Genomic DNA, 72,089 nt, shown 5'->3' with positions numbered 1-72,089 from the left:
ATAGATTCTTTGAAATGATCTCCTACATTAGTTATTTGCTATCTAATCATTTGTTTGAAAAAGAATAATTTATGACTACACAAAAGAACTTTGTATGGCAAATAATCACCATTCAAAATCTAAAAAAATGTTTTTGAAAAATAAACCAAGATAATTGACTAAAAGCAGACACTAGGCTATTTAATTTTTTTAAGGTTAGTAATAATAATGAGTGCTTATATAATTCAACTAGAGACTTGGTGCACAAATTCATACACTATTGGGTTCCCTTGGCCTGGCCTGCAGATCGGGCCAAAACCGGCTCTCTGATATCCCCTGAGGGGTCCCAGATTGTGAGAGGGCACAGGCCAGACTGGGAGAACCCACTGGTGCATGGTTAGGGCTGGGGAGGGATGTGGGAGCTTGTCCAGCCTGGGAGGGACTATGGGAGGGCTCCAGGGCATGTGTGGCTCGTCTCACTCAGTAGCAATCGGCCGGACCCCAGCAGCAAGCTAACCTACCAGTCGGAGCATAGGCCCCCTGGTGGTCAGTGCCCGTCATAGTGACTGGTCAACTGGTCAACTGTCTGTCCCCTGGTGGTCAGAGCACATCATAGCAAGCAGTTGTGTGGCCTTAGCATATCATTAGCATATTACATTTTGATTGGTTGAATATATGACCAGACAACTGGACATTTAGCATATTAGGTTTTTATTATATAGGATGCTTATTTTGTGCTGAATATTTTTTAAGTATATGGCATGTAGTCTCATTAAATCCTCCAAACAAATGTCTGATGGAGATCTGTAATTCCATCCGTTGCAGGTGAAATAAGTCTCTGTAGCTCAGTAACTTGATAAATGTCATTCAGCTGATGAACAATAGAGTTGAGATGTCAGCCTACAGTGGTCTAATGGTATGTGCTCAAGAAGAGACCTCTAATATGTTTGTTTGTTTTTAATAAATATATATATTTTTACTAATATTTTACAGAGAGGAAGGGGAGGGATAGAGAGTTAGAAACATCAGTGAGAGAGAAACATCAATCAGCTGCCTTCTGCATGCCCTCTACAAGGTACATGCCCTCAACTGGAATCAAACCCAGGACCTTTCAGTCCATGGCCCGATGCTCTATCCACTGAGACAAACCAGTCAGGGCGACCTCTAATGTATTTTAAAGAAAAACAGACGTGTTACTGGAAAACTCCATTATTGGGTTTACACTAGAGTTGAAATAAATTAATCTGACATTTCTTTATTTTTAACAAATGTTAAGTTTGTTGTACTAATAGTATATTAGAATTATATGATTAAAAATAGCATTATCTATAACACTTGTCTTACTCATCATTAACCTAGGATGATTCTCTTTGTTAAATCAGAGATAGTGGCCCTCTATAGGCCACATTTGCCTCTTGGATTAATTCCATCAACACAGGTACTTCAAGCTTTATGGGAGGATTGTACCTGCCATAGGGATAACTTTCTCAGTGGTAGTTCTCAGTGGCTACCCCCTAAAGATTCAACTAGATAACATTTCATCATTGCAAAGTTATGGACCTTAGTGTGATACCTCCAAATTTCAAAGGACAAGACAAGCACAGGTTTGTGCACTAATCATCTTTATGTGTCTTCCTCTAGCATAAGCATTTTGTATTCTACTAAGTGAGTCTGTTTTCTCTTCCACTCCCCCTGATTACTCTCTTCTTCTTCTTTTTTTTTAATCATCACCCAAGAATGTTTTTATTGATCTTAGAGAGAGGAAGGAAAAGTGATAGAGAGACAGAGAAATATTTATGTGAGAGAAAAGCATCAGTTGTTTACCATACAAGCTCCACCAGGGATTGAACTGCAACCTAGAATTTGCCCTGACCAGGAATTGAACCCATAAACTTTTTGTTGTGTGGGAGGACTCTCCAACCAACTGAGCCACCTGTCCAGGGTCCTTCTTTTTTTAATTTAATTTTTTAGAATTTATTGGGGTGACATTGTTTAATAATATTATATAGGTTTCAATGCATCTTCTGTATATTATATTATGCTCTTTCTGTTTCATTTCTCTTCTCCCTAGCAACAGATACCTTTTTTATTTCTTTTAAAATATTCTTTAGTATAGCTCAGCAGTATTTATTAGTTTAAGAAGCAGAAGAATGTAGCATAGTTTGTTCCATCTCAAGAAAAAGAGTTAAACATACATTTTAATGAACGAATGCATTTCTTCCCCTTGATTGTTAAATTTTCATGACAATTAATATTTGAAGTAGAAAAAAATCTTATGATTGTCCTCTGCAATGTCAAATATTTATATTATTTTCAAAAATATTTGATTTAAAATATTTTATATTTATTTATAGTATATAGTCAAATTTTTTTAAAAAAGTTTTAAAAGAATGCATGCAATAAAAGTTAGTCCAGTATTGTATATATCTATTTCAGTTATCTAAAGCTGTATAACACATAACAATGGATAATAAAAATTAATAAATTGTCACCATTTGTTTTTGTAAGTCAGCAATTCAGGTAGGGTGAGCAGGGACCTCTTATATCTCCTTTGTGATACTTAGTTTGCTGCTGTGAAGTTTGGGGGATGTAATCTGAGGGCTCATTTAGTTACACCTCACACCTGCTGACTTATACTGACTTTAGACCTCAGTTCTCCATGCAGGCCTCTCCACGAGGCTTCTCCCTATGGTCTCTCTGAGCTTCTTCTCCACATGAAGGTGAATACAAGAGAGAACATCCTAAGAAGGAGCCAAGAGGAATCATATCATCATTTATGACCCAGCCTTAGAGGCACATCGCATTCATTCCACTGTTTAAAAAAAATTTTTTTTGGTTAATCCTCACACAAGGGTATTTTTTTCCACTGATTTTTAGAGAGAGTGGAAGGGAGGGAAAGAGGAGGGCAGAGAGAGAGAAACATCAACATGAGAGACACACATCGATTGGTTGCTTCCCAAAAGTGCCCGACTGGGGCCAGCGTTGATCCTGCAACACAGGTACATGCCCTTGACTGGGAATCAGACTCAAGATCTCACCATTCAGCAACACTGGCCAAGGCCATTCCACCATCTTCCATTGATTGAGGCAGTCACAAGTCCAGACAACTTCAAGGAGGGGAGAAATAGATTCCATCCCTTGATGGGAAGTGGCAAGGTCTGAAGGAGCATGTGGGACTGTTCATTTTTGGAAACTACAATCTGTCAGAGGATTGTGTTGTGTCCCCCATTTATGTATGAACTATACACAGCGATATATTAACAGTGGTTGTATGTGGGGTTTTTGCTTGACTTTCCTTTAGTTCGTTTTTTTTTTTTTTTTTTTTTTTTTACTATAGCTTTCAAATATCCATTCCAAGATAATAAACATGCATTACATTTTTAAAAGAAAAAGAGAAAAAAATAACTAGATACTTTCTTGGTTTTTGTTTTTTTTTTAATCTTTAACAGAAAAAGAAAAATCAAGGAAACAAGCTCAGGATCAGCAAAGTCATCCTTGCAACAACTGCATTTCACTCTCTCATTGCTCTCCATCTTCATTTCATCTGGTGCTGCTGCTAGACTCGGCCTCGGTTCCATTGTAACCACTGGCCCAGATGTTTCCAAAGCATCTGTTTCACTCTTACCTACCTCTGCCTCTATCCTCATGGAGGAGAAAGTGATAGGCTCCAGAGTTGACAGTAAGGAATTAAACCCAGAGAACAACCCAGCCTTTAATACCTTCTATCAAGGCATCTCAGAAAAAACAAAATCTACACAGTACTGAGAATAAACATGAGATATGTCTCCTTTCATTCACAGTGCTAAAGAAGGCAGCGCATTGCCATTTCTCATGTTATATGTGTCACCAATATTAAGAGGTCTTACTTTTCCAGCCTTTGTCTTACTGACACATGACTTGGAGTTTTGGACACAGGTAGCTGTTACCTTCTCATACTCTTTCACTTCTGTACAAGGCAGAGCAGATGGGCTCAGGTGATTATTGCTGGTGGAAACTGCAGGGCTGTGCTTCAACTGCTGGCTGAGAGGGCGATGCCCGTGGGTCACTAATTAACCATAATCATTATTAGAATAGCTATTGCTTTAAAGCGACTTCTAAGCTTGGCAGTTATATTCAGGTTGTGTTCCCCTTCCCCTGCCCTCTTGATCGGTTTTAAATTGCGACTGTCGATGGCAGCTTTCTATAGCACTCACTCATGACTGCTCCAGCTTTCAACTTCCTCTTTCCATTCACATAGCTAAATTGGAAGTTTATCGTGCTTGATTTATATTTAGATGTATTTTTAAATGAAGAGTTAAAAGTTAAAAGTGTGCACAGCTGCAGGAAACATTATTGAAAGTCCTTTAAAACCATTATGTTGACTCACTCAAATGGCTGCTACAAATGCACATTATAAAGTCAGCCTTTTAGCTGTTAGTATTTCATCGGAGTTTGTACTATGTTCCTTTGCTATTGGTGTATTTAATGGCTATCATTTAGCATCATAAAGCTAGACATGTTTCTCTACATAAGAAAAATAATGGCATGCACAGAAAAATAAGTGAGCACAGAGGGAAATTATTAAATATGGTGGAGAGTTGAGGTTAAGGTGTGCATCAGAATGAGTTTGAAGCTATATTGGAACACACTGGCTCAAACTATAAGTACATTTATCATTTTAAGAAAGAAAGAAGCACTTGAGGAGTGTGGGATTCAGGGTGAGTCACACCAGTGTCTCTGGGATGACATCGCAGACCCACATTCTGTCTGTCTCTCAACTCTGTCACCTTCAACATCATCCTCAGGCAGGGCTGGCTCTGTCTGTGGGGGTGAAAAGATTTCTGGTACCTGAGAGACTGCTGGGCTGATTGCTTCCTTTTTCATATTCATCAGTAGAGGGGGTCTCATGTGTGGGGCTAGGGGAGAGTGAGAGAGGGAGAAGAAGAGGGTTGGAGAAAGAAAGGAAGGAGAGAGCAGAAGAAGGGAGGCAGGGAGGGAAGAAAAGAAGGAGGAGGTAATGACAAGGTGGGGAGCAAGAGAAAAGAGATTCCCTTAAAAATCTCTCTGATGGACCTCTCATGGAGGGCTCTGGTGATCATGAACTGACCAGCTCAATCAGATAGTCTAACCACGACTTGAACAGAACATCAGATCAGGACCTTTTCCCGGAGATATGCATTGTCAGCCTCTTCTGGGTCTCTTGCGGAGCTCAGGAGCAGGGTACATCTCCGAACAATTTTAAGATTCTTTTAAAAAGAAAGATGAAATAGATATTGCCTAGGTAGTAACCAGTATCTGCTATGTGTAGGCAAGTAATTGTAGTAAAAATCATGTGTAACACTTAGCCACATACTTTCATTGAAATATTCAGTTTATATTTATATATATGAATAGCTCATAGGAAATAATTCAAATACATTATAGAATTATAAAATAAGGTATATTAAAGTGAGCATATGTTAAGCCATTATCACAAACGTTGTTATTTATTCTTTTTTCATTTATTTGAGAATGCTGGAGGTACAATGCACTACTTTTATTTTTTTTAAATATGAAAGCATTTTCTTTTCCTACTTCATAATTATTTCTCTTTCCATTATAAGAAATATCATTTTAATATTGTTAAAATATAAACATTAATTCATTTAACCCATAAATAACTGTAAATACCTACTTTGTTCAGGGTGTAATAGGCTAGGTGCCTTGGAAGCTATAAAAATTGAGGCAGAAAGAGTTTTGGTCCCCTAGCTGTTTATGGTATAATCAAAGAGATAAGACATGTGCATAAAAACCGCCAGTGCAAGATAGAAAATAAGTGCCATTAGAAAATTATAGATAGAGGGGAGTAGTAAATGAGTCTCTTTCCCTATAAGATAATCTATGTGAATTTTCCAAAACAAATCTCTATTTTCAGTTCTCATAGAAATTATTACCAGTGCCTCTTTCTTTATCATTACTTTTGTCATTATCAGCAGCTCTGCTCACTCTTATCAAAGGCTAGTTTTACCTGCTTATGAGTCACAATAGAAGGACTTTTACCACAAAGCATTTAATTACTTCTTTGCCTCTAGGGAAGTCATAAGCTAAGATATTAAGCTAAGATGGTGACTATGTGCTCAGCCTCAAAAGCAGTTCTCAGCCCTGCTTTCCCTGTCATACCTGTGATAAACAGTGCAATCTCTTATGTCGTAATAAATCCCATCACTATTCTAGGTCTCTGCCAATGATGTTTGTTTGTTTTAATCCAGAACTGTCCTAAATACCCCAAAATTTGAAATGAAATTATTCATGAATTATATTACTGTACGCTGATTTAGACAAATGTAAGCAATTACAATGCACACCCACAGAATGAAATTGTCAGAGAGTGTTTAGTGAAGGTAGGCATTCTTTACAGCTACTGCAAATTAAGATCTTCATTTTGAACACTAGTTTGAACATTTTGTTTGAAGCACTGCAAAATTACAGAACAGGAAAAGAGGTGATTTTATCATTAGTCCCAATTCCACCACTGACTAACTGGATTACATTTGTAATTGTATTTGTTATGTCTGAGTGTTTTCATCTGTGAAGAGAGTTAAGTCACTCAATTCCTACTATCTTTCTTTTATGTCTATATTCTATAGTGAAATATCCTATCTAATAAAGAGGAAATATGTTAATTGACCCTCACACCATCACAAAGCTGGCACCAACAGCCAATAAGGAGGGAATATGCTAATTGACTGCCATGTCCTCAAAGATGGTGGTGCCTACAACCACAAGATGGCTGGCAGGGGAGGGCAGTTGTGGACAATCAGGCCAGCAGGGAAGGGCAGTTAGAGGTGACCAGGCCAACAGGGGAGGACAGTTAGGGGTGACCAGGCCTGCAGGGGAGGGCAGTTGGGGGCAACCAGGTGGCAGGGGAAGGCATTTGGGGGTGACTGGGCCAGCAGGGGCGGGCAGTTGGAAGCTACCAGGCCGGCAGGCAGAAGCGGTTAAGGGGCAATCAGGCAGGCAGGAAGGTGAGCAGTTGGGAGCCAGCAGTCCCGGATTGTGGAGAGGGATGTCTGACTCCCAGTTTAGGCAGTCAGACATCCCCTGAGGAGTCCCAGATTGGAGAGGGTGCAGGCTGGGCTGAAGGACACCCCCTGCCCCGGGGCATGAATTTTGTGCACCGGGCCTCTAGATAGAAACATAAAATATCAAAATGGATATTTTTTATTGTTTATTGTTTAAAGTATCACATATGTCTCTGTTTCCCCCATTGACCTCTCCCTGGCTGCCCGCACACCCCAGCACATGCTCTCACTGCCCACCCCCTGCCCCCACTGTCTGTATCCATTTGTTTTGCTCATATGCAGGCATACAAGTCCTTTGGTTTATCTCTTACCCTCTCACCATCCACCTTCCTTCATAGGTTTGACAGTCTGTTCAATGATTCTTTGTCTCTGTATCTGTTTTTGTTCATCAGTTTATGATGTTCTTTATATTCCACAAAGGAATGAGATCATGTGATATTTATCTTTCTCTGACTGGCTTATTTCACTTAGCATAATGCTCTGAAATTCCATCCATGCTGCTGCAAATGATAAGAATTCTTTCTTTTTTTGCAGCAGCATAGTATTACATTGTGTAGATGTACCACTGTTTTCTAATCCACTCATTTGCTGATGGGCACTTAAGCTGTTTACAAATCTTAGCTATTGTAAATTTTGCTGCTTTGAGCATAGTGGTGCTGGTGGGAATGCAGACTGGTGTAGCCACTGTGGGAAACTGTATGGTGTTTCCTCAAAAAAAATCAAAAATGGAACTTCCATTTAACCCAGTAATCCCAGGTTTCAGGTTTGATCCCTGGTCATGGTACTTACAGGAGGCAGCCAATTGATGTTTCTCTCTCTTATTGATGTTTCTTATTTTCTAAAATTAATATATATTAACTTTTTAAAAAGAAACAGGTCCATAGGTGAGGATTAAAAGAAAAAAATGACAGCACAACAATAGCTGTGTAGTGTGAATGCCCTGTCTTGAACCACAAATATATAGATCATATAACAGATTTGCATCTTATTGGTTACATTACATAATAAAGTTCCCTCTGATTGGTTAATTCTCCGTACCAGAAATCCATATTCAAGTAGAGGCACCTGATTTTTAAAAAAACACTTTGGAGTAAAAAGTGTTAGTAATTACTTTTTTGGGGGGAGGGGGGAGTGTAAGTCAATCAAAATTATACCTATTTTTTGTCAGATCCACTAAAATTATGGTTTTTTGGTGTGCTACAGAATTTTAGTAAATAGTTCATGTGTGCCATGGGATGAAAATGGTTGAAAATTGCTGCAATGGAGGATAAAAGTTAAAAAAACAAAACATTTTCTTTTGTTAGAATCATTTATTAATAAACCACAGAAAATAGGCACTCCACTACTGGTTAAGGAAAGGTTGAACAATTTTAAATTACCAATACACTTTCAGGGAGGCAGGTTTGGACAGTGCAGAGCAATCGGTCTTCTCCTTTCTTTGCAGAAGTGATAGAAGGGACTGCTCCTGCCTCTCCCCTGAGAATGCTTTGAAGTGCTCTACAGGGTATGATGTAGGAGAATCTGGCCATAGTTTCCATTTATATTAAGAGAGGTTTTATTTTAAAAGCACTTTCACATGCATTATGTAAATATTCAGTAATGAATACTTAATCCAAAGACATCTGAGTCTCATCTATATTTTTATGGGGTATAATTTAAGCAACTTTTAGTCTCCCAATATCTCTGCCCTCTGAAGAACCCCGCTTATGGCAGCCTATTATAAACAAGATTTAACAAATGTCCAATATCAATTCACCTTACACATAAATAAAACACTTCACTCCAAAATACAACTTGTTACAGATAGTTTTGTTTATATAGAGTCAGTGGGCTGCACTGAATGGAGTACAATGGAAACAATATACTGCAGGACACTTAGAGCAACTTACTCTGCTGAAATTGCTCAAGATTGAAATTAAAACAATAAACTTCAGCCTAGATGTGTCTTCATTACTAAAATAGCACTGGGCCATTTACTTTAACAATGTCAACTCACTTTCACTCTCACATTTTGTTTAATTAGTAAAGGAAGTAATATGCAAGAGCACACCTTGTGGGGTCCTATTACCTTGGAGAAATGTTTTATCTGTTCCTAAAAATAACAAGTACAATTCTTACACCCTCTGTAGAATGAAAAGTTATCTCAGTGGGAAGATGTTGTACAAATGCTAAAATAAAATGGACTCCCAATTTCTAAAGAGAATTGTACTTGAAATCATGATAATTGTGTATATTTTATACCTAGTACTGTATAAAAAACAAAACAAAACAGCATAGTCTCAAAAATTTTTGATGAAAATAATTTTGTCAAGAAATTTGCCCAGATATTGAAAGGAATCTGAAACTAACAGAAACAGTAAATATCTATTCTTATAAAAACCAGTTTAGTTACTACCAGTGTATTTTAACAATTTAGCAAATATTTTATTTCCAAGTATTTTGAAATTGTAGTGGAAAGGAAATGTAGCTGTGTTTCTCCAACTCCTGGCATGACCCTACAGATTAGCAGTCATCAAAACATAATTTAAAAAATAAATAACCCAAAAGGTAGTACATGATTTATTTTGGTTAACACAATAGAGGGTTGAAACTACATTGAATAAGTGAGACTCATTAGGTTTAATCATAAAGCAAGGTTATTTTATCTCCCTTATGTTTATTCAGGAGTGAAGTTTTCCCCCTGTCTCTGGATGATAACAAAGACAGGCTCATAACTTTTCTATTCATACATAGGTAATAAAGAGTTCTATGAGCATATTAAGTCAACAAACAAGCTGTCCTCCATGGAAATCTCACTGTTCTGTCCAATTTGATTTTCCATCTCCCTTGCTAGAGTCTGCTCTATGCAGGAGGTCTGAGGCTAAGGATGGGACTTGGTTGAAGTTTTTCCCCATTGAGTCTCCCTCAGGTTGCTAACCCAGTTTCTTGGTGCCTTTGATTTTGGCATGGACAGCAAACAAGAGAAGTAAACGAAGCAGGAAAGCACTGGACTTCTACTATTAAAAAATCTTTTTACACTCTCTGGGCCTCACAAGTGTTTGGAGTTGACTCTCAGGGAAAAGAGCCCTCCCCATCACTGGTACTGTTTGTTTTCTGTCTCTTGATCCATTTGATACACACTCCTACATCACAACCTACATCCTTACTGCAGCCCCTGGGAAGTCAGAGATTCCTGGAACCCATCTCTGTTGAGTCATAATATAATGAATTTTTGGTGCTTTTAAAAAAATGATTTTAAAATTAAATTTGAGAGAGAGAGGAAAGGAGATGGGTAAAGAGAGAAACCAATGTGAGAAACATGGATAACCTGCTTCCTGCATACCCTCTACCGGAGATTGATCCTGCAACCCAGGCATGTGCCCTGACCAGAATCAAACTGGCAACTTTTGGGTGCAAAAGATGATGCTCAAACAACTGAGCAACAATGGCCAGGGCTCTGGTGCTTTTGACACCAAAATGAAAAGTGGAAACATGCACTCATTCTTTGTAAACTCCTATAGTGCCCGCTGCTTGCAAAGCTGACACCTTTCCACAGCATTCCTCAGCTCTGTCCTTAGCATTTCTCGGGTCTGCTATACTTGATCTCTCAGGTTTTATTTAGACCACTGTCCATTGCATCACTCACTACCCAGCTCAAAATGGGGGCACAGCCCTGACTGGTTTGGCTCAGTGGATAGAGCGTCGGCCTACAGACTGAAGGGTTCTGGGTTCAATTCTGGTCAAGGGCATGTACCTTGGTTGCGGGCACATCCCCAGTAGGAGGTGTGCAGGAGGCAGATGATTGATGTTTCTCTCTCATCGATGTTTCTAACTCTCTATCCCTCTCCATTCTTCTCTGTAAAAAGTCAATAAAATATATTTTAAAAAAATGGGGGCACATACTAAGCTCTCCAAGTATTTCTTTGAAACAGTTATCCTAAAGTATAATGGACAGGGGAGGTAACATTCACTTCTCCCATTTCTGGGGAGGTAGGGGGGGGGGGTAGTTGGGAGACTAAACATTACACTACAGTTTTCTCTAAGGAAATCCCCATCACCAAATATGCTCCATTATCTATGCTTTGGATAATTTTGTATACCTTTAGTTTGAGTGAAAGTTTTGAGTCATCTAATTAGTTTTCAGACTCCTACTTTTAAATTTTTGCAGGACACACTCCTCTGGCATTAACTTCTATTGTGTTCATATCTGAGCCAAGAGTGGGATAGGAAGAGAATCATTATAACACCCCATCCCCAGGCTTCCAGCACTTTTCTCCTTGAAGCTGTCTATACAACACCAACTGCAGGAGTTGCTTGAGAAAATGATGCAAAGGACGCTGGTTTGTCCTTAGAATATTAGGGAGAAGATACTTAGAAATGAATTAGACATTGGTCTTTAAAAATTATTTTAATATTTTGGCTTTGCATAGATGAAACATAAACAATGACAACAAATTCATTCATTGCTTTAACTCTGTATTAATAACACCAAGTTAGATCCTTCCCACTAGCAGTCCAAAGTCCCAACTAAATGCTTTCATTTTAATTTGTGCTAAAATCTGTAAGAAAGGCTTAACTTGTTCCTTCATGCTTTTATTTTTTAAAAATATATCTTATTGATTTTTTACAGAGAGGAAGGGAGAGGGATAGAGAGTTAGAAACATCGATGAGAGAGAAACATTGATCAGCTGCCTCCTGCACACCCCCTATTGGGGACGTGCCTGCAACCAAGGTACATGCCCCTGACTGGAATTGAACCTGGGACCCTTCAGTCCGCAGGCCGACGCTCTGTCCACTGAGCCAAACAGGTTAGGGTGTTCCTTCATGCTTTTAGACTAAATATCAAATTATAAATCAGAAATTAGAAAATTTTTATTGCCAAAAACTCTGTGTTTATAATTAGTTTTAAATTTGTGTTCAGATGTTTGCTATGGAAAGTTTCTTTCCCCATGCCCCCCAAGGCTAGCAACAATTCAAAATGCCAAATTCAAAAATATACTTCAGTATTTATATTATGAGAGAAGAATTATGTGTAAGCATTCCTATATTAGTTCGTAAAACTTTGGTCAATATTTTGTATTGATCATTAACTACCTTTTTGGTTAATATTTTATATTGATCATTAACTACCTTTTTAACAATCTGCTCAGATGTTGGAAAATGTTGTTGAAATGCTATATAGGAAGTTGTATTGCTGAGAAAGTACTTCCCAAAATTGCCAAGGATGCAGTGATGAGGAAGAAGTGAAAGTGAAAAAATGTGATTAGCCTAGTAGAGAGAAGAGTCACTAAAGTATCTGCTTGTTTTAAGCTCAGAACTGAAAGAAATACAAAGAAGAACGATTCTGTAACATATCTGTGTTTGCTTTATAAAAAGAAAAGTAAAATACTATCAATGATCACAGGATTTATAAATGTGGTAAAATTTTTTGTGCTATTATATTCAAGGTATTTGTGGCTTGGAATATTCTAATCAGATCCCAAAATTTCCAGAAAGAGACAAATGATTCAGGGTTCTAAGTCCCAAATTAAGTTACTTTTTTTTTTTTTCAGGCCATGTGTTGTATGGCTCAGTTCCCAAACTTCCACTTCCTGGGAACATCTGTATGACTCTGTTCCTTGGGGAAACTCACAAGCCTGAGGTTATTAACTTGGTCCTGAAAGAATATTGAAGCACTGCCTCATACTACCTTAATCCATAGTAAAATTACTACAGATCTCTCTCATAATTGCAAGGTCAGATGCACATTTCTCACCCCTAAATTGCAGTCTCCACTCAGGTTAGGTTGGCAGTAGCAGATGCTACTAACTGAGTGTTCATTGTACGCTAGGTATTGCAAATATCCATAATGGAGAAACATTGATTGGCTACCTCCTGCACACCCCCTACTAGAGATTAAGCCCATAATTTGGGACTGCACCCTGACCGGGAATCAAATCAGTGACCTCTTGATGCATGGAACGATGCTCAACCAACTGAGCCACACCAGCTGAGCTAGGCTTTATAATTTCACTGATAGGTAGAGAATTCAAAATCAGAGAGGTTAAAGTCTTCCTCAAATTATTCTAGCTCATAAACAAAGGAAGCAAGAGGCACACCAAGGACATATTGACTCAAATGCGCTTATGCAATGTTTGATGTTACCTCCCTGAATGACAGGATGAATGAGCTACATATGGAAGGTGTTAAGCATGGGACCAACCACAGAGCCCCACACCAGAAGCCTTCCTTCTGATTCTTGAATCTATTTCCCTTTGTGTGATAATATCAGGCAGGTGAGAAGCAGCCTCCATGACTTGCTGTGTTATATTTCTAAAATAATTTATGTCTCATTACTCCACATATGTAAATAAATAGATGTACATACACACCTACACACACACACACACACACACACACACACAGGGACACAAATATAACTGACTTTCTACTCTTAACAAGCACTAAAGTAGGCATTGAGAATATAAACATGAATGAGATCGGATCCCTGGATCCCTGTTTCTAAGAACCTTGTAGTCTCACCATAAAGATATGATGATAGATTATAACACAATCAGGTAAGTGCTATAATAGATAAAAATATTTGAGGAGCAGCGGGTCCCGATGATTTCCTCCTGTGTCTGTACACACTGGAGAATGAAGGGGCATTTTTTGCATTGCAGGCCTTTTCTCCATTTTGCAGCTTACATCAAATTCAATCACATCTGTTGCCCCATTTTTATTACTCATCAAAGTAATTAATTTATTGAAACAGCACACTTGCCTTCTTGCATGCATGCAAAAATTATGTCTCAAATGACTAAGCAAATGGGTGGTACTCTGGCCAGGACTTGAGTTCAGGAGGCCTGGAATGACTTGGTTATTAACCTTAAGAAGCTTACCTTTCAATAAGAGTAAACTATAAGTAAACAAAGAAAAACAATGAAATGTAGAAAGTGATAAATGCTCTATCATGATAAGGGACATGGGTGCTTTATTTTAAGTCATAATGGAATTCATTGAATGGGCGTAGCTGTATTAAAATGAGCAGCCCCCTCTTTTTCTGTCTTGATTCTTCTCCACTGCATAATCAATGATATAGCAAGCTGATTGTTATTCTGATAGGTACCAAAAATTAATGTTTGGAATTAGAGTCATTTCTCAAATGAGATCGAAAGAGGTTTGTAACGGCCATTACCTCATCAGCATTTAGCCTCTCTTCTGAAGGACAGGAGAGTATGAAAGAGAGGAATCGGAATTAGGAAGAGTGGAGATCAAAGAAAGGCCAAAGGATAGGAATTTTTTTCATTATACCGTGGACTTTAATGGATCTCTGTTGTCAGTCTAATTTGTAAAGATCAATGGCTTCTGTGAAACTGCAGTCTGGCTTCCCTATCTCCTTTTAATTCATCTACTCAGCACATGCTTCCCTTTTGAAAGATAAGAGCATGAGAGAGTTTTAAGATATTTTTACTAGTTTCTTTTTTTTTCTCTCCTGAGCTATCAAGTAACCTAAAATATATATGGTAATGAAAACTTCTTATCACAGAATAGGATGTGAAAGCCATCAGTTGAAATACTGTCAAAATACAAGCAAACTACAGTTTATCAGAGTACTTTTTAAGTTGTGTTTACAAGTTGCCAAATATGTGAGGGAAAAATGAGAAATGGAATCAAATTTTTAGAAATTTCTTAATGTCTAGCTGAAAAAAAAAAGCAGTATAACTGGCACAGTTTTTGCCATCTCTCCAGATAGTCCTTACATCAAAAACAAATCTTGAAATTATTTGTGCAAGCATATTTTAGATATATCATAGGGTGTATTAGTCATAATACATGTCATAGAAGATATGTCCACTTGTTTTATTTTAGTAGAGCATATCTATTTATCTAATATTTATGAGTTTTGTCTCATACTCAGTGTTAATAGATTCACCTTTTTGTTATTTCAATGCTCTGCTTTGTTACTTTAAAGTACAAGAGGACAAAAATGAAATATGTTACATTAAAATATTGATAAGTAGTAATTTAAATACAACTATAAACATATTACAGTAAATGTATATATAACCTTATAATGTCATATGTAATATTTGTTATTAATATACATTATGTAAATATATTTTATGTATTATATAAATATTTTATAGATTATATAAGTATATGATATGTGCTTTTATTAATAATATATTATATAATAAATATATTTGCCACTATATAAAACTTTATATTTCGTATGGTTCTATGTATACAGCCATGCTGCTCCTCTATTTCCATAGAAAACAGCTCACTGCCAAAAAAGTGTGATATTACAAATTAATGATATTTTATTGAAAATTTTTAAAATATAGAATATGTTCTAATGTCTGGGCATAGTCACCCACATCTACTGTATACAGTGTTGATAGTCCCACCTTACAATAGTAACACTGAGATCCTAAACAACCTTCAGTCATCTGAGGAAGAATCAATTACTTTTTGCATAATGTTCTGTGAAGGCCAAGGGAGTTGACTAATACATTGTAAAAGAGTTTTTAATGGTACATTTTGAAGTCAAAGGGTTTCCTGTTTGTTTCAGCTCCACTGAAATATAATTTACCACAATATCACATTCCCCCAAAATCTTAGTAATTTGAGGTTTGCTATGTAATTTACTTTTAAAGAATCTGGGAGTCTGTGATAAAAAGAAAGTGAAGGAGAATAAAAAGCTTTGTGGCATGAGTCAAAAAAACTTAGCCTTGAATCTCATCTCTGTGACCCAGCAGATTGCCACAGAACAGCAAGAAAATAAATTCTAAAGAAAATATGTGCTCAAAACTTTTTATTTTCCTATATCTTGCCTTTCAGTTAAGAGTCCAACACCTAGGGTTTAGGCTCAAAGAAGTATCACTGGGAGCCATACTAACACCTTCATCACAAACACTAATTGGACCCATGTCCATGGGCAAAGAACAAAGGAAACAGCTTTGGTGAGAAAGTCTCTAAGACAACAAATCAAATCATTGCTACTGTTCCATTCATTCTTTGTGTCACTCCCCACTCTATTCTTCATCAGTTCACTGTCTCATTTTAAAATAAATCATGAAAAAGAGATATGTACTGAAAAATGAGAAAAGGATATTTTTTTGAAATTTACCATCTTTATTTAAAGTATTACATAAGTCTCCTTTTTCCCCCATTGACCATTCCCTGGCTGCCCCCACCCCCCTGCACATGCCCTCAATCCCCCGCCTCCCCGGCTGTCTGTGTCCATTGGTTATGCTAATGTGCATGCATACAAGTCCTTCAGTTGATCTCTTACCCCTCACCCTCCACTTTCCCTCATAGGTTGGACAGTCTGTTTGACGCTTCTGTGACTCTGGCTCTTTTTCTTCATCAGTTTATGTTGTTCATTATATTCCACAAATGAGTGAGATCATGTGATATTTACCTTTCTCTGTCTGGCTTATTTCACTTAGCATAATGCTCTCAGTTCCATCCATGCTGTTGCAAATGGTAAGAATTTCTTCTTTTTCACAGCAGTATAGTATTCCATTGTGTAGCTGTACCACTGGTTTCAAATCCACTCATCTGCTGATGGGCACTTAGGCTGTTTCCAAATCTTAGCTATTGTAAATTTTGCTCCTATGAACATAGGGGGTGCATATATCCTTTCTAATTGGTGTTTCTATTTTTTGAGGATATATTCCCAGAAGTGGTATTAGTGGGTCAAATTGAAGTTCCATTTTTAATTTTTGAGGAGACACCATACTGTTTTCCACAGTGGCTGCACCAGTCTGCATTCCCACCAGCAGTGCAAGAGGGTTCCTTTTTCTCCACATCCTCTCCAGCATTTGTCATTTGTTGATTTGTTGATTATAGCCATTCTGACAGGTGTGAGACGGTAGCTTATTATTATTTTGATTTGCATCTCTTGGATGATTAGTGACTTTCAGCATGTTTTTGTATGTCTCTCGGCCTTCTGTATGTCCTCTTTCGAAAAAGTGTCTAGATCCTTTGCCCATTTTTTGATTAGATTGTTTACCTTTTTTTTTGTTAAGTTGTATGAGATCCCTATAAATGTTGGAGATTAAACCCTATTGGAGATAACATTGGCAAATATGTTCTCCCATGCAGTTGGCTTTCTTGTTGTTTTGTTGATGGTTTCTTTTGCTGTGCAGAAGCTTTTTATTTTGATGTAGTCCCATTTGCTTATTTTCTCTTTAGTTTCCATTGCCCTAGGAACTGTATCAGTAAAGATATTGTTAGGAAATATATCTGCTATTTTGCTGCCTATGGCTTCTTCTAAGATTTTTATGGTTGCCCATCTTATGTTTAAGTCCTTTATCCATTTTGCATTTATTTTTGTGTGTGGTGTAAGTTGGTGGTCTAGTTTCATTTTTGTGCATTTATCTGTCCAATTTTCCCAACACCTTTATTTGAAGACACTGTCTTGACTCCATTGTATGCTCTTGCCTCCTTTGTCAAATATTAATTGAGTGTAATGGCTTGGATTGATTTCTGGGTTCTCTGTTCTGTTCTATTGGTCTATACACCTGTTCTTGTGCCAGTACCAGTACATTTTGAGAACAATGGCTTTGTAGTATAGCTTGATATCTGGTATTGTGATCTCTCCAACTTTGTTCTTCTTTCTCAAGATTTCTGCAGCTATTTGGGATCTTTTTTTTATTCTATATGAATTTTTGGAGAGTTTGTTCTAGGTCTATGAAATATGCCGCTGGTATTTTAATGGGGATTGCATTGAATCTATAGATTGCTTTGGGGAGTATGGACATTTTAATTATGTTGATTGTATCAATCCATGAACACAGTATATTCTTCCATTTGTTTATGTCTTCCTCTATCTCTTTTTTCAATGTTCTGTAATTTTCTGAGTACTGGTCCTTTACCTCCCTGGTTAAATTTATTCCTAGGTATCTTAATGTTTTTGTTGCAATGGTAAATTGAATTATTTTTTTTAGTTTCTCTTTCTGTGAGTTCATTATTGGTGTATAAAAAAGCCATAGATTTCTCGGCATTAATTTTGTATCCTGCTACATTGACGAATTCATCTATTAGTTCTAGTAGTTTTTTGATGGCGTCTTTAGGATTCTCTACGTACAATGTCATGTCATCTGCGAATAAAGACAATTTTACTTCTTCTTTTCCAATTTGGATGTCTTTTATTTCTTCTTCTTGTCTGAATGCTATGGGTAGCACTTCCAGTACTATATCCAATAGGAGTGGTGAAAGTGGGCATCCCTGTCTTGTTCCTGTTATTAGGGGAAATGGTTTTAGTTTCTGCCCATGATATTGGAATCTATGGCCATACTACCCTGAATATGCCTGATCTCTCCTGATCTCAGAAGCTAAGCAGGGTTGGGCCTAGTTAGTACTTGGATGGTAGAAAAGGATCTTAACCAAAAGATTCTTAAAGAACAGTTAATAAATTAGTGAAAAGTACAAGAGAAGTTATAATGTAAACATTCAAATAAATATTATTCCTTAGTCTAAAAAAATATCAGAAATATGACCTTTCAAAACAAGCTTGCAGTTCAGATAAGATAAATGGAAGTTCAAGGAAATGATTATATGACAAAGTAAGGAATTAATATTAATCTGGAAGTGTAAAAACAAAGAAATTAGAATTGAAGATATTACAGGGATAAAGCAACATTCAGTGCTACAAAAATGGAGCAAATATGACTGACAAAGGCATCAGAGAGAATGGATCGAGGTGAGGAGATTATAGAGATGAGGGGACACCATAATTTGCAAGATTAAGGGAAGACAGAAAAATAGAGGCCAAGAAATTGCATCATCGACAATTCTGACTGAACAAACTTAAAGTAAATTATGTGTATAAAGCATACATCTTATCTAAAATTTTATTTTAAAGTTTATTATTTTTAATTAAGAGGAAACCTATTTCCTGGAAAAATTATAATAAAATATTTGAAACTATTCTGATACAGCTACAGATTTTCAAAGGTTTTAAAAAAAGTCAAGTACATGGTGCAAAAATTCAAAATGACATTAGATTCATAAAAGTAATCAGTAGCCGAAACCGGTTTGGCTCAGTGGATAGAGCGTCGGCCTGTGGATTGAAAGGTCCCGGGTTCGATTCCAGTCAAGGGCATGTACCTTGGTTGCGGGCATATCCCCAGTGGGAGATGTGCAAGAGGCAGCTGGTCGATGTTTCTCTCTCATCGATGTTTCTAACTCTCTATCTCTCCCTCTTCCTCTCTGTGAAAAATCAATAAAATATATTAAAAAAAAAAAAGTAATCAGTAACAGAAGCTACCAAATATATATCTCCAAGTTTGAAGGTGAAAAAGTATTGGTCACTTGTGCTCTGAAACAAAGGAAAAGGAAAGGAAATGTTCTTAGTATTCATAAATGCAAAGAATTAAAAAGAGAAGGATAGGGAAAGGGGCTGTTGAGGGGAGGAAAGGTTTCGGGTGAAGTAACATGGGAAATAACCAAATAGCCACCAAAAACATTATCTAAATAAAATAACTCTGGAATGGAGAAGCTGTGTTTAAACGACTCATAAATGATCTGCTGAAGCTGCTTAATTATAAAATACTAGTGTCCCAGTGCACATTGAAAGGTATTTAATTAGAAATTGGCTGGCAGGGCAGGACTTTGTGAGACAGGTCGGACATGCCCTTGAGCCAAGATCCTTTGGTCCCTTTCCCCGTCCCCCCCAGCATCTGCAGAGTGAGAGGGATCCCTCTGTCAGGTGGGGTCTTTGTCCTAGCCTGTGGAGACTGAGCCGAAACCAGCTTTCCGACATCCTCCGAGGGGTCCCAGAGTGCGAGAGGGCACTCTGCACAGTTGCTGTCATACAGGGTGTGGAACGCAAATGCAAGTGTGGCGTAAACCAGATTTGGGGCAGACAGTGCCTCAGCAAAAACATAACCCATGGCCAAAGGTGGAATCACATGGCCCTGCAATGAATCAGGCTCCCTCCTCTCTGGTTTCAGGGTGCATGGCCCAAGAACTGCCACTGCCAAGTCACTGCAGCTCGGCATATATATATATATATATATGGCCTGTTGCAAGGAAGCCAGGCGTTTGTACGTGACATCATTACCTGGTACCCACAGCCACCATTTCCAGGCTGGGCTGAGCTGTGGGCCGAATTTTGCGCCATGGGGTCTTGGCAGTGTTGGCTATGATTTGGTGAGCTGTCGCTCTGGGGTGGTGATGGGGTCTGGGTCCCACTTGGGGAAAGCCGAGTGTTGCTTTGTTGGCACCAGATCCATGGTGCCGTTTCTTTGTAAATGGCCAGTGTGCATCACAGCAGTTCTTGCATTGAGTGTCTGCCCCCTGGTCGTCAGTGCATGTCATAGCAATTGGTCAGACCGTTGGACTCTTAGCATATTAGCCTTTTATATATAAAGATGGCTAAAAATTATTGGAATTTTGTTTAACAGAATGTAAATTAGCAAAGCATATTGTATGGCTAAGATTACTGTTTTTAAAACAAGGAGTCAATAATTACAGTGTAATTTGAAATGTACAGTTAAAAGACACATGATGGTTGTGGCACTATTTTCACTACTTTCTTAACTTTATAAAGACTAGAGGAACATATTTTAAGTTCCATATTTCTGAGACTGTATATGTGTGTATTTATAAACATTTACCTTAAATTCAGCAATCCCTTCCCTTATACTTCAGTAGTGGTAGTTGTTAAATATTAATGAAATAAGTACTTTTTCTAAAATAAGATGTATACTATAGTTCATTTCTCATAAAATCTCATCAATCTCTCCTTCTTTATGTATGTGTTTATAAAAAATAATCAGAAATTATGTTTGCCAGATGTTGACTCAGCAAATTTCTGAGGTCAGATATTCTATAATATATTTATTGTTATCTGTAATTTCTTGTCCTGAAATTTTCTTTGTGTCTATAATGATCAAATACCATTTAAAGAAAAATACTTTTACTTCTAGTCTTAAAAAATATCAGCATATTTCTTCTATCTCTAACTTCTATTGTATTGTATTATCTTAGAATGAGGTTTAACCACTTTCTAATGTGTTCTTATTACCCACTGCACAAAAGTAATTCATGTTCATAATACTAATTACTTATATCTGCACACTCATAAGTTTTCAGAGCTGTACTTCTCAGAAGTCTCTTCTGAAAAAACAGACACACAAAACACAGCAAACTCAATGTTTTCTACAGATATTTTATCCAAAACTAAATTAAAAATAGGACACTACTTTATGTGTTAGTGCCTAATATCATTGCCTAGGCAGCTTCCCCCACCCATCACCACCTCTACCCCTCCCACCCACCTACCACTACCAAATAAAAAGTAAACACCATTTTTCCCCTCATACCCCTTAAGATTCCATAGTCTTCAAATGACCAAGGTTGCACCATGATAGTATATAATCAAAGTCAATGTGGGCTCCATATAGTCCATCTAATAAAGCATGAGTTAGGCCTTTTGGCTCCATAAGTCTGAGTCACCCTAATCATTGAAGTTATTTGGGGTACTATGTATTTCTTTTTTTTTTTCTTTTAATATATTTTATAGATTTTTTACAGAGAGGAAGGGAGAGGGACAGAGAGCCAGAAACATAGATGAGAGAGAAACACACTCCCCACTGAGCATGTGCCTGCAACCAAGGAACATGCCCTTGACCAGAATTGAACCTGGGACCCTTGAATCCGCAGGCCGACGCTCTATCCACCCAGCCAAACTGGTCAGGGCGGTACTATATATTTCATCTACTCAAGCATGAGTTAGGCCTTTTCTGGGAGTCACTCTAATCATTGAAGGTCTTTTGGGTACCATACACCAGAAAGGTTAATGCTCTACGTTCCCATTCCTAAGATTAGGCACAGACAAACTCTGGTCTCATTGTTGAGGTGGAGTCAGCACTCTTCCTCTCTACATCTGTTTCCTTCTAAGTAGAGATGCATCCATTAGCATAAAATTCTTAGTTGCTCTTCATCCCTTCGCTGGCTCTTCCCTGAGAAAGTGGAGTGATCTATATGATTAGCAAGATTGGAAGAAGAAACTGCTCATGTACAGCTTGGCCTTTTATTTTCTCTTTACTCTTGAGAGAGGCTGCCTATGTAAACCCTCTCTTCTCGTCTAGCAGCAGCTTCTTCCCTGTCAATCCATCTCTGCTGATTGAATAAGTTTATCAAACTCTGGGTATAAACTTGAGAAAACCATTCAACTCTTATATAAGCCACTTTCTACAATAATGAGTTTCTCAATAAAGATGATATTTTGCTTTTAATTTACCTTGTTTTATATAACATTCCTCCATTGATTTATAACCTGACAGATAACCTAGAAATATAACATTTCAATTCTTATATAGCCCAGCAATATGTGTTGTAAAAAGTAGGATAACATCATAAAATAGTAATATATCCAACCCTTGGGCTGTAGGATTCTATAAAGCATCTTAAAATATTAATTCACCTCCTAAGCCTTTTTATATGTAGTGTTTTACATGCTATAAAAGCTATTTCTTTTAGCTATTTGGTTTGTAAATTTTATATTAAGGTCACATAGAAAATTTTTATTTTTACTAGTATTACTAGTATTGTATTATAATGGACTTTAGGAAAAGAGCTTTCATTTTTATAGTTATCTCTTAAGTATATACTTTTATTCCGTCAGTTCAAAGATTTATATATTTTTGTTAACATCTCTGACATAAAGATGGCAAACCATAATTTAATTGTCAGCATTATTCTTTGTTTCTTAGTAGAATTAAAATAATGACATGTCCTCACATTCAATAGTGTCTTAGATATGATGAAATAAGGTATATTGGTTTTCTTCAGCTGTTTTGAAGCTGTATTTTGAAAAGAGTGACAACTTTTTTATTATTTTTTTAAAAATATCTATACCTCTGTAGAAACAAGTCATTTCAAATGTGATTTATTTAAATAAAATCAAAAGAAAATGCCAAGAATATTTTACTTCTCTGATTTAGAGATTTTATTTTGAAGGGATAGCCAAACATCTAGGAGTCAATGAGCTCTCTGAAATTGGGATTGGATGTCCTGATGTACAGAAGTGACCTGGGCTACTCAGAGCCTGGGGATGCTGGAAATATCAGGGGATAGATTGTTCTTTATGCTTGGTAATTCCTGGCTTGCTAACTGGTAAACTGATAAAAAACACTGGGGTGTGAGTAGCCTCATGGAAATGCTCTGTCCCCTGGTACAGTGGATCCATGCTTCACTTCTGGTTGCACTACACAAAATGCCACCATATAATTAAAAACTGCATTCTTCATGAGAGGGTTGAGAATAGCTACAGAGGAATAACTCTCTCTTTATCCTTCTGATAAGATTAAAAATGGGAAGCATGATCGTCCATACATGATCCTACTCTAGAAGTGTAGTATCATCAGAAATGTGACACCTGTGTTGGGATTGAAACAACAAAACAAGAATTCTGCTAGGTCACCTGCTTTGCAAAATTGTCTTTATATCCTTTAATCTTATGTCTTTTATGTCCATTAAAGATATTTATTTCCTTTCCATTTGTTTATTGGGCTCTTTCCATTGATAACAAAAACAGTCTGTAATAAGAAATTAAACTGTGTCCTTCACCTTAGTAAAAATAAGGCAGTTATTTCCTTATAAAAATTTTAAAGACACATTTAAGAAAAAATGTAGATCCCTGGGAAATATTTTACTGTGGTTTTATCTTCCTTCTTGGTTTTAAATTAAGGGTAGAGAATAACTGGAGAGTAACTAGTTTTACTAAGCTTGCAGTGACTTTGCACCATATGCATAGAGATGCAAGTCCCTTCAGAAGCATTAAGAAGATGAGATAAAGCAATAAATTATATATAGTAAAGCTCAGTGTTACTGTAGTTTTACAGAAAATCAAAGTCACTCCTTCATATACCACAGAAATTGTATTAACTATAGCAGTACACATTCTGATACATCATAGTTACTAAGATCTGAATCTGTCTCCTGGTTCAAATCAATGTACCTAAAAAGGATTTTAGAAAAGCACAGTTTTAATATTTGTTTTCAGATTGGGTGGCCATTTGTATACTTTTCAAGTTAAAATACCTAAAGTGGTTTAATTTAAGGGAAAAAATACATAGCTTGATTGTAATCTGTTATAAGTAGATGGCCACTTACATGTTTTTAAAGATTTAGTTTTCAGAGACTTGGGGACGCGGAGAGGTGCAGCCTCCGGCCAAGGCCAGGATCACAGCGGCTCCTGGTCCTCCCGCGGCTCCACAGACCTCCCGCCCTGGGATGGGGCTGCCCCCCTCGTCCCCGTCCTTTTCGGGGACCCCCTGGGACGGCGGAGGGAGGAGCCCCTAGAGAGGCGCTGTCCGCTCGTGCTGGCGGCGCCGAAGGTGACAGCACTTACCAGAGCACCATGCACCAGGGCGTCGTAGCAGAGCCAGGCAAGCGCCGCGCGGTCTGCCGCTCCCCGCCCGCCGGCCCAGGCGCAGGCCCAGCACACAGCCCGCGGACAGCAGCTCGGCGGAACCGCCCGCCGCGGTTCCCAGTCCCGACCCCACGCCCATGCTGCCTGCTAACCCCTACAGCCGGCCAGGAAGGAGAAACTAAGATGGCGGCATAGATAAACACCGGGAAATTGCTGCCGCCCACAACAATTGAAAAGTGCAACAAAAACACAAAGCAGACATCACCCAGAAATACAGGAAAGCTGGCTGAGTGTAAATTCTACAGCTAGAAGGAAAGAAAAGCACACTGAGAGCCAGAGAAGCTGCGGAAGCAAAGTGCAGAGGTACGGGGGCTCGTGGCGCGCGGAAAGGGTCTGGCACTTGAGGACTTGGCTGTCTTTTTGAATCCGGAGGGAGTCACAAGCTCCCTACGGCTCTGAACTCTGGTTTCGGGTGGTCTCTGGGGACCCAGGACTCATATGGGGAGAAACTGGACTGTCTGGCAGCGGGCGAACTTGAGGCCGGCTTTCCCTCAGAGGTGCTTGCAGCCATTACCGGGACACTGAGACGCCCGACTCCTTAGGGCAGGGCTGAGGCTCTGCCATAGCTGCTTGCTCCGCCCTTTGATTCCCTGAGACCCCACCCCACCCAGGCTGAGGCAGAGGCTTTTGCATATGAATGCCCTGGCCCTTTGCAACCTGATAATTACCTAACAAATTGCAGCTGGGCCAGACAGACCCAGAACTTCCAAGAGAAGGCCCAAGGCCCCACAGCGGCTTGCATTGCTTCACAGCTGAGCCTCATCAGGGCACCTCCAAACTCCAAAAAAGGAAGGGGAATCTGCAGTTCTCTTCGTAGCTTCTGCTGTGTAACCTCAGGCAGAGGCTAAATTAGCACCTCCTTAGATCGAAGAGCCAGTGTACCCAGTGGTCAGAGGGGGACCATCCAGATCACAACTCCTCAGACCCACAAGGGACACACTCAGGGTGCAGTCTCAGTGAGCACCAAAGCCCCACTGAAGCAAGTCTTGCCCCAGAAGGGTGTCTCCAGCACAGAAGTTCTCCCACTGCAGACACAGCTGATTCTCACTGCCAATTGGCCTGGAGGTCAATTCCTCCCAGTGATCCTACAACAACCAAGGCATAACTACAACAAGACTGTGCACAAAGCCCACAAGGGGGTGCACCAAGAGTGTCCACCTCAGGTAACTGGGGAGGCTGAGCCACTTGGCCCTACAGGACACCTAGCACACAAAGCTACTCTATCAACACAGGGAAGCAGCCAAAATATGGAGACAAAGAAGCAGGTCACAAATGGCAGAAATGGAGGAAAGCAAATGACTGGATATAGAGTTCAAGGCCACGTTTATAAGGTTTTTCAAGAATTTTATGGAAACCGCTGATAAATTTAGTGAGTCCTTCAATAAGTATAGTGAGACCATGGAGGACATGAAAAAGGACCAACTAGAAATTAAGCATACACTGACTGAAATAAAGAATAATTTACAGAGATCCAACAGCAGACAAGAGGATCCCAAGAATCAAGTCAAAGATTTGAAATACAAAGAAACAAAAAATACCCAACCGAAAAAGAAAAAAGAAAAGAGATTCCAAAAATATGACGATAGTGTAAGGAGCCTCTGGGACAACTTCAAGCGTACCAACATCAGAATTATAAGGGTACCAGAAGAAGAGAGAGGGCAAGACATTGAAAACCTATTTGAAGAAATAATGACAGAAAACTTCCCCTACCTGGTTAAAGAAATAGACTTATAGGTCCAGGAAGCGCAGAGAACCCCAAACAAAAGGAATCCAAAGAGGACCACACCAAGACACATCATCATTAAAATGCCAAGAGCAAAAGACAAAGAGAGAATCTTAAAAGCAGCAAGAGAAAGAAACTCAGTTACCTACAAGGGAGTACCCATATGACTGTCAGCTGATTTCTCAACAGAAACCATGCAGGCCAGAAGAGAGTGGCAAGAAATATTCAAAGTGATGAATACCAAGAACCTGCAACCAAGATTACTTTATCCAGCAAAGCTATCATTCAGAATTGAAGGTCAGATAAAGAGCTTCACGGATAAGAAAAAGCTAAAGGAGTTCATCACCACCAAACCAGCATTACATGAAATGCTGAAAGGTATTCTTTAAAAAGAGGAAGAAGAAAAAGGAACTCTTACCATTTGCCACAGCATGGATGGAACTGGAGAGCGGATAAATACCACATGATCTCACTCTTTTGTGGAATATAATGAACAACATAAACTGATGAACAAGGACTGATCCAGAGACGGAGAGGCATTGATTGGACTGTAGGGCCTTGGAGGGAAGGTAGGGGAGGGTGGGGGTAAGGGGGAAAGATCAACCAAAGGACTTACATGCAAGCATATAGGCCTAACCAATGGACACGGACAACGGGGGGGAGGGCATGAACGGGGGGAGGGGGGGTAGAGGGTAACGTGGGGACAAGGACACATATGTAATATCTTAATCAATAAAAAATATATTAAAAAAAAGAAAAATAAAAAAAAAGAAATTAAACTCAAAAAAATAAAAAAATAAAATGTGGTATATACACACACACAAAAAAAGATTTAGTTTTCAAATGTCAATATAGGTATAATATAATTTAAAAATTTGAACATGGGAGGGGGGATAATGAGAATTACCCTTGTTAAAGAAAACAAAATTTTCATATGAAAAAATCTGCATTCATGCTGGGTTATTCAGCATGAACTTCTACATGACTTTTCTTATAGATAATTTACTTCTTCAAATATGAAACTATGGAAATAAAAAAGGCCAATCAATTTCCTTTATGGGTGAAGCCTGGCCCTGCTGCTTGGTGATATTTACTTTTAAAAGAGTAGATAACAGGTCTCATTTTCAGTAAGCGTCACACAGTGTATTACTTACTTCTCCTGAAAGCCTGCACCGTACAAGATGATTAGGTTTTGTGTAAAAAAAATTTATATGACCATAAAAACTTTAGTTATGGGGAGAGGGAGGGGTTGGGAGGATAAAAAATAAGTTTTTTTTTTGTGGCAAAGTACAACTTTAAATTTGCTACTTTTTTCTCTCTTCTTTCCTTCCCTCTTCTGCTAAAATTTTATTTAATACCTTATAATAATAAAGATAAATATACAGAACATATTGAGATACCTATTTATCTTCATATTGTTGTGACTTTTTATCACCAATGTAATTTATTTTAAAAAGAAAACACCATAAATGATGTTCAGTGATGTCATATTTCAGAACTTTCTGGCAAAGATGTATAGCTTCTTAACATTTAATGTTTTTGAAAAATTTTCATCTTCTCTACTCTAATCCCATCATTTTGAAGCAACTGAAGTATATGCACATTGCTATGTAAAAATTTAACTCCTATGACAGTACCTGTATGCAATTTTGTCCTTTCTCTTTCCTGATTTTGAACACAATAGAAGTATTCAACTGTATTTTCTTTCATAGTTAAATGGATATAATAAATTATTATTGATATTCAAACTTTCCAAATATGCTCATCAGCCTTAAACCTTAAAATGTTGGCATGTACTAATTTCCATTCTGGAACTTCCGATATTTTGGTTTTATATTTTAGATAATCTCATATAAGAAAAGTTATCTTTAAGAAATGGAGCATGGAGGAGTCTGGTCAAGATGATGGAGTAGGTAAACGCAGTACACATATCCTCCCACAGTCACATCAAAATTACAATTAAACTACACAATAACCATCTTTGAGAACCACCTAAAAACTGCCTGAAATCTAGATATACAGAATTCCAGTAAGTAAGGATATAAAGAAGAAGCCACATGGAGACTGGTAGGAGGGCAGAGACTCAGAACAGACCTGTCCCACACCCAATGTGGGGTTAAATAGGGATATCTCATCTGCAGAGGTCCACCCTGAGGAGCATGGTGTCCCAGCTCCACACCAGGCCTCACAGCCCAGGATTCCAGTGCCAGGAAGAGAAGTTCCTATAACTTCTGGCTGTGAAAACTAGCAGGGATTTTTGCTGAGTGAAATGGAGTGCTGATACACTCTCAGGGATTCCTCTTAAGGGGCCCATTTGGACTTACTTGAACTCACTGGCTCTGAGCTCCAGAGCTGGGGCAACAGATTGAAAGGCACCATGGGCATTCAGAGAGGAGGTGAAATGTCTGGCTTTGGGGCAATAGCTGGAGGGACAGCTTTGTCCCAAAGAAAGTGCTAGCAGAGACCATTGTTCATATCTGAGATTTCCCCCACAGAGTCTGCTGGCAGGCATCATATCTGAGTCTCCATCAGAATAGCTAACACTATTTTCCCCACCCTGGTGATACCCTGAGATGCTGCCACACACAAATTGTGTGGTTTTACATAAAAGCAATCTGTTTTAGCTCAAAGGTTCACAAACCCCAGATAAACAGCAATGGTCTTGGTGTGCCCTGTACCTCTCACTAAATGACCCCAGGCTCAGCACAAGCAGTTGCAGCCTTAGTTCACAGGTTGACCTCTCTCAGGCAACTCCAAGTCCAGAACAAATAGCAGGCATCTGCAGATTGCTTTGTAGTTCATACTAGGTGGCCATGGGCAGGGTGCAGTTGGTGGCTGACCTTGGCCTGAAGCTCTCAGTAGGCCCCAGAGTCAGTGCATTAGGTGAACAATTAGAGACCATGTGGAAGCATCACCCAATAACTTCCACACTCAAGGGGTGGACTCATTGGGCACCAGAGCCTTGATGAAGGTAATCCTGATCTGAGGGGTGGGCCCTGCATGGCAGATCCTCCTCTGTGGTCTTGGCCAGTCTTAGCAACCTATGGGCCTGGAGGTAACTGCCCCCTATTGACGTGCCAACAGCAATCAAGGCTTAACTACAACAGGAGGGTGCACACAGATCACTCTGGTGGGCACACCTGATGCACCCAGCTTGGGTGAACAGGGAGGCAACAGGACCACTACTACATAAGGCCATTCTACCAAGACTGGGAGCCATAGCAGCTCTACCTAACGCATAGAAACAATCACAGGAGGGAAGACAAAGAAAAATATTGCAAATGAAAGTACTGAACAAAACTCCAGAAAAGAGGAAGTATATGACCAATACCAAGTTTAAATTTGTATATAGTGAGAAGTAGTATTCTAATATTTATTAAATATAAATATTATTATTCTACTACCAGATATTTTACCTGGCATTTCTGTTGAAAAAAACATACACACACACACACACACACACACACGCACACACACACACACACACATGGTGGGACAAAATAGGTTTGTAGTTGTGAGTACTTGAAACACAGAGTTTATTCTTATATTATTAATAATTAATTATTGTGTTATTTTCTTTATAAAAATAATTATATATGTATATATGTAATATTTTTGGACAGCTTGTGTTACATTAATTTATAATTTTGTCCTTATTCTAATTGCTCATTATCTTGATTACTATAACTATATTATAGATCTTAAAAATAAATAGTGTAATTTCTTTTTTGTGTTTTTAAATAATTTTGTTTACTTCAGGTAATTATATTTTTCATGTAATTTTGACTAGCAGCTTGTCAAATTATATGAAGAAGCTTACTCAAATTTGAATGGAATTACTTTGACTATATGGAGATCAATTTAGAGTACTTGCCATAATAACAATATTAAGTTTTTTAATCCATGGATATGGTTTTCCTCTTAATTTTTTTTTTGAAGTTCTGGCAATAGCATTGCATAAATTTTCAGCAAACAGATTTTTGTACATATTTTATTAAATCTATCCTTAAATATTTTATATTTTTTGATGCTTTAAAGGTTTTTATTTTTCAAAAATTTTGCTAGTATATAGTGAATACAATGGATTTCTATATAAGTTTGTATAGTGTTGTTTTAAAATTATTTTAAGAATTTATTTTTTTCTCCTGATTTTTTTTTTTTTTTTTAGTATTTTAAATTATAAAACACAGTCATCTTAAAATAAAGAAAATGTTAATTTTTACTTTCAGGTCTTGAAAATAGTAGTTGTTCCTATCTCATTAAATTGAGCAGGAAAAATGTTGGAAAGAAGTAGTGAGAATTCCTATGCTCTCCTTAATTATAAGGAGGAAAATTCAATATTTCACCATTAAGTATATTACTGAAGATGTTTACATAGATGTGCTTTATCAGGCTGAAGAAAATCCTATCTATTCCTAGTTTGCTAAGATAATTTTTTGTAAATGGCTTTTCATTTTTGTCAAATGCTTTTTTCTGCATCTACTGAGATTAATTTTGTATTCCTTTATCTTGTTTATGTGATGAAGTACATTGATTGATCTTCAAATTCCCGAATACCTTGGATAAACTCCATGAGATACATTATCATTTTTACAAGCTGCTGAAACAAAATTTATTTGCTAATATTTTATTGAGAAATTTTGTGTCTATGTTTATGATAATTATTGTTCTGTATTTTTATTTCTCATTCAGTTCTATTTTCTTTTATTTTTTTAATTGTAGTTACTTGTTAGGTTTAAGAACGAGGTAAACCCTTTTTCATAAAATGAGTTAATATGAGTTTCTTATGCATAAATCTTTAAATGTCTTGTTTGTGAAAATCAGCTAATAACGACTTTGCTCAGTTTTTGTTTTTCTGAAATTATGTTTGTTTCCTATATATTTTGGAGAAATTCAATAGCTGGGTATTGAATTCTAGATATTGGCTTTTTTTTCTTAGAATATCAGTATTCTACATATTTCATTTAAGTATTGTTATTGTTCAATATTACTTCTGTGGGTAAATCAACTGCCAGTTTTATTACTGCTCTTTTGAAGGTATTATGTCTAGCTTTTTTTTTTTTTTTCTTCTGGCTGCTTTCAAGATTTTCTCCTTCTTTGGTTTTCTTTATATGTGAAGATTCTGAGGCCTGTCAATCTTCTTCATCTTTATAGATCTCTCCATTAATTTTGGAAAATTATTGTCTGATGTCTCCTGAAAACACTCCCCTGTTTTTCCTCTCTCTCTATTAGCCACTCTAATTGCACAAATTTTAAGAATCTCTCATTATGTCCTCTTTTTACCAGAATGTGTAGGCTCCATATTATCTACTACTCTATCTTCCTATTCAGTACTCCTTCCCTCTAATATGTATTATACTAATATAATTTAAAATCTTTTTTACTTTTTAATCTTAGTAATAATATATTTTCAACTTTAGAATCTTTACTTATTTTTTTCATAAATTTTAAATCTTTAGTAAAATTCTTTGATAAATTCTCCTTTTTTAAACCTATTTTTCTGAACCTATTATACGAAGTTATTTCCAAATCTGTAACAAATAACTTCAGCATAATATTTATCTGTTTCAATTTTCATTGCGTGTTTTCTCTAAATTTTTAATTATTTGTTTGTCTCCTCTTGTTATCAGTGGGGAGCTCTCTGTGTGCCCACCAATTGTTGGCAGAAGTGGGCTTCCTGTGATATCATGAAAAAAGAAATTTTCTGAGACTCACATGGTATAATGAGTGCCATTTATTTGTGTGGGATTAAATCCCTGAGTTTCCAAGTTCCCCTCTCTCTCTGTCCTGCCATGGAAGAAGTCCAGCTATGTTTTCAATAGGGCTGTGATTAAAGCTGTTGCTCAGAGATTTCGCTCCATATTTGCACAGCCCAATCTAGCATAAGGCTAGCTTAGTTTGCGTTCCAAACTGAAATCCATTATGTGTGGGCATGGGCCATGCGGGTTATAGGGCCACATGGTGGGCTAGCCTGGGTCACAGAACAAGGGAGAAGCAGTAGTGCAAACAGCAAGAGTAACAAGAGACAGAAAATTCCTTTCTCTGCAGATTTTGCATTCTAAAATTTTCACGGGCTTACATTGGCTCCACCTCCTCTAGCCAATTATCCTTGTTTCAGGCTAGAGTCTCTAGACGGACAACAAGCACCTTTCCTACCTCACCGGACTCACTGTGTCCTGTTCCTTCCCCCAGTGATCTGCAGGGAATGGACCAGCCATTCTCTGGGGAGAGTGAAATTGCAGTTTCCTGGTGAAACTGCCCAGATGGCCATGCTTATAATGTCTGGCCTTCCCTTTCCTCTTTCCTGTTATTAATAACTAGGTAATTACAATAATGACACTGACATACCTGTTCATATTTGATTGAAATTCAGATTTTAATTTTTTTAAATTAAGGCACTTCATTCCATTTTGCTTTATAGAGGATTTAATTTCTGAGAGGTAGTTAGAAAAGTGTTATATCACCTTAAAGAAATCAGAAGAAGAGGTTATTTAAAGCTAGATTTGAGTTTTTTGTGAATTCTGTCCTATTTCCTTACTCTATTTCTAGGTCTGCTTCTAGGTCATAGCATTTCATGGATCCACTTAAGGTGTTTACTAGTAGCCTTTTCCTGGTGAGTCCTGAATTCCAACAGTTAACACTCACCTTGTGGGACAGACAAGAGCACTGCTTACCTGTGTAGTCTCCATGATATTGTTTTCTGCTTACTTTCTCATACTATTTAGCATAGAAATCAACACATACCTTGAGGAGAAGATCAATGAATGTGACTCTAACCTCACTATTCTCCCTTTCACTCTGAGATCTTTAATTCCTTGGCTCCTCAATTCTTGACAATTTTGGCTGCTTCCCAATGCTGTTTGAAGAATAACTTTTTGGAAGATCCGTCATTTACAGTTCTTTTGATTAGGATGATTATTCTGATGGAACGCTTCCTCATATCTGGAAGAGGAAGTGAAGTGATTACCTTTTAACTGTATTAATTGGTTACATATTCTTCAAATGCAAACCCATTTTCATTGTCCTTAATGTATGCTTCATTTAAAGGATGAATTATTAAAATGTTGGTCTCTAAATTGATGAATCTAAAATTTAATCTATACTGAGTTGGAGACAGGAGAAGAATGACATACAAGCTAGGATATTGAGGGTTGAAGAATGTTATGAGAGAACTCCAAAATTGTGTTCATGAAATTACCTTCTTTCCTTAGATGATTAGCGCTTCTAAATCTGTGTAGGTCCAGTTTTAAAGTTGCATTTTCAGCAATAAATTTATAATGATCCACTTCAATCTTTAGAGTTGTACTGTATTATAATGTATATACTTTATTTGGAAGGAAGTACAATGTAAATACAAATTATACTTACTTATGAAGAAAAATGAAAAACATTCAGAGTGTATACTCAATTTCTTTTAACTAGTAGAGGTTTAAGTTGAAAAGCATTAAGAAAATGTTATAATAGAAAACACAAATAAACATTTTTATGAACTCAATACTTTGTCTTCAAGAACTAATTTCTAATAGTTTTTGTCTTCCTGGAAGAAACCCAAAGTCTTTAGTCTTACTGAGGGAAACGTTAAATTAAAATAGTAATATGCGGATATTGTGCAAATCATAATTAGTCTCTTTATTCTGTACTGAAAATAAATAAGCATATATATATTTTATTCTTGATTTCCTTTAACTAATATTTAGACACATATAAGTGGGAATCCATATTCTTCCAGGAACCTTAAAGTTCATACAAGAATATTTTAAATAGGTAGTTTTATTGATCAGTTGGAGAAATATTTTAGGCACTGTGTAAGATGCTAAATTCATTTTCTCAACTTATGAATATTCTCAATTTTTATTTACTTGAATTGTCAGGACTATTGAGAAAATGAAGGTTTGTTAAAGGAATCCTATTAATTCAGTCTGATTACCATTAAATCTCATTTTCAGCTTCATATTTTAGGATGAATAACATGCAATTTTGCAGCCTGGGAAACATTTGATTTTTTACATCTTTATCAACATCAATCCAAGGCTTCAAGTGACTTATGAAACAGCACAATTTGGCTCAAATTCAACTCATCAAATATGAGTTTCTCGTCTCTCTGTTTAAGATAACGTGGCTTTCTGGGGTGGGGGGACTCTAATGTTGATGTTGTATGATTCATTAATGAAAACAACAAGCAATTAGATTTTGTTATAGGTGTTGCAACCATAGTTTGCCAAAAACTTCTGTGATGTCTACTTTGAAATACTAAAGTCCATCTTTCCTCATACTAGGAAGGCAATATTTATTATTTTCTCTATGGCAGATAACCAGCTTAATATTTCTATGCATCTTTTAGATGTTAGAGAGCCTGGTTTTCCAAACATGGCAATCATCTTCTTTAATTGGCAGCATTTGTGACAGAATAAACTCCATTTACCTGTCCTGTTAGTGCTCTGTGCAGTCAGCAAGATCAATGCTGCATAAAATGATGAAATAATTAACAGACTTCCTCACAGCCCTGCCGATTGCTTTCTGCCACCCAGAATGTATAATTACTGCTCACGCAAACAGGTAGAAGTTGGTATTCTACTCCTCAGACAATCCCTGAAAATTCAAGAAGGTTTTTAATGAGAGGAATGAAAATAAAATATTTTCTGTCTGCACATGGAGTCATGTATTATCCTTTTAGTGTGTAGCTTTTATATTAAAAAATAAAACTGTTGAGTAAAACCTAATCATTTTCCATTGGTTAATATGATGACCAAGTAACTTGGCACAACCTAAAGAGCTTCAGATAGAAAAGATTTTCTGACCAGATGCCTCCCATTAGTTATTTCTTCACAGCAGAACACAGGGCGAGCCAAAAGCAGAGGAAATGGGAGCTAATGAAGCCAGCCGACCTGAGGATACTTTACCGAATATATGTAAACAGGAGACAGATATCACACCATTAAAAATAATTCAAGCTGCGTAGTTTGAAACAGGTATCATGTTCTGCAGATGGCACAGCTGCTAGTACTTATCTGAAGAGAGCTATTCTGTTCTAGAATAACTTGTGCAACAAGGAACATTAGCCACTTTAGAAATATAAATGAGGTTTTTCTTCCCTTCTATCTCCATTTTCCACTTCCTGCCTTTCCCCTCCACAACCCTCCCCTGCTTTCCTTTCCCATTTGAGAGGAAAGTGAGCTTCAGGCTGACTAGCTGCATGGGCCTGCCAGTACAAGCCCTGAGCACATTACAGTTTATTCTAACAAAATATAGTGAGCATGAAGCTAAGCAATCACAAAGGAAATGATTGAAAGGAAGAGTCAGAACAAATGTAGAGTGAAGAGAAGCATGAAAAAAAATCAACATTAGAATCAAATCCAAACCATTTTTTTTTTTTTGCTAGCAAGAATGAGTTTATGATTTGCAGATTGAATGTAACTAAAAAGAAAGGTATTTTTTCATAACAATGATTTATATATTCAGCCTTTTGTTGGAAAAGAATCCCTTTTATATCACAGCAGTATCTCATCTTGCTCTTTTATTTAAAGGTCTTTTTGCATTTTCATTATAAGCTCCTAGATCGAGTGTTTTGTAACTTGGCCACAAAAATTCACTGCAGATAGAAATTTTAAATTCAAGATATCATTCTTGTGGTAAATTTTCTAGGCTATTAACAATTTTCATTTGTCCATTTGTGAGTTAATAGGACTACAGAACTTGTCTAAATGTTCTAGTTATAGAGAATTGTTAATGCTTCCCTACTTAAGAGTCTTTCTTTGTGAAATAAAATTAAATGATGTAATACTCGCTTCTGAATTGGTAATTTCATGTTTATAATATCCTTTTTATCAGGAAGTAAAAAGAATGATTTGAACTTGTTAGACAGACTGCATACATCATGCATTCAGAAATTAGTGACAGAATTTATTCTTGGCTCGACAGAATCAGTGAAAATTAGAGTGGTAAAGAACTTAGAAGCAATTTAACTTGGTCATGATATGATAACTACTCCAAGAAATAAGTAAAATACACATTCCTACTTTGCAACATGGTCATAGAAATTTCCTTATATTTTGCTCAGGATAAAATTAAGATTTTTGTCCATGCACAATGGATGAAGGGCCTTGTTTATTTAAGGTAAGTTCAAATGTCGTAGTGTGTCTAATCTAATTTCCACTTAACTTCAGAGGAATGCCAGAAGAGAGAGCACATTTTATTTATATATTACTATTCAACATAAAGTTCTATGACATCCTTCATATTTTATGTTTTTCCTAGATTGCTCTTAGAAATTTGTTTGGGGAAATGATATAAACTATGGCCTAACATGAGGTATATTTGATTATTTATGTATATCTAGATTCATTTGTATAATTAGAACATTAAGCAAGGTGTCGAAGGTTGTTCATTTTTATAATTTAAGTAAAAAAAAAAATAATGCTCCTTGTGCAATAGTATCGGGATTTGGCTCAGGAATGGAAGAATACTGGGTGGCCAGGAAGCCAAATCAGGATCAGGTGGCCGGAAGATGTGGAAACTGCTATTTTGCATGCTCAGTTGATCAAGGTTTGGCCTCTATATAACCTCCCTAGAATGGAACCAATGAACATGACTATCTGGCGCCCGCAGCACAGGTGCAGAGATAGATGCCAAGCAACAAGACAGAAGGCAGAAGTAACCCCACACTGACATGGAAAATTCCACTTCCCCCAAATGTTTCCCAAGCCCGCCTTTTCAAAAAGCCTGTCTTTTAGAGCAAGCACCTTTGTCCCCAGAATGTAAAAGTAGCCTAGCAAAGCCAGTTCAGAGGGTCTTTCTTTTTTCTGTGCTGCCTCCCTTGTGCCCCAGCATAGCTCAATAAAATCTGCCTGGAAATTTCTCTGGGGTTTCCTCTTAATTTCTATCTTGGGGCACCAAAGAACTCCAATGCCGCTAACAACTGGTCGTATATATGAAGCAATATTCTAGATAATGGGAAAATGGACATCAATAAAGCATTATCGTATCCTTTCAGTAATTCATACTCTGACAGAGGAATAATATAAATATTAATCAACTAGATAGTGATATGTTTTATGACAGGTTTAAGTAGTTGTTGTTATAAAAACACAGAATAAGGGTGGCTTATCTAGTCTGAGGTCAGAAAATTCTTTTCACAAAATACATTTTTTCTCTAAGTATTCAAGGTAAGAAAAGTATTAATATAGCACAAAAATAAAAAACCACCAACTACAACAAAAGAAATAGTGAGGCAAAGGACATTTTCAACATTTAAATAAAGAGCAATTACATATACACAGGAAAAAAAGTTAGAGATTATTGGAAACTATCTATCTATATCTATATATCTATATCTATCTATATCTATCTAATATATATATATATATATATATATATATATATATATATATGTGATATGCAAATGAGATCGAGACTCCATAACTGTCGAGACTCTGTAACAGTCATAACCAGCTCAGGAGGAGGGGACTGGCATGGCCCTGAGCCTGAGAGAACAACACAGGGGCAGCCCAGAGCCTGAGAGATCAACACAGAAGGGCGCCGGCTCTGAGCCTCAGACGTGGCTGGGGGAAAGCCCCCAGAGGACACACACACACACACACACATACACACACACACACACACGGGGCACCTGCTCCGAGCCTCTGCCGCCAGACTGTGGCTTAGGCCCGCTCCCCATGGAGCTCTCCCTAAGCTGTCAGTAGGACATCCCCTGAGGGCTCCTGGGTTGTGAGAGGGGACAGGCTGGGCTAAGGGACCCCCACCCCTTAGTGCATGAATTTCATGGATCAGACCTCTAGTCCTATCTAATAAAAGAGAAACATGGTAATTATCCGTACCTCCGCTACCCTTCCCATTGGCTAATCAGGGCGATATGCAAATTAACTGCCAGCCAAGATGGCGGCCGGCTGCCAGGCAGCTTGAAGCGAACATGAGGCTTGCTTTCTTCAGTGACGAAGGACTCCAACGTTTCCTGCCTGTCGCTGCCGGCCTCTGAGCTTGCAGTTTGAAACATTGTTACAAATATAGAAGCTAAACAAAACCCCAAAAACCTGCTTTCAGCCAGCCGGGATCTCAGAGCTGGAGTTGAAACAGTGTTTCAATTATAGAACCCAAACAAACCAGATACCTGCTTTCAGCAGCCGAGGCCTCAGAGCTGGAGCCAAGCCTCAAAGCTAAAGCTGGCCCAGAATAAATAAAAAAAAAGAATAAAAGGAGCAGTTGGGAGCCTCAGTCACCCGCCAGCCTGAAAACAGCCCTCAGCCACTCACCCAGACTGGCCAGGCACTCCAGTGGGGACCCCCACACTGAAGGGTGTGTGACTAGCTGCAAACAGCCATCATCCCCTCATCCAGGCTGGCCAGGCACCCCAGTGGGGACCCCCACCTTGATCCAGGACACCCTTCAGGGCAAACCAGCCAGCCCCCATCCGTACACAAGGCCTCTATCTTATATAGTAAAAGGGTAATATGCCTCCCAGCACCGGGATCAGCGTGACAAGGGGCAGTTCCCAAACCCCCTGATCACCCTGTGGCTCTGTGTGTGACAGGGGGTGGGGCCACAACCTCCCTCTTGGCCCTGCTCTGTTCATGACAGGGGAAGGTGCCCCAACCCTCTGATCAGCCCTGCTCTGTGCCTGGTAGGGGGGAGCTCCCCAACCCCCTGAATGCCCTGAGGCTCTGTGTGTGACAGGCTGCTGTGCCCCAACCCCCTGATCGGCCCTGCTCTGTGTGTGACAGGGTGTGGCGCCCCAACTTCCCCCACGGGCCCTGCTCTGTGTGTGACGGGGTAGAGCCATAACGTCCCCATCGGCCCTGCCCTGTGTGTGATAGGGTGCGGTGCCCCAACTCCCCTATCAGCCCTACTCTGTGAATGACAGGGGGGAGCTTTCCAACCCCCTGATGGGCCCTGCTCTGTGCATGACAGGAGGGAGCTCCCCAACCCCCTGATCGACCCTGCTCTGTGCGTGACAGAGTATGGAGCCCCAACCCCCGTGATGGGCCCTGCTCTGTGCATGACAGTTAGTGGCGCCACAACCTCCGCATCGACCCTGCCTTGAGTGTGACAGGGGCCGGTGCCCCAACCCCCCAATGAGCATGACTGAGGGTGGCATCGCAACCTCCAGATCCGCCCTGCTCTGTGCATGACAGGGTGTGGCACCCCAACTCCCCAATTGCCCCTGCTCTGAGCCTGACCAGGGGCTGCACCTAGGGATTGGACTTGCCCTCTGCCACCCGGGAGCAGGCCTAAGCCTGCAGGTTGTTATCTCCTGAGGGGTCCCAGACTGCGAGAGGGCACAGGCCGGGCTGAGGAACCCTTCCTCCACCCCCCCCACCCCCCCCTGCCGAGTGCACAAATTTTTGTGCACCGGGCCTCGAGTTCATGTAATAAAAGGGTAATATGCAAATCAACCAAACAGTGGAATTACTGGTAGCTATGATGCATACTGACTACCGGGGGCAGATGCTCAACACAGGAGCAGGCCTAAGCCATCAGTCACACATCCCCTGAAGGCTCCCAGACTACTGAAGGGTGCATGCTGGGCTGGGCTGAGGGTGGCCTGCCCACTCACGCAGTGCACAAATGGCATGCACCGGGTCTCTAGTAATAAGTAAAAGACTGAAGAAGAATGAAGAAAGAGGCAAAGTGTAGTGAGAGATAAAATTATAAATACAGAGTTTGGGGAATTAGGCAATTGTGGGACTTTTCATCATGCTTAAATTTTAGTATTTAACAGATAAGTGATATGTATCTATTGAAAACTTCAGTATTATTCCAATGTGATCAAATATGAGTTTTAGTTAGGATACTCTGTTGACAAAGCTGTTTACTGTGGACATTGCAATTAACACCTTAGTTTACATGAGATTGCTCTCAGTTCAAAAATTTATTGAGTGTGTATTTGTATCAGTCCTTGGGTTATTTACTGTGGATGTATAGGTGACTGAGAAAATGTCTGTGTAATTGAGGAGCTCACAAACTACTGGGAACTCACAGCTTATCAAATTTCTTAAATGGAAAAGGTTTTCCGTATATTGGAATTAATAAACATCAGGCATATCAGTATTTTTGTTCATAGTTTGCAATGATTGTTTATTTAGAATCTGCTAATGGCATAATCTGCTAATGGCAGTGGTATAAAACCTTATTGCTTGCCTTAGAGAGATAAGAACATATCTTATATAATAAAGAGCTAAATGCTAATTAGACTGAACAACAGAACGACAATCTGGACGACCTCCCGGACAAAGCCGGGGTTGTGAGGGCCAAGCCCCTTGCATGAGTTTCATGCATCAGGCCTCTAGTCCTATGTAATAAAAGCATAGTATGTAAATTGTCCCCTCAACGGGGAGTCATTCTGGGAGTTTGACCCGGGGTGGGACCAGCCAGGGGAAGGAGCGAGGCCCCAGCTGGCAGCTGGCAACCAGTAGGACCCTTTAGTTTATAAATAAAATAAAAATGTAATATGACATGACACACGTAAGTGACAAAGACCATATGTATTGCATGAGTTTAGAAATGGAAATCAGACCTTGTTACCTTATTTACCTTTAAGACTGAAAGAATGTTCCCTCAACGATCACCATTTTATTATTGTTTTGATGAAAATTAAGCGGAGTGAAAGACATTCTAGAGCACATTTATACAATATCCTCAGTCATTTTAGAGGGCTTTTATACAATGTCCTTTGGTATTCCAGAGAGAATTGGGGGCATAGAAAACAAAGCATCATTTAAATTTTCTCATTCCCTGCTGGATCTGCCTAAGGGAATAAAGACAATTATGATGTTGAGAGATGTATCACTATTATTTAACTTTATTTTTATTGTTTACACTATTACAAATGTTCCCATATCCTCCTTTGTGCACTTAATTTATTGAGTGCTAATGGTACACTCATCACAGCAGTAAATAGCAAAAAGGAAATGCTTGCTCCAGCCTCAGGACAGAGACAGAACATAGCAATAAGCAGTGATATAAAAAGGGAGGACAGGTCCTACACCTAGTGACATTTAAAATACACATACACAAAACTAAACATTGAATAGATTACTTAAGCTCACCTAACAAACAGGTGAAAGATAAACAAGAAAGAAAAGTTAAGGAGCTAGAAGCCTGTGAGAAGTGGAAGAATAAAGAACACTTCATAAGTGATAAAACATGGGACCAATTCAAACAGATATTCTAGGAATGTCATCATTTTAAATACGCCATCCCCTCCTCACATCAAATCTCACATCATACAACCCAGGCTTTGAAATGCCTGGTTGTAACTATGAAAATGAACCATCTTAGATATTGAATGACCCAGAAGCACTCAGTAAGATTGTCAGAAAACTTTGACAATAAACTAATAATTGTGGGTGAAACGAGAGATACAAAAACAAGGGGACTTGACCAACTCTGACAGAGATGTGTGGTGGTGTGATTCCAGTGGGCATATTGGGATACAGAGAAAATTAGTCCAGAGGAAGGAAGGAAGGAAGGAAGGAAGGAAGGAAGGAAGGAAGGAAGGAAGGAAGGAAAGAAGGAAGGAAGGAAGGAAGGAAGGAAGGAAGGAAAGGATAGGATTTTTATAAAAGGTGAGAGAAGTTAACAGAAAGGTGAGACTGGGGAGCAAAAACTTCCTGGGATATAAAAGCTTTTTAGTTTTTTCCTAAGGTCTACCATCAGAAAGCCCAGTTTGCTTATAATAAATTACCTTTGAAAAAGGTGATGTTACTTAATCTTTACTATGAGCCAGTATCTAATGACACAGAAAACAATTACAGTCTAACATAGTCATAATATCCAAGAAAGGCAAATGGCAGTAAAAGCGAAAATAAGAATATGGAACTATTAACTAAGGTATTTTAGATAAATGAGAGTTAACACAGGATGTGATGTTTTAAAATGTGATGTTTTTAAATGTGTAAGAATATGGACATAGTGAATGTGGTCTTATTTATCCAATTCTACCATATAAGAATTTGTGTCAGTTCCTTGAATTCAGCAAAATGTTACTTTTAAAATCAGTACTATTAGAGCAATAGAAAATAACTGACAAAAATTAATTCCATTAAATATGAAAACCTGGAAAATGTCTCATTGTTTTCTGTCACTATTTAATTTTTTCTGCCAAATCTCCGGGTATACAAGTTGATTTATTGCAAAATGTAACTTAAAATTTTGATATCTTTATTTTAAAAATTATTTTACCTCAAAATATTTCTATTTCTATGATGTCATATAAACATGCATAGATTTGTTTTCTTTTATTCCTGCTTTTAAATATATATATATTTCAAGTTTATGAAGATTTTCACCATGTTTTCTTCTAGGGGTTTTTATAGTTTGCATTTCACATTTAGATCTAGAAGACATTTTGAGTATTTTTGCTTTTTCAGGATAGTGACCATGCTATTGTGTGCTCTCACATGTCAAATGCATTGCAGGGAACTAAGGCAAAATCAGAACTTTTTAAAGGATGTCAAAGCAACTATTTTATCAGATAAATTTAATTAACCAGACAAGAAAGACTTTATTCAATGAACTATAATATAAAGGCCAGGACTCTGAGTTCCACTCCGCTGAAATAAAAGGCCAGAATGTTTTTCAGAGCTGAGGTGAGGGGCTCTGTAGGCAATCTGTGTTTGCTAATTGGCAGCTGTACCAGTTAATAATGTGGATTTTGTAATCAAAGAAAACAAGATAATTTCAAGAGAAACATCAAAAGTGCTTTATTCAAAGTAAAGTCCATTGTTAGCTACACTTTTCAGGTAATTTGTGGATACTGTCCCAATAGAACTTTTCTTGTTTTGAGGCAAACCATTCAGAGATCCAATTTTCCACTTCTTCATACATTTTGAACTGCTGCTCAGAAAGCGTGTGTGCCATCGATTGGAACAAGTAGTAATCTGAAGGAGCAAGGTCTGGTGAATATAGCAGGTGGGTTAATACTTCCCAGGCAAGATCTTTTAACGTGTCTTTAACTGGTTTTGAAATGTGTGATGGTGCATTATCATGAAGCAAAATTACTTTGCTGTGTCTCTGGCCCATTCTGGTTGTTTCACGATCAAAGCATGGTTTAAATTGATTATTTGTTGTCGGTAGTGATCAGTATTAATGTTTCACCTGGTTTTAGAAGCTCACAATGCACCACACCTTCCTGATCCCACCAAACGCAGAGCATTGTCTTCATTCCAAAGCGGTTTGGCCTTGCAGTCGATGTTGATGGGTGACCTGGATCAACCCATGATTTTGTGCATTTGGGAATCTCAAAATAAATCCACTTTTCATTGTCAGTCACAATTCGATGCAAAAAAAGGCTTCCATGCAGTTGTAGCAACATTTTACTGATGACTTTTCGGTTTTCCATTTGTCTTTTATTCAGTTGATATGGCACCCACTTTCCCTCCTTTAAAGTCTTTCCCATTGCTTGTAAATGATCATAAATTGTTTGCTGAGCAACATTTAATCTTTCTGCAAGTAGCTTTTGAGTTTGACACACATTCACCCAATAATGCTTGTAATTGTTGGTCTTCAAACTTTTTCGGTTGACCTGGACGTTCTTTGTCTTTCACATCGAAATCATCACTTTTGAGGCGTTTAAACCAGCGTTCACACGTATCTTGAGATGGAGCATGTTCACCATAAGCTTCCCCAAGTACATGATAACTTTTTATTCAAAATAAAGTAATGCATTAAAACTTCCCACAAATGCTCTTTTTTTTTGGCATGAAATATGACATTTTTCAGTGTAAAAATATCTATAATGTTAACACCTTCAGCAAATGTGACATATGAAATTTTGAAGCTTGCTGTTAATACAACAAAATAGCATACATACCAAATTACATATATATCAACATATGTGTAAGTCCATCTATTGAAAAAAAATCCACATTGTTAACCAGTACACCTAAAAGAGAAGTGAACGTTCTCAGATCTTCATAACAGAGGTAGTTTTATCCCTTGACTTGAGATCTTTAAGCTAGGCTCCTCCTACTCCCTCATAGAATCTGAGATAGAAAAGACCACTTCCCGGATGATTACATTTCCAGGGATGGTTCCTACATACCTTAGGAAAATATTTTTGACTTGTAAAACTGGCAAAAATGGTTTTAAAAGATTTACATCTCAAAGGCAGAGAAAACAAATGTGCAATTACACATTTTCTAAAGTAAATCATCTAAGAAAAGGGAGGTCAGGAACTGAGAGTCAGGAAGAAGCCTATTTAAAGTTTAGTCAAGCTGAGGGGAATGGCAAGGTCGTCTTCATCAAGGACAGCTTCAATCACTGCTCTTTCAAGGGGTCCAGTGTATTAAGGTTTTATAGTTTATGTTCTATCAAAGACAATTATGTGAACTGAATAGGTTAATATTACAGTATATTATTTTTCTAATCATTTCTGAAAAGAAACAGGACTCCTAAAGTACATGTATAACATTTCAGTTGATAAAACTTCATAAGTTTAAGTTATATAATCCTCTTATATTTTTCTTGAAAAGCCACTTATATTTGATAATAGTCCTCAAATCTATCATAAAGAATTCACTGTTTCACACATTTCATTAGACCTATCTATAGTATAATTTCTAAATGTTGCATATTTTGAGACTTCTTCTAAGCCTTCACAATGAAGGAAGAATTACACACTGAGTTTTGTATATAATGCCATTAATTAATAACGCATTATCTCAAATATTTTTAATTTCACACATTATAACTCTCTCTACAACTTTACTGATGAGATTTCAGATCATTCAGTTCTACTTGTACATAGTAAACATCCCATTCATGGGAGAATAAAAATATATTGCACTTGAATGAGTTTTCTTCCTTATTCTTTGGAAATTGTCCTATATAATTAACTTTAGTATTAGTTTTAATAAGCCTAACTCATTGATAAAAACAGATAATGGTGACTCAAAATCTGTGGTCAGTCCCTCTCTGTAAAAAAAATCAATAAAATATATTAAAAAAATAAAAGGAGTGTTTATTATTTTAAAAGAACAGTTAAAGAAAAATTTATCTTGTGTTCTATTTAGTTAAGGCCTATCAAGGAAGGTGGTAAGGATTGTTTTTGTCATTGTTAAAAGTCAGCAACCCTTACTTTTGAGGAGAAAAATTGGAAGTCTAGCCATAGTCGCAATGAAGAGGTTATAATAATAACTTGTTATGGTGAATAGAATGTTTACGTTGAGCCTAGGAATCGTTATTCTGAATCCTATGAGGTAAAGAGTATGCTCAAAGGTAGCTGAGAATCTGAATGTTTCTAAGGAGATAGGACCTTCCATCATGACTATGATTTGGAGAAATTGAATTATGTGTTCTCAGTCAGATTCAGATGAGAATCTTATGTATGTCTTCCATCTTGGAAAAGTTACGGTACACAGCATCTAGATGCAGTCAAAGTTAATTTTGTAGACTCAAAAATTCACCAGTGAGAAGGTAGAATTATTATTACTAAAGAGTATTCTGTGCCTTTTTTATTTTTAAATCCTCACCTGAGAATACGCTTTTATTGATTTTTAGAGAAAGAGGAAGGTAGAGAGAGAAACATTGATCTAAGAGAAAAACATCAATGGGTTGCCTTTTTTATGAACTCTGACTCGGGATCAAACTTGAAATTTAGGTATGTGCCCTGACTGGGAATTGGACCCACAAACTTTTGGTGTACAGGACGCTGCTCCAACCAACTGAGCTACTCTGGCAGGGCAAAAAAAAGAGTACTCTGTGTCTTTCATTGCATGTTATACTTCACTGCTTATGAACCTTTGCTTAGTGAACAGAGGTATCCACATTGAAACTAAGAGAATTAAGATTGCTATAATTTTAGGGGAAAGCTAAGCAGTGCCCAGCTTTTGGACCTTCACAGTGAATTTTGTTAGTTGTTTTTCAACTAAAGGTAAATCACTGAAGAGAGCTGGAATTAAGGATGATGTTACAGGAAGAGCATGGAAGATAATTCAGGAAAGGCAGGCTGCATACACCACCTCAAGCTGGAATGAGAAGAGAGAAAGGGGATTGCCCTCAAAGGAGCTCAAGGCCTGAGAGGTGGGCACCAGTATTTATGTCATATTCTGTAAGCACCAAAACATTACAGAAAATAACCAACCTCCATACAACGGAAAGTGAAATAAATGATTTCAGACAATTAAAAAAGATACCAATCTATTAGAATGAGTCTGATGTTCGGAAACATTTCAGCCCAGCATTACTGATGTTATTAAAAGTAGTAAGATCATAACAAGTACTCATTAGAATTTGCATATGTGAGAATGTCCTTAATTGCAAATTGCATTCTTTAAATTATTTAGAAGCTGTAAATCAAAACAAAAAAAAAAACAAGTTTAAGAAATAAAGTATTTTAGGAATTTTCACATGCAAATTTGGCAACAACAGCAAAAAAACCTTTGCTTCTTTTTCAAATCAAATATTTTATGTGAATAAAATATTGTGACAGAAACGATAGAGTTTTGAAAATTCGGTGATACCCACCTCCATCTGGGATGCTGTTTTCTGAAATACTCACATGTTCCTGAGGCAGACATGAGTCAAACTGAGTCCAGGACTCCCAAAATAGTAAACACAAATTCTTCTGTTAGGTCATTCTTTTAATGACTATTTATCCAATATGTATTACCTGGAAGTCACTATGTAAAATATTAGGAAAATGTCAACAGACCATCTTGAGACAACTTCCCCATTGTCCAAGATGATTGAATACATACACTCTTCTGCATTCCTCCAACTTAGTAAAATTAAAAAATTCAGACATTATATAGCAAACAAACAAGATTACCCAGAAGCTAGAGAAAATGAGTCAGATCATCCAAGGATCTCAGCACACAAGGCACAATGATGGAAGTTCCCTGGGTCTCCCTTTCATTTCATATATTCCAGACTGGACCTTACAGAAACTGGCAGCCTGGAAGTGCCAATAGATGCCATCAATTATCCCCAGGAAAAGCCTGTTTTCTGTGGCTAAAGGACTAGCAAAGAGGCAGCCTAGAAAAAGAGTAAACTATTTATATGATAACCACTTTACTCCAATCAAATACCAGAGACCAAATTGCAGCCAAATTCCAGCAAACTCAAGTCATAAGCCCAGACTTTCACCTTGCCAGGTATTAGCAAGGTGACCCAACTCACCCACCAGGGTTGTATCAGAAGAATGAATGGGAACTTTTATCGCAGCCTGAAGTAAAAAGTTTTCCACCCCCTCTGTCAATGGAGTCCAGTGGGGAGCAGTGAGGGGCTGTTCCTCTCCCTCCTGTTCCCAGCCAGGGCAGTATGAGCATAATGGGGTCTGATTCTCATTCAACCCAGCAGTCACACAGAGGTTCTCACCACAGGGTATCAAAGGATGACAAGTGGAATACTTAGGTTTTGCCCTACCTGACAGTAATAAGATAGCACCCACTCCTTTCACCCAACACAGCTGTATCAAAGAAAACCAGCTAAAATACAACACTTAAATGCTATCCAGAATCTTATAATACTAAAAATGCCCAGGTTTCAGATGAATATAACTCATTGTACCATGACCCAAAATGCTCTCGAATAAAGACAAGATAAATAACAAATACTAACACCAAGATGATGCAGATATTAGAATTATATGACAAGAATTTTGAAACACTTATTTAAAAAAGTGCTTCAATGAATATTGCATATATGCTTGAAAGATGGAAAAAACATAAATCTTCAGCAAATAAGTAGAATATGTAAAGATGAACTGAATGGCCATTTTAGAACTAAAAAGTATAATACCTTAAATTTAAAGAATTCAATGGATGTGCTCAATTGCAAGATGGAGAGGAAGGAGAAAAAAATAATTGAACTTAAAGAGCACAATAGGAATTACCCAATATAAACTAAGAAAGAAAAATGGACTAAAATAAATGAACATAGCCTCTGATGTTGAAATATACAATAAAATATTTTACATATGTGTTATCAGAGTCTCAGAAGAAGATAATAAGTGTGTGTGTGTGTGTGTGTGTGTGTGTGTGTGTGTGTGTATTGAGGGCAAGGAAGAAGAAAAAATAATGACTAAAAATTTTCCAACTTGAGCAATAAACATAAGTCTATTGACCGCTGGTCCCTGAAAGATTTCATAATCTAAGTAGAGAATGAGAATATGGGTGTATGGAGGAGGGAATAGATGTCAATAAATGCAGTACTCTAGAAAATATTACAGTAGATATTTGAACAAAATGCTGATAGAGAAATTAACTTTGGTTAGAAGAAAGACATTTCACAGGTGTGAAGAAATGTGAATTTGACCTTAAAAGAAGTAATAAAGCCGAAACCGGTTTGGCTCAGTGGATAGAGCATCGGCCTGCGGACTGAAAGGTCCCAGGTTCGATTCCGGTCAAGGGCATGTACCTGGGTTGCGGGCACATCCCCAGTAGGAGATGTGCAGGAGGCAGCTGATCGATGTTTCTCTCTCATCGATGTTTCTAACTTTCTATCTCTCTCCCTTCCTCTCTGTGAAAAATCAATAAAATATATTAAAAAAAAAAGAAGTAATAAAGTTTAACAAAATGAAATGCAAGAGAAAGATGTAATGAGCAGTGAAAATCTTTGCCTTCTATTTGTTACTCTGGCTCATAATGTATTGACTTACTTTATATATACTGTTAATGTGAGATGACTATAGGCCTAAAGTAGATTGGTAGGAGCACATTTAAAAATGGGAGAGACGTGAATGGGTTATACGAATTTAAGGCAGGTCCAGTGATAATTAGACAACAATAATTGCAAGTATAACATACAGAAAGGAGCAGAGAGTAGATTGATTTGCAGAATGACAAATAAGGACCTTGGTAAACTCACTTTGTCTCTAAAACAATAAAAAATACTGGCAGGACAACTAAAATAAACTGTTTCAGAACTCTAGTAATTAACCAAACCCACAGAACAAACAAAAACATCTTTCTAAGAGAAAGTACTAAACCTCAGTAAGACAGCAGGGCCCCTAAAGTTTATCTTCAGGTGACACATCAAGTACAGGCAAGACATTAAGAGAAATCTCTGACCAATCATTGATAATTTGCTAAATTATACTTGACTAGGAGCCCAGTGCGCAATTCAAAATAGCGCGGTGCCACCCTCCCTCAAGTCACTGGTCCAGCCCTGCCTCTCTCCCCCAGCTCCGCAGCAGCCACGGCCACTGCTGGTCCAGACCTGCCTCCCTCTCCAGCCCTTGAAGCAGCTGCAGCCACTGCTGATCAGGCCCTCTCCCAGCGCAGGTGCACGAAGGCCCCAGCCGCCCCACCCCTGACCCTGCATGCGCAACTTCCTCCTGTCTGGTTGACCCATTGCAGTGTCCTGGTTAATTAGCATATTTCTCTAAATATATATATATATATATATATATATATATATATATATATATATATATATATATATACTAGTAGCCCGGTGCACAAAAGTCGTGCACATTAAAAGGGAATTAATTGCCCTAACTGGTTTGGCTCAGTGGATAGAGCATCGGCCTGTGGACTCAAGGGTCCCAGGTTTGATTCCGGTCAAGGACATGTACCTTGGTTACAGAGACATCCCCAATGGGAAGTGTGCAGGAGGCAGCTGATCAAAGTTTCTCTCTCATTGATGTTTCTAACTCTCTATCCCTCTCTCTTCCTCTTTGTAAAAAATCAATAAAGTATATTTTTTGAAAAAGAATTAATGAGAGATATTTTAATATTGCTATTTGCCCTTTCTCTATAATAGATGTGTGAGAGATGAAAGGAAATTAGTAAAATGTATATGAAAATAATATATAAATTTAATAATAAATAAACGATAACAAAAGGATATAACAACAGAGGCATGATATAAAAACGACAAAAACATGATATGAAAACAACAAAAACATGATATAAAAACAACAGTGATGCAAACAATGACTGATAAAGTGATTAAACTTATTCTAATATCTCCCTGTACACCACATTAAGAGTGAAAACACTTTCAGAGTGCTTGACTAATTTCCCTTGTGATGAAGTACTTAGAACTTTAACTGTAACATCACATGCTCTTCAAACTCTAGAGAAAGCAACATATAACTGACCATGTGCAAAAATGGGTTCAGGTAGGAATATGTTTACTTTGTCTAGAGTTTGTCCTTGTGATTTATTTTTTATTTATTTATTTTTTAAATATATTTTATTGATTTTTTACAGAGAGGAAAGGAGAGAGATAGAGAGTTAGAAACATCAATGAGAGAGAAACATCGATCAGCTGCCTCCTGCACATCTCCTACTGGGGATATGTCCGCAACCCAGGTACATGCCCTTGACCGGAATCGAACCTGGGACCTTTCAGTTCGCAGGCTGACGCTCTATCCACTGAGCCAAACCGGTTTTGGCCCTTGTGATTTATTAATAGTCATCACAAATGCTGGCATCACAGGAAACCATAGTCGAATCAATTTAAGTGGGAGACCAGTGTCAGATGGGGACAAATTAATTCTTGGAATCAGAACTGCCTCTCCCTCTGCAGATCCTGTTAATACTTCAGCTTTGATAATATTAGGTCATAATCTTTTGATAATAAATCTGGTACCATTACAAAGACCCCATTTACTATTGAGATTTCTCAATAGCATGATGATTGCACCCACTTTCAATTTTAATTTATGACATGGCATTCCCAAAGGAGTAATACTATTAAGAAATTCGATGGGAAAATTTTCCTTTTCAGCATCATCTGTGGAATCAATGTAATCGTCACTCAAATATGTGTGAAAAACTCCATCGATTATATCCAAATTTTCTTCATTTATTTTTTGAACATGCTCATTTTTTGGACAAAGAATTGCATGTTTAGATATATTTTTAATATTATCTATAGCAGTGGTTCTCAACCTTGGCTGCACATTAGAATCACCTGGGAATCTTTTTAAAATCTTGATTTCTGGGCCTCATCCTCCGGAAATTGTTTCTTTGTTATGGGTTGGGGCCACAACATTAGTAACAAAGAAACAGAATTAAGACTTTGTTGTGGGGAGCCGCTACAGTGTTTTGGACAGGTTCAAGCCTTGGACTGATGAGAGGCTACAGTCCTCTCATTGAAACATGCAAGTCCCAGCTTGGAGGGCAGGGTGCTCCCAGCACAATTATAGCCAACAGCTGTAGTTGTAAGCTTGAACCTATGGTCCGAACATATGGCCCCATGTGCCTGAGTGATGTAGATTTGATAGAGTTAAGGTGCATGTAGTTGAGTAGGATTGAAACCCAGGAGAATGTTTGTAAACATCTTGGTCACGCCCTTACTTTGCATCTGCTATAAAATAAAGGCATGGCTGTGGGCGTGGTCACTGTCTCTCAGAGAAGCAGTGTCCCACTGAGACCCGGCTTTCATTCTCTTGTCTGTCTTTTCTAAGCCTTTCAGTCGCACTCACTCAGGTTCACCTTTGGCTGTGCTGGCTTGGCACACTTTTGAAAGAAATGCCTCCACACTCCCAGGGAGGGTTCCTGCCTCAAACCCCAACCTTATAGGAAACAGCTCCGGGATACAGCTCAGGGGAGGGCACAGCTGTTGCCAAGACAACCCCTGCTGGACGGACGGACTTCCTTCCTCTTGGTCGTGGCAGTTGTGGTCATGATGAACACCACCCATGTTTTTTATATAGGCAGATATATATATATATATATATATATATATATATATATATATATATAGAGAGAGAGAGAGAGAGAGAGAGAGAGAGAGAGAGAGAGAGAGAGAGATGCCAATTTGACCTTAGAAGAAGTAGTAGATAAAAATCTGCCAATAAAGGGTAATTGTAGACCAAATATCTCTCATAAGTATAGATCCCAAAATCTTCAACAAAATCAATGTAGTACAGCATACTATTGGGAGAAGGTGTAAAAGCCACATATCATTTCAATATAGGCAGAAGAAACATTTGACAAAATTTAACCTCTTTCCATTATTAAAACACATCAACCTGGAAAGAGAAAGAAATTCCTCAACCTGATAAGGAATATCTACAAAATGCCCTCAGCTGATATAAAAATTAATGAAGAAAGAATGAATGCTTTCATCTTAAGATCATAAACAAGATTTCCCATTGTAACCACTTCTATTCAACAATATGCTAGAGGTTCTAGTCACAACAATTAAGCAATTATCCAGAACTTGAGCTTTCTCTTCTTTAATACCTCTTCCCATACTTTGTACAAATAAGATATCTACATTTTAACTTATTTTTCTTTATATTAATTTAAAACAATGTAAGCAGAGTATTTTCCTTAGCTATAACTTCAATTATTTTATATTTCTATTTACAATTACTAGAGGGGATTCTGAGATCATTTATATATTTTTATTGTTTAATTGGTCAAATTATGTGCTGTGGTTCTTATTAAGATATAACTGGAAAAAATTGCTGGGCAAGTATTTCTTTTGTTCTTGGCCCAAAAGTATCACTCAGACTTAATCTGCTGTGATTAGCAGTGCTTCCAAATGTAAGATGTAAGAATGCTCCTTTATTTCTCCGTACTTATCTTTCATCACTCATGCTTTGACACAGTTTATTCTTCTTTCTTGGCTTATTCCCATCTGCAATGATAATATAACAATATTTTATTTTTGATTCAAAATATCTCTTTTGCATTTCAGTATTTATTTAATTTTACCTTCTTCATCAAGCTTCACAAGTTGATCAATGTGGTTCCAAACAAAAACCTTCAGTGAAAAAGATTATGATTCAATATCTATCTTGAACCTCTTAAAATAAGTGGTATTGCTAATCAAAAGCAGTAAGGGTTTTTTATCATACTTGTCCTAATTTTAGTTTGGAATTTTTTATTTCTAGAGTCTAACACCCGACTAGATATATCTATTGGCATTATGCAGTAACATGCATTGACAAGTGTGTTATATGAGAAAAGTACATAAAAAGAAAAGAGAAAAGTTCTCTCTAAAGATTCAGTGTGGTATGATATTGAAGGTTATCTATACACTTAAGAGTGATTTTAGAATTTTCATTCAAAGGAAATGTCATAACCTATAGTCCATTCTTATCTCTCTAATAAAAAAGGCTGTGAATGTCACAATTCTTTGATATTTCTTATACACTTTAAAATAGTCAAAATTGCATACTCTTATTCCCATATATTTCTCAAAAGGTAAGGAAATCAGAAATAGCAGTCTGGGCAACCATATGGCAAGTCTGGGGCCTTAAATTTCATTCTATGTGATATTTTTCAAAATATAATTACCTTTTCTTATGCACATCGCCTTTGGACTTAGGCATCTTCTATATTTGTTTTTGAAATAATATAATTAGTTAGCTTGTTTGGCATGGTACTATACAAATAATAAGTGAGATTATTATGATTATTAATTTAGGTTGATAGTTACACCTTTGTTAAACTCAGAAAACAGACATCTATCCTTATATATTCATATACCATTTCTGACATGTGGTGTCTAAATACTTGGGCAAGAGGCTATTTAATAAAAAATAGAAAGAAGGAAAAAGAATGACTTTCTAAGTCTCAGCATGATAGGGTAAATGTTACCTATGTACTTGGGAATGAATAGAGGTTCCCTTGAGTAAGAAGAGTATAATCTATAGGTCAGATAGAAGAAAGTCAGGGCTACCAAAAAGATAAATCCTATGTAAATTAGTAAAAAAATATTTGGGGGCCCTAACCGGTTTGGTTCAGTTGATAGAACATCGGCCGGCAGACTGAAAGGTCCCAGGTTCGATCCCGGTCTAGGGCATGTACCTTGGTTGTGGGCACATCCCCAGTAGGAGGTGTGCAGAAGGCAGCTGATCGGTGTTTCTCTCTCATCAATGTTTCTAACTCTCTATCCTCTCCCTTCTTCTTTGTAAAAAATCAATAAAATATATTAAAAAATACTTGGGGTTTTGGAAATTTGGTGCTGAGTTTCAATATAAAATGTGTTGTATTGCATTTTAAATTAAGATATTCATATGAATGTGATTTATTTTAAACTGCTGCTGTAATTTGTACAGAATTACAATTCAAATAATAAACAATCAATTGTGCCCTAGCCGGTTTGGCTCAATGGATAGAGTGTAGGACTGCAGACTGAAGGGTCCTGGGATTCCAGTCAAGGGCACATGCCCGGGTTGCTGGCTCGATCCCTAGTTGGGGTCATGCAGGAGGCAGCCAATCAATGATTCCCCCTTTTAATTGATGTTTCTATCTCTCTCTCTCTCTCTCTCTGTCCCTTACTCTCTGAAATCAATACAAATATATATTTTTTAAAAAATCAATCAATGTTTATCACATATTAGTTAATTCAGTACAGACACCTTACTCTAGGCCAGCGGTTCTCAACCTGTGGGTCACGAACAATGAAAATACATCCTTGCATATCAGATATTTACATTACTATTCCTAACAGTAGCAAAATTACAGTTATGAAGTAGCAACGAAAATAATTTTATGGTTGGGGGTCACCACAACACGAGGAACTGTATTAAAGGGTTGCGGCATTAGGAAGGTTGAGAACCACTGCTCTAGGCAATGGATATCTTGACAGATGTATGTTGACTTAAACCAGGTTATCCTAAATAGTTCACAAAAATGTTTATTATGAAAGGTAATTAATCAGTATTATAAAGAAAGGCAACAAAATACATTTATGTATTTATTAACTCATTCAAATTTTTACCACTCATTGGCAACCCATCTATCAATAAGTATGCATGCTTCTCAGAAAAAATAATAAATGAGACTAAAGCTTTCCTTAAGAAGTATGAAGTTCAGAAAAAAAGGAAATGCTTGACCGGTGTACCTCAGTGGTTGAGCATTGACCTATCACCCAGAAGATCATGGTTCAATTCCTGGTAGGGTACATGCCCAGGCTGCTGGCTTGATCCCCAGGGGGTTGTGCAGGAGATAGCAGATCAATGATTCTCTCTCATCATTGATGTTTCTATCTCTCTCTCTCCCTCTCCCTTCTTCTCTGAAATCAATAAAAATATATTTTTAAAAAGTAAAAAAGGAAATAACCACATTATGTATATTTGAGGACAGTATGTTACTATTAACTTCTTTTCATGATATTCATTGAGTAGAAATTGCAAGGGTTTCATGGTTTTAAAACTTCCTGTTTGATATTGACAGGTACCCTGAACTCATATTACTACAAGTTTATTAATCAAAATGGACCCTTCCTGCCTGCATTAGCAAATCTCCACTAACCCTGGTTCTAGTGATTTCATTTTTATTTGATGTCTGAAGTGAATATGTCAGATTTGTGTGGCTGCTTTCTGGGTGCTAACTCAAGAATAAATGTTTAGATTAGGTTTCAGGCTTATAATGGTAGAATGGAGGTTGAGATTAGTTTAAGAATATTATCACTATACTAGAGGCCCGGTGCCAACTGACAGTTTAGGCCCGATCCTGGAGATCGGGCCTAAACCAGCAGTCGGGCATCCCTCTCACAATCTGGGACCACTGGCTCCTAACTGCTCACCTGCCTGCCTGCCTGACCACCCCTAACTGTCCCTCCCTGCCAGCCTGGTTGCCCCTAACTGGCCCTCTGCGGGCCTGGTCACCCCACACAGTCTGCTGTTTGATCGTTTGGTCACCCCTCACTAAACCCCCTGCTGGCCTGGTCCCCCTATGCAGCCTGTTTGGTCGTCCGTTCAGTTGCGATGCCTAACATATATATACTATGTTAATATATATATATATATATATATATATATATATATATATATATATATATATATGTATATATATATATATATATATATATCAATATTAACATATTGTTAATATATAACAATCCTATCTTGTTCAACAAGTTTACATTATCAACACATATCGTAGATTTTTTTCTCCATGTTCCTGCAATTTGTACTATTCATTCAAACTCTTCTTGTCTGTTTTTATTCTTATAGATCAGTTCTTGTTTTGCAGGCAAAATAACTATATTTCCCATATTCACTTTAATATCTAACATGGGGCTGATCAGCCCTTGATATTGTGTGAAAACTCACCCATCCATGATATCAGTGTCTTAATGGAAAGTGTATTAAGTTTGAAAAGATTGAAAATTTTCTAGGGCTTTTCAGATTTTTGGAATTATGATAGGTGTGACATATTGGTGGAGAAAGACATCAAAGAAATGCAAACTTAGTTATATTTTTATGCCTCCTGTAGCAGAGCCCCAGTGCCTTGTACTCAGTAATTAATGCTGAATTGAATTACTCTGATAATAAGAAAATATATATCTTACCTGTCTTTATTTAAAAATTTGCCTCTACCATATAAGCTAAGGGTGTAGGAACTCACCATACTTAGAATTCTGCCCAATTCATATGGTAGAGGAAGTAGGCTGGTGGAAAGGAATCATGTTAAGCTTCTTTTAGTCCCCAGACATCAAAGGCTTTTGCATTCTCTCCAAGGTCATTTTACTTCAGTGAGTTGTCAGGGTGTTGTGAGAATTAATGAGATACTCAACCCAATCCACATATTTCTCCACACCTCTGTGGATCTCCTCCACACCCCAAGGAGTACTTTATAGGCATCCTTTACTGGAATTTCAGTATGCTCAATTAAGAAAGGTTTAATTAAAAATGTATTTTAAAAATAACATCAACTCCCCAATGCTTTTAAATTTACTAGCGTTCCTCTCTGGAAAACACATATTAATTAAGGATCCCAGCTACATTTGGTATTCTTTAGATGTCTTCAACTATTTAACCAAGTACTTTCCCCTTTAATTTTAAAAAACCAAATGTAACTGGGGGAAATATTCTACAAAATTAATATGCATCTTGCACCCTATTCATTGCTTCTGTACATGGAGCTCTCATTGCAATTAGTTGGAACTCTGCACACTGATGAAATGAAGCAGTTGCAGAGGGGAATGCCAATCTGGCCCTTCACCTCTACTTTCTGATTAATTTAAACTTAAATCATCAAGAGGTAATTCTTAAGGATCAGTTGATTTTTCAAGATAACTCTTACATGGTTTATAGATATTTGAAGTTTCACCCCCTCTTGATAGTTCCCTGTATCCTGTAAGGAGAGAGAGAGAGAGAGAGAGAGAGAGAGAGAGAGAGAGAGAGAGAGAGAGAGAGAGAGAGAGAAATAGATGTGACAGTGATAAGACAAGAAAGTAAGAAACCAAGTATTAAGTTGAACCCTAAAGGATTAAATTAATTTGCCAACTTTTGGATGAAATGGCATGGATTGTTGTAGACCATGTATTGGCTCCTTAGTAAAAGCAAAATAAAACCAAACTGTTCTACTGTCAACAATTGGCTCTCTTACAAATATCCTGTATGGCTTTGGGAAAATCACTTAACTTCTGCACTCTTCCAGTTTCTCATTTACAAAGAGGAAACTAGATACTCTCCAGGGCCTCTTCTAGCTGTACTTTCTATGTGTTTGTGTTATACTCCCATCGTCAACACCAGAAACTGTCCCTGTGTCTCAGAAATTATATTTTGCTTATCCACATTTCTTTCTAAATTAATACTCAGTGAAAGGGCATGTGACATATCCATTTTTTATATCCACAGTCCTGCCAACGGGTAGGCCTTGATACAAGTATACTGAACTATCACACTGAAACAGCAAAAATAAATAAATGGCATAAAACTGAAAAAGCTACATAAAGAACCTTTTTTTTCCAGAAAGTAAACATATATCTGGCTTATAGTTTTAGCTCTCCTTGTTTAATTTTATATTCTGAGGAAGGTGAAAAATAAATGATAGTGAGAAATAACTGGAAATATTATTAAAAAATAAAGTCAAGACAAGTAGAATGACCCGTATTACAAAGCCTTTGAGGGAAAAGGGCAATCTTATAAAAGAAAAGTAGGCCACAATACCCTCAGCTGCTATCCTAAACTTCAGAATACATGTATGGTCTGTGTTTAATGGTCCACAAGTGGCAAATTATAATTTTTCATCTGTTTTTATTTCTTCTTGGTAATTGAAAAGATAATAAAATAGCATCAAAAATAGCATTTATGACATCTAACAATAAGGAACCAAAAGAAAGCAACTATTTTGAAACTTAATGAAATATCCATGTGCTGTTCTAAGAAGTAGGAGTTAATCACTAAACAGAACTGTCTGATCAAATATCAAGTTGAGTAGTTTTGCATAGATATTATCTCCCGGCATGAGATTTTCATACAAAATCATTCATCAGCATTAATCTTAGCTGCCACATTAGTCTACTCTTCCAGATTCCTGCTATTAATTTTATAAATGGCAATTAACACAAAGTAATTTACCTAACACATGGGACTGTTTCACATTCTTTTCCTAACTCTCCAACAACTGTATTATTTTTCCCCCATCCCATCCTTCTTATCTGGTTACTCAATTTCCTATATTCAAAATAGCTTCATCTTTTTCCTATAATCCTCTTACTTCTATTTATGTTCTTTTCCCCACTAACCATTTCATTTTCTACCTTACTCTTCTTATCTAGCATCCAATGCTCATGGATTTGATCTTAACAAATAATAGATTCAGTTTTCCAGGTCTAGTCAAAGAATCATTCACAATCTGCTTTTGGCTCCTACTGAATGTTATTTGGAAAGAAATTATATCTTAAAATGATCATTTAAAGGACAGGCTAAATCCTATTATTGTATGAAGCCAAATAACCCTAATATATATAACAAGATAATATCATATCAATTTAGCCTCTCATAGAATCACTTTCTTTTAATTCAGATGCAATGTTCCGCCTTTTCTTTTATCTGAAAATGTTCTAAGAAAGGGCTGTTGATACCTATAACAATCTAAGTCCTCTAAATACGTATTCTTCAGGGAGAAAAGAAAGGGAATATAATCACTTTCTCTCACAAATTGATATTCTTTTTTTTTCTTTGTTCTTTTTTCTCTTTGACAACTAGGAAACTCAACATCAAATTTTATATTTACTAGCCCTAACCGGTTTGGCTCAGGGGATAGAGCGTTGGCCTGGGGACTGAAAGGTCCCAGGTTCGATTCCAGTCAAGGGCATGCACCTTGGTTATGGGCACATCCCCAGTAGGGGGTGTGCAGGAGGCAGCTGATCAATGTTTCTCTCTCATCGGTGTTTCTACCTCTCTATCCTTCTTTGTTCCTCTCTGTAAAAAAATCAATAAAATATATATTTTTAAAAAATTTATATTTACTCCTAGCAACTGACAACAAAAAATATAACCAGCTTAAACCCGATAATAGAATGCAGTTTCAAATATTTCTGTTTCTACTACTTACCTTCCCCATGGCTTTAGATTCAGAAATGTGTGTCATGTGTATCTGAATTCTGATGCAATTTTCAATACAGTTGTTTTGCTGAGGTGTCATCTCCTGTCATGTCAGGAGGATATTTTTATACAAAATAATTAATCAGCATTAACTGAATATAAAGCTTCCATGTGTTGATATATACTAAATGTAAAGTCATTGAATATTATAGAATTGACCTGTAATATTTGGAGATATGGAAGCTGTCCTTTTATATGCTACTCATAAATGCAGAATTCTATTTCATCTTTAAAAAAGTATGCAATTGTGTTTGTAGTAGTGAATAAATAGTTTTTATTTTAAATAAAATTACAGGAAAAGCACAATACATAGAATTTCCAAATTGAATTTCCAAATTCTGCTCTTATCTACATATATAAAAGCCAAGTGACCAGGATGCTAGAACAACCAGAATGACCAGAATAACCAGAACGATTGGTTGCTATGATTTACACTGTGGCTGGCCAACGGGCCCAATCAGGGGTAGGTGAGACTACTGCCCACAACCCCAACCCTTGGCTGGCCCCACCCCGATTGGGCCCCCACACCCTGATCAGGGGCAGGGCCAGCTGGCCAACCTCCCATGTCCCTTTCTCCCTGCCAGCCTGTCCTGATCAGCCCCCAATGGGGCAGGCCAGCCAGACTCCACCCATGCACGAATGCATGCACTTGAACTCTAGTTATTAATAATTTTAACCATATTAAATTTCATTAGAAATATATTCCAACAAGGAACTTTATAGGGAGGCTATAAAGGAGCTTGAGATGGTCTTTGAAAAAATATCTTTTTAGAAATTTAGATAATGGTTATAATGAGATTAACATAGCCTTCATTTTTCAACTTTTATACAGTCCATATGCTTGCATTTTAGGCAAATTTCTTCCAAATGGCCCATGTACTAGCCATGCAATGCCTTTAAATTTGGCAAAAATAGTCTTCAGATGAGAAACCTGCAAATATTTTTTATTCATCATTTTTTAAGTCTCCATGAGTAATGGAAGAAGAAATGACTGACACAGAATCATTATTCTAGTACTGTGAAGTTTTATTAATATTGTTATAACCAGGAGTTCCATGGATTATTCACAACTTCTTTCTCTAACTGGTTTAGATTGGATTGCCATAAAATGAATGACCAGGGCACTCTCATTTTCTCTATTATAGTGATTCATACATCACTCTCATTTTGATTTCTTTAACCTTATTTCAAACATTTTGATAAAACGAGAGCACTATCCTGTTTGTTTCACAGGGAAAGAGTAGAGTTGTGGGAAAAGTAAATGCGGGTGAGAGATTAATATGATAGTTTCAGCTATCAGTCTAGCAATCTAAACTGAAGCCACTTGCTGTTAGGGCCAATATCAGAAGATTGTTTGGCATAGTTCTAATTCATATGCAAGCCAAATCACACAAGACTAAAAATGTTTAAAAAGAAGATTAATTGCAAATATTCGGGAATTACATAAAATAATATGTAGAATTTTTTTTTAAATAAGTCACACAAAAAATGTTTTTCTGCAGTAGTAGCTATGAACAACTTTACAAAATATAGTAGGTACATTAATGAATTTGTTGCCATTTTATTTAAATTAAGCATTCTCACACTTCAGTTGATTATTTGTTATGGACTCCGTGACACATCTCATAAACATTTGTAAGATAGTAGTGATTGCTGCAGCTCTAGATATGTTTACAGAGGATGACTAGCATTTTCTTGAGGGCCTTTTTCAACATTCAAAGGTGCAAATAGTTTATAAATATCCCTTACCAAAAATCTTTCCTAACTGAATATCTTTTATTACACAAAAACATGAGGCACAAGAATGAAATCTATTAAGTTATGGGTATTTAGCTGGGAGTTTTCAGTTGAATATTCTTTCCTACTCAGGTTATAAGAGAAGTATGAAAAGAAAAAGAATATTCTTTTCTTTTCCATATTATAAATAAGGAATACAGATGCCTAGGTAAGAAATAAAACATTTAGTTTATTATATCTGCATTAATAATTTCTAACTTTTTATTAATATTAACACTATCTTTTTCCCAGAATTCAGTAAATACTTTCTGGTTACTTCTGGATCAAAATTTGGTCTTAGAATTATATAGCATGACTACTGATTTTTCTTATTCTCTAGGGCAGCAGTTCTCAACCTGTGGGTCGCGACCCCTTTGGCTGTCGAACGACCCTTTCACAGGGATCGCCTAAGACCATCCTGCATATCAGATATTTACATTACGATTCATAACAGTAGCAAAATTATAGTTATGAAGTAACAACGAAAATAATTTTATGGTTGGGGGTAAAAACATGAGGAACTGTTTTAAAGGTCCAGAAGGTTGAGAGCCACTGCTCTAGGGCAAGTGGAAACTATTCACATTTGAATTTAATCAAAGAATATTAGTTTTTATAGAATGGTAACCATTCTAAATTTGGGATGAAAAAATAAGAATTTTGTTCCATGTTCCATCAAGTTAATATGTTGAATTCACTATCATGGGTGGTCACTGAGCCTGATACTATGACTCTATAATTTTATGACTCAGTAGCATTTGTTGTATGCAAAACATAGATAATGGTAGAGGAAATCAATGTTCCAGTGCATATACTACTTTTCCTTGTGGTTCAAGATGACTAAGACAATACATTGAAAGCCACAACTAACTGCTGAAAGACTGAATTAAGAAATAATATTTATGGATTTAATTTTTTGTTGACCTTCTAAGCATAATCAATTTTGCTATATTCTAATGCTTCTTATTATTTTGAAAAATAAATGCTAAGAAATGCTAGCTAAGTAATGTGTTGATCTGCAACACAAAAATTTTACAAGAAAATCTTTTTTGGTAACTTCAGTTTAATCTTTTTTGCTTGTTCTTTCTTCACCTAGCAAGGTCTTCTCTAAGGTTGAAAACATCTTTTTTTATCATAGTAATGAAAATACAGAAAGAAGCTCATATTAGGTATAAGAAATTTGATACTTTTTCAAGTTTTGTTATAGGAAAAACTTTATTTAATCAGAATTAAAAAGAAAACAAAGTATTACAAGACTTTTGAGACTTTGTTTATAGAAGACAGTTTTTTTAAGGGAATTTGTCAAGAACTTTTAGTATGACATACAGACCAATTTCTATTTATTCAGAATATACTTGCATTAGAATAATTACATATTGTTAAACACTTGAGGTAGAATAAGAGTTGATTAAAAATCACATTTTATAAATGATTTAAAAACTGTCCCATCATCTCAGAATTAGTCAGTGACAAAGCTCACTTTAGAAATCAGTTTCTATGGTGGTTAAAAAGAATGTTAAAAACAAAATTTATCTTCAAACGAACAAAATATTATTTTCCTCATGTATGAGATAGGTAAGAAAAACAAAATGTATGTTCTAAATTCTTTGTAATCTCAGACAAATGCAGCTCAAAAATAAAAGCTAATATAGATTGGAAACCCATTGACCTAAGGCACAATGTCCATCCTCTTAATATGTAAAGTTAAAAGTGAAGAGAATTTAAAAATTAGTCTATGGAGAATGCTCATTTATAACAGAAAGAAAGAAGATTTGAATGCTGTAGAAACTGATGAGGATTTTTGGTTTATTAAATGTAGCTTATTAATTACTTTCTTGGAATAATTAAAACATTTGGTATTCAAAATAATTGAAATCATTTAAAGTAAAATATTTAACCTTGACAGTAGTCTCAGTCTGCCTGCTGAAATTTATCTCAGTAAGGAAAAGTATTCTCTTAGTGTTCATAATACTTATGGTACTTTGTAGATTATGATGTGCTTTCTATTTAAATAAATCAGCTATATTATTCCATATGACACTTAGTTTGAGTTCATTATGAGCAACAGAGAGCAGCAACAGCCTTCCTTGTTTCAAAAGTAGTCAATGAGTCAATTATAGAAACTGGGGGGAAATATATTGTTTTCAGACAATGTATTGGTATGTTTTGCTTTGGCAGTGGGGTTTGGGCTAAAGAGAGATTTTGTGTATAATTAATATGTAATGATTGTATTTCTTTTTCAAAAATGAAATAATTTTTGTTCTTTGTTTTAAAATTAAAAACAAAATTTAATATATAAAAATGTGAAACTTAAGTATCAATGTGTAGAATTGTGAAGGTACCAGAAGTTTAAATATTTATTAAATATATATTTTTCTTTAATGTAGTAAAAAATGGAGAAATAAGAATTTTTTTTAGATAAAATACCTGATGCCTCCAATTCTCACTCAGTGGTAGATCTTGACACAATTGAGGTTTGTTGACATAAAAAAAAAAAAATCATTCAAACCTGTAGAGAATTTCTGTAAAAGTTTATTTGAGCCAAAACGAATGGCAGTTGCCAAGATGCAAGCACTCAAATGCTTTGAAGGATAACAGCTTTACAGTTTCTTATGTATTTAAAATTGAAGAAGGAACAAAAGGAAGATTACATGAAGGTGAAAGAAAGTAAAGCATGCAGTTAAAATTATGTGCTCTCTTGAGGATGGTTATACCTTTAAGGGATACTGTTTCTGCTTTTCAAAGATTTGTTAATTTAGATGCACAAGAATAAGGCTTAAAAACCTTGGCTTAAAAACCTTTCACAGGAATTTATAGGCGTGGGGCTTGATTCTCCACCATGATCTGCCCAGTTAGAAATTTATGCTATTTTACTGTACTACTTTTTAATCCATAGGTCCCTGTTAAAACAATTACTTCATTTTCTAAAATAATCCTCAATTAATTTCATTGGAAATCATGGTCAAATTTGTTCTCAGGCCATGTTTAACCAGTTGGTACTGACTGTAAAAGTAATTTTCTAATAATAAAATACAGCAAAAAAATTATTGGGTTTTAAGTCCTGTCTCTTAAGACTTGGTTTTAAGCTTCAACTTTATAAATTCCCAGTAGTTTACCAATTAAATTACTACGCTTCATTTTTCTTCTATAGAAAATTATATCTCACCACTCATATCACATATTGTTATGAAGACCAGTCTACATTAATGCCCATAAAAGTTCTTTAAGAATTCACAGTATAGATTTTGTTTGTTATTATTTGAATGAAAGATAAGGGCTAATCTGAATAAGGAAACAGAGGAACATGTATATAAATAACTCATATTCAGTAAAAACTACACAAAGAAAAAAATGAGAAAGCGGTATAGCATAGACACTAAAATACTGAGTGTGTATTATAACTGCATGTATTGTTTATTGTTCTCAATTTATTTCTCTATCTTTTCTTATTCAAGTTCTAAAGAGACAGTTGGTTTTAATCATTGCTCTATGGGTTTTCTAAGACAATCTAAGAAAATTTCTTTGAATCTGCCCTCTGCTTTTTTCAAAGACAGTCCTTGGTTAAAAATAAATATAGAAAGAAAGTACTTTGATCCTCCCTGCTGGTTTCTTCATCTTGGATTTCTTGCTCTGACTTGTTGGTTCTCCCTCTGGATCTCCGTCATGACTGATTTGAAGCTCGGTAGGTAAATGGTGCTAATATCCCCAAAGACACATGTTCTCGAAGTTTCTGGACAAACTCAATACTTAGAATATGTGCTCCAAAACGTTGCCATTCAAAAAGGAAGTTTCAGTCAAAGAAAGTTTTAACTTGATACTTTATTGACAGTGCTAGTTTTAATACCTGAGTTTTACTAAAAATAATGTAATGCTTTACATTTTATTTGATACATGAAAAACAAATTTAAATATGTTAATATATTATAAAGATTTACTATTTTAATTTCATGTTCTCTGGGAATGACGTACCCGATGTGCTAGCAAGATGGATTTGCTAGACTGCCCTTTTTAGCGTTCTTGGGAAAATCAGCTAACCATTTCATAAATCTCAATTTCATAAAACTCAATCATATTTAGAGCCATAAAGCCCAAAAAGGTTGATACTAACTACATTTTTTGGTCTATGTATTTTTAATAGTTTTATTGAGGTATAATTTCCATACCATAAAATTTACTCATTTTAAGTGTACTATTCAATGACTTTTAGTAAATTTACACAGTTGTACAGCTACTAACACAGTGCAATTTCAGAACATTTTCATAACCTCAAAAAAAGGTTCATCATGCAGTTACACCTCTCACCTCCAACTCCAGGCAACTACTAATTTACTTTCTGTTTTTATATAGGTTTGTTTGTTGTGGACATTTCATATAAATGGCATTATATAATGCATGGTTTCTGAAATGTGGCTCTTTTCATTTGTCATGATGCTTTAAATTCTTCTATGTTGTAGCATGTGTCAATACTTACACATTTTTAGTAATAGGATTCCAATGTATAAATATGCTCCATTTTGTTTTCATCTGTTGATGGAAATTTTTATTATCTTTTTTGACTATTGGGAATAATCTTTCTATGAACATCACATACATGTCTTCTGTGGCATGTGTTTTCATTTCTCTTAACTTTATAAGAAACTGCCAATTCCCCCCCAAAGTATTATTTTGCATCTCTACCAGCAGTGTATGAGGTTCTAATTTTCGTACCTTGTCACCAACACTTGCTATTGTCTGACTTTTTGAGTACATCCACTCTAGTGGGCAGGAACAGTAACTTATTTTAGTTTAAATTGTTTTTCCCTATGTCTAATGTAAAGCATCATATCATGTGTTGTTGTTTTTTTTATCATTCTTATATCTTTGTTGAAATATTTTCTTTGGTGAAACTAGTTATTTGTTTTTTTATTATTGCATAATAAGATTTTTTAAAAAACATTCTGGCTATAAGTTCTTTACCAGATATATTATTTGAAAATATTCTTTTCTAATTTGCGACTTGTTTTTTTCTTAAAGGTACCCTGTAAAGTCCGAAGAGACTTTTTCTGTCTACTATTTTACTATTTTTTTTGTATAATTGACATAAAATAAATGCATTTATAAAACCAAGTTAGAAATATTTAGTATAGTTATTGCCAAATCTAAAGAAAGTTAATAAGTTAATAAGTCAAACATTGGCTACAATGCATGAACTAAGTGTTAATTTATTTATTCTAAATGAATACGTGAAACTGCAAATAGTGAATCAACAAATGAAAACTATATCCAATCTCATTAATATTCAAAAAATGCAACTATAAGTCATGACATTTAATTTTCTTATTAAATCAGTAAAATGAAGGAATTATAGTACCTTTTAAAGTAAAGAAGGGGTCAGGTGATAGCATCTATTTTCTCACCTAAATTCTGTACAAATTGACAAGACTTAAAAGTCCACACAGAAGTATCACAGACATATTTCCTTTATTACTGATAAAGAATTAGCTGGTGGATATACTGTGGCATGAGAACCAAATGGGCTTGATAATTCCGTGGTAAAACCTTCTATCAGTTTAGTCCTTGAGACAGTTCATGGGAGGGTAAATTTGAGTTTGTAGGCTACCAACACTTACCCAGGTTACTTTCTCACTGGTCCAGTTATCAGAAAGAGACTTATCAGATGAGTGATCAGAAAAGGGATTTATATAGGAATGAATTAGAAAGAGCTGAGTAGATGAATATCTAAAAGGGAGAGTTGTATTATCAGTAAAGCCACCGACCATTTTATTTGAGAAACCAACTGTCTAACCAACAATGTGGAGCTATTAAGAATGCTGGCAAAAAGTCTCTGGTAAGCAGTTTCTTCTGTGGCTCTGTAGTTCCTAATCTTGTGAAGGGTGTGATGACTCCCTTGGTCAGCAGGGTCAGTAGTTTGGAAAAAGAGCTGGGCACGAAGTAGAGGAGAGTAAGAACAAACTGGACCCTCTCAGCTCCTCTGTGATCCCTGTCATTCCCTCTAACTGCATAGATCTTAGCAAAGTAATGGTTTCTCATTTTAGTTTTCAAATCGCATGCAAATCCTTTGTTAGACAACTGTAACCTGAACTCATACAGGCAAGGGGGTTCTGGGAACCGCAATTCTGGTTTAACCCATTGACAGTGCAAACCATCAAGGGAAGTGTATCTCCTTGACCCCACATTAACTTCTTCCTATCAAGAAAGATGGCCAGCTATAAAAAATAGTCACGGGGATGTAAAATAGAGCACAGGAAATATAGTCACTAATATTGTAATTATTTTGTATCTACAATCTGGTAATAGATTTATTTTGTATATTTTAAAAAAATAAAATAAAATAAAGAAAACATAATAAATAAAATATTATAATAACTATGTATGTTATCAGGCAGGTAATAGATTTATCAGGGTGATCACTTTGTAAGTTATATAAATGTCTAATCATGATGTTGTACACCTGAAACTAATATAATATTGTATGTCAAATGTAACTGGAAAAAATTAAGCAGAAAAATGGACCAGTGACTGTTAGCATCAAACTTGCTTCTCTCTAGGATAGAGTAACAGTTGGCCAAGAGGTTCAGGTTATTTATAGAAAATTATTATTTTTTAAAATATATTTTTATTGATTTCAGAGAGGAAGGGAGAAGGAGAGATAGAAATATCAATTATGAGAGAGAATCATCAATCAGCTGCCTCCTGCATGCCCCTTACTAGGAATCAAGTCTGCAACCATGGCATGTGCCCTGACTGGAATCAAACCATGACCTCCTGGTTCATGGATCAATACTCAACCACTGAGCTTCACTGGCCAGTCTGGAAAATTATTTTTAATGAACATAAAAACTGAGCAAGAGAGCTTTCCCTTGCCTATTTGAGCTTTCCCTTGCCTATGAGAATATTTGAAAAGGAATAGCCTCATATATTATTGGGGAAATATGTTAATACATTTTTTGGAAAGAAATTTGAAAATATACATGAAAAAGTTTAAAATATGAATGTTCTCCAATATACTATTTCTATTTATAAGCATGTATCCAACAGAAGTAATTGGAAAAGTGTGAAAAAATACATTCTTACCATTTTCAACAGCATGGATGGAAATAGAGAGCATTATGCTAAGTGAAATAAGCCAGTTAGAGAAAGATAAATATCACATGATCTCATTCATTTGTGGAATATAATGAACAATATAAACTGATGAACAAAAACAGATCCAGAGACAGAGAAACATTGATCAGACCGTCAAACCTCAGAGGGAAGGTAGGGGAGGGTGGGGGTAAGGGGGAGAGATCAACCAAAGGACTTGTATGCATGCATATAAGCCTAACCAATGGACACGGACACCAGGGGGGTGAGGGCCTGAGTGGGGTGGTGGGGGGCAATGGGGGGATAAGGACACATATGTAATACCTTAATCAATAAGGAAAAAAACGTTTAAAAGATATATTTATAAATACATTATCCTTACCCTTGTTTATAATAAAAGAAACTTGTAAAACAACTTTAAGGTTCTTCAACATTAAATTGCTTTTAAAAATGGTGATATAGACATAACTGTTATTGTTATTAATTGTAAAATATTTAACTATATATAAGAAGATTTTATAATGACAATAACAGACAGTGTATAGTATGTAAATATATTAATAGGGTTACTAATAGGTGACAAGAATTCAGCTAATACTATTTTTTCATATTGTTAAATGCTACTTAAATGTTTTCAAGGGACATCCATTCCACTTAAAAATATAGTGAAACAGCCTTAACCGGTTTGCTCAGTGGATAGAGTGTTGGCCTGCAGACTGAAAGGTCCCAGGTTTGATTCTAGTCAAGGGCATGTATCTTGGTTGCAGGCACATCCCCAGTAGGAGGTGTGCACGAGGCAGCTGATTGATGTTTCTAACTCTCTATCCCTCTCCCTTCCTCTCTGTAAAACAATCAATAAAATATATTTAAAAACATATAGTGAAACAACTATTTTCACTAGTAAACTAACCAGTGAAAACCGATTTTTCAAGTCAATATTCTGATCAAGTTCAAGTTATTTTGTTTTTTGTTTTTTGTTTTAAAGAAAATTAAAAGTATTTTGAATGACTGTAGTAAAACACACCAGATCAAAGACTCCTAACAATGCTGGGCTTGTTTGAAAATTTTAATGTAAAGTTGAAAATTGTGAATGCTTTTACACCTTCTGAAGTTTTAATGAAATTGAGAATAGTATTATTCCTTTAAGCCTGGTGAAATGGTCTCAGTATAATGATTTTCCTAACAGTTTACTGCATTTAATGGGAGCATCAAAAACACTTTTACTTCCTTTTCATAAAGGAGATAGATCTTATTGTGGCTATTTTATTCTTCATTTTTTTCGTTGGCTTTGATTCTAAGGACAGAGCACCCTTTTCTTCCTGCTACAGCTATGACTTTGCATAAATCTCTCAGGGAAGCTCTCTATGCAGGAAATGATATGGTAAAAAAAAAAGTCTTCTATATATACATTTATATATATATATATATATATATTATATTATATTATATTATATGATATTATATTATATTATATTATATTATTTTTTTTTCTATGTGAGCCTGTGGTCTGACCCTGAGTTTTATTATGAATCCCAGTTGCCAAACAACTTTTTTAAAAAATATATATTTTATTGATTTCTTACAGAGACGAACAAAGAGGGATAGAGAGTTAGAAACATTGATGAGAGAGAAACATTGATCAGCTGCCTCCTGCACACCCCCTACTGGAGATGTGCCCGCAACCAAGGTACGTGCCCTTGACCAGAATTGAACCTGGGGACCTCTCAGTCCGCAGGCTGACACTCAGTCCACTGAGTCAAACCAGGTAGGGCCAAACAACTTTCTTTTGTGAATTATAATCTCTGGCTTCTTGCTTTGTTAGAGGCATAGGCACTAAACTGTAAAGGCTTCCTTATATAAGCACCCTGCCATACTCAGCTGTCTTTTTTTTTCAGCTCTTTTCCCGGAAATAAAAGTGCTTTTGGAGTATACGCTAAAGGTCAGATTTGTGGACAAACATTTTCTTTGCAATGATTAAAGGTCAAACTATCTGATTTACATTGGTCAAATGCCATCAAGACACAAGCACATTAGCTAGTAAGAGAGACGAATGTCTAAGTATGGAATTAAACTTCATATTAACCCCTACCTTAAATGAATAGACAGAAACGCACATTCTGGAGCAATGCACAGAATGATGCGCATTTAAATGACAGTAGTGTGGTTTAAGATTGTGACCACAACTCTGATGCCAGACTCCTTAGCAGTGACTTTCAGCTCTGCTGTGTATCTTTAGACCAAATCTCTCTGTGACTTAGTTTCCATTAATGAAATGGGAATAGTGATAATGGCTATTACATAGGATGCTATAAGGATTCAAAGAGTAAATATATGTCAAATATTTTTAAAAAATGCCTGCTGCTACTCCAACTATATGCTATGTAATGATTGTCCATTTGAATATTTTTGTAAAGGGAACAGGAGAATCAGAGTGAGTTAGTATCATTCCCCCAGTGTTAGAGGGCTTACTGATTTGATGCTTTGTGTGTATTGCACACTTTCACATAATAATACAGGAGTGGGGAAAAATAGGTCACCAGTTGCATTCTGACATTCTTTTGAGTTAATAAAGCTATTATAATCATCATATCCTGCATGTCTTTTTCTATACAAACAACTGTAGCATAACTTTTGCCCACTCTTGTATAATAGCTACAAGCAATTTTAAGGACTTAAACTGACATAGATTTTGTACTCAAAAACATTTTATATCTATTATCTCATTTTCCCCAAAACACTCTATGCAGCAAATTAAGTATATGTGTGTGTGTGTGTGTGTGTGTGTGTGTGCACACTGAGTCTGAGAAAGTTTGCTCATGGTCATTTACTGAGTGATAGAGCCAATCTGCTTAATGTTAAAGTTGTTGCTCTTAGACAGTATTTGGCGAGGCTGCTCGCCATGCCCTGCAGTACCTTAAGATCATGGCGGGCAGCAAGTAAAGCTCCAGCTGGACTCATGGACATTCAACCTCACTCCCTGCTCTTCCTGCTCTCAGCCCAGGCCTCTGCCCAGCTCGGGTACCCTCTGGAGGTGCCATCTCTACCTCTGACACAGACTGCCTCCCCGCAGGCCGAGGAGGGCATGGGCCCAGGAGCCAGGGACCACAGTACCTCAGTGGTCCAGGATCCGTCCTCATGCTACTGGTGGTGATGGAGGGGAATGACATCGGACTGTCCCCTAGAGCCCAGAATAAATGTGCTGCTAACTTTACACCCTGAAAAAAAAATCATCATAACCTGCATGTCTTTTTCTATACAAACAAACTTGGTCATTTCTATACAAATGACCAAGTTTGTTCATGGTCATTTACTGAGTGATAGAGCCAATATGCTTAATGTTAAAGTCGTTGCTCTTAGACAGTATTTGGTGTGCTTTCAGAATTCAAGTTGGAGACCAGAGACATTCACACTTATTTAGTTCCACTAAATCTTTTTTTATAAATTATTTTAAAACATTTTAAAATCTAACAAAAAGTATCTCTCTTTTTCAAATACATAATTTATATGTTATTTATAACCTACTGTGTTTTTTTAATACACTTTCTGAATTAACTCAAGGTAACCTTATCTTTCATAAATCAAAATAAATCAGAGATTCTTAAGTTTTTATAAGGTGTATTTTGTATAAACTTTAATCATCTATAAAAACATAATATGCTAATTAGACCAGAGGTCCTTCCGGATAACCTTCTGGGTGAAGCTGAGGCTCTGAGGGAAGCCCAGGTCCCGGGTGCCAGAAGGAAGCTGGTGCCGGCAGCTGGGAGAAGGAATGCCTACTCTTGCACAAATTTCATGCATCAGGCCTCTAGTAATGAA

The sequence above is a fragment of the Myotis nattereri genome (assembly GCF_964212035.1).
Source record: "Myotis nattereri genome assembly, chromosome: 2".
Taxonomy (NCBI): Eukaryota; Metazoa; Chordata; class Mammalia; order Chiroptera; family Vespertilionidae; genus Myotis; species Myotis nattereri.
This window is presented reverse-complemented; position numbering follows the sequence as displayed.